Source organism: Brienomyrus brachyistius, chromosome 10 (genome assembly GCF_023856365.1).
Source record: "Brienomyrus brachyistius isolate T26 chromosome 10, BBRACH_0.4, whole genome shotgun sequence".
NCBI classification, from domain to species: domain Eukaryota; kingdom Metazoa; phylum Chordata; class Actinopteri; order Osteoglossiformes; family Mormyridae; genus Brienomyrus; species Brienomyrus brachyistius.
In genome coordinates, this window is record NC_064542.1 from 987,258 (window position 1) to 1,059,346 (window position 72,089).

At 39.0% G+C, this 72,089-nt stretch overlaps 1 protein-coding gene across 3 annotated transcripts; it reads right to left on the reverse strand.

Annotated features, from left to right (window-relative positions):
• Nucleotides 1–306: 306 nt before the first annotated feature.
• On the reverse strand, nucleotides 307–35,652 carry rxfp2l (relaxin family peptide receptor 2, like). 3 transcript variants are annotated; one of them, XM_049029819.1, is made up of 18 exons: nucleotides 35,554–35,652; nucleotides 22,378–22,524; nucleotides 20,983–21,054; nucleotides 20,278–20,383; nucleotides 17,360–17,431; nucleotides 12,525–12,596; nucleotides 12,259–12,330; nucleotides 11,814–11,885; nucleotides 10,517–10,591; nucleotides 10,252–10,323; nucleotides 8,495–8,566; nucleotides 7,938–8,009; nucleotides 6,797–6,868; nucleotides 5,763–5,834; nucleotides 5,277–5,506; nucleotides 4,633–5,043; nucleotides 2,960–3,175; nucleotides 307–2,567 (listed from the first exon to the last, which is right to left on the reverse strand). In XM_049029819.1, the coding sequence occupies exons 1-18, from the start codon at nucleotides 35,603–35,605 to the stop codon at nucleotides 2,374–2,376; spliced, it is 2,151 nt and encodes a 716-aa protein (XP_048885776.1). In that variant the 5' UTR covers nucleotides 35,606–35,652; the 3' UTR covers nucleotides 307–2,373. The 3 variants fall into 3 exon arrangements, with proteins under 3 accessions (XP_048885776.1, XP_048885777.1, XP_048885778.1); XM_049029820.1 differs by lacking the exon at nucleotides 17,360–17,431; XM_049029821.1 differs by lacking the exon at nucleotides 11,814–11,885.
• Between the last annotated feature and the right edge of the window lie 36,437 nt (nucleotides 35,653–72,089).

Consider the following 72,089-nt stretch of genomic DNA (forward strand, 5'->3'; position numbering starts at 1 on the left):
TAACCTGTAAACTGCAGCAATATTTTCACACCATATTGTACCCATCCCTGCTTATTGGAGAAGTGCTTCTCAAAAAGCCCCCCAGGTTTATCCCTTAAAGTGTGTAGCTGGTAACTAACAGATGGACATATTACATATTACATGTGTACATATTACTTTATGGGGAACAAATGTCCCCACAGTGTAATACATGTCCCCACAATGTGATAAAAACCTTTTATTTTGAGCTTATTTGGATATTTTTCCGGTCCCACAAGGGGAAGCTCAATATTATAAAAACTTATGACTGCAATCAGAAAACTGAAATAAGCAAAAGTCTTGTATTTTGTTTATTTACTTATGGTTACGCTTAGGGCTGGGAAGGGGTTAACGTCATCATTGCTGGCAATAGGGATTTGCCCACAGAAATGAATGGATGGTCCTCACATATGAATGCAAACGTGTGCGTGTGTGTGTGTGTGTATATATGTTTATCCATCCATTTTCTGAAACCGTTTCTCCTATCAAGGGTTGCGAGGGGTCCAGAGCCTAGTATGTGTGTATATCCAGTATAAACATATGTATATACTGTATAATATACATTCAGTACTTATTTGGGATTTTTGAATTTGAATTTTGAATACAGCTTAACATTACTGTTCAATAAATCAAATGTGAATAAAGATTAATACATGAGAGTACTGAGTTAAGCATCATAATGGCAATACTGCTGGTTTTTATTAGATAGACATTAATCATTATTAGATGCTTCTTATTCCTTGGTATATGTGAACATATGGTACTCAGAGACTGTGACCAGCATAAGCATTTGGAAGATGGATGGATGGTATGGTGTGATTCACATGTATAGAATTTCCCTGCAGTTAACTCATGCAGTTAGAGTGGATTAGGGACAACAGGGTACCGAATTGGTTTTCATGACATTGCACAAGAAGTGGAAGCAAGAAGTGGACTGCTACACTGCTATACCGCACAATTAATAATAAACATAACAAGCTGCCATTAGCCACCAAACGGCAGCGTACTTAACACATACTGTGTTATCTTGACATTGTTATCAATTGTTACAAATTTGTGGAAATTAGTGGGAGAACATTTTAAAATGAATTTGAGGAAGCAGTTCTTTACACAGCGTGTAGTATGGAATAGTCTTCCTGTTAGTGTAGCGCAAGCTAAAACCCTGGGTTCCTTTAAATCTGAGCTAGATAAGATTTTAACAACTCTGAGGTATTAGTTAAATTCTCCCCAAGCTTGATGGGCCGAATGGCCTCCTCTCGTTTGTAAATTTTTTATGTTCTTATGTAATGCGACAGGAAATTGCATGTGGAACCATCAATAAATATTTTTTTTTCATAGACATTGTCAGAAAGAAGGAGTACCAGTTTGTACCTTTTCTTGTCACTGGGGTTGTACCCTCAAAAGACTGTCAATTGTACCCTAGAGCTGAAAAACATCCCCACAACATTAATGTACCCCCAATGGTACAAAAGTATTTCTCAGAACCCTCTTCTGTACCTTTTAAGGTATATATACTTACAGCTAAGGGTACAATTGGCAGACCTTTGAGGGCACCGCCCCATTGACAAGCAAAGTAAGAAACGGATACTCTTTCTCCCTGACACCGTAGTCATAAGTGCAGAGTGTGATCAATATTGAAACACTCCCTTCCTCTTTACACGGGTGCCTTTCCCTCCTGCACATGTGTATGTGGTGGTAGACGGAACCATTAACCACAAAAACAGGACAGCAGGTCGGAAATAACTGCAGTAATTTTGCATTTCATGGCTTCTCCCAGTGAGCCAGCTATCGGCACCATGTGTCCGATCTAATACTGTTAGTGACATTGTGCTTCCATTTCAGAAAGGCCACTTCCTCATCAGGCTCTATCCCCGTCACTCGGGACCCCTTCTCATGTCACCGCGTTAGTATATGGCATAGATAATCACCGGCTGCAACCTGCCTGACATCCGAGACATCGACGGTGCCTCAGGAAGGCCAGGTCCAACCTCAAAGACCCTAGCCATCCCAACCACAAGCCCTTTTCAGTCCTACTGTATCGGAGCGGGGAGTCACAGACTCCGCAACAGTTTCTACCCTCAGGCAGTGAGGCTACTTAATATCTGTTCTGCCCATTATTATTGAGAATTTGCACATTCCGTTTATTTATTTGTTTGTTTTGTTGCAAATATTTTTTGCTATTTACTATTTTACTTATTAATTTCTCTTATAAATCACTATAATTTATTGTAGGCAGCTCTCAGGGAAACTCATTTCATTGCCTGCACCTACCGCCGTTTGCTGTACTGTTGTGCATTTCGTAAATAAATTTAGATTTAATTCGACGTGATATGTGAGGTACGTCATTGGCTCCTGTTAAAGGGTGCTGGTCTGTGTGTAGATCATCGATACGCTGTGTGATGTCTCCTTTACTCCCAGCTGCTGCCATTTCAGCTGCAGGCAAAGCTTGAGACGCTCCTGGAAGGCGGCTGTGGTGATGGTGTAGAGGATGGGGTTAAGGGCGCTGTTGATGGGCAGGATGAAGATCACTACCCACAAGATGACTGTGCCTTGCAAGGACAGAAAAGCACAATCAGAACAACAACAACGATAATAATAATACTAATGGCAAGAAGACTAGCACAGAACTTAATGACCTTTGTTTTTTTTTTAATTTCATGCAGTGTTTCTGAATAATAGTTTAATTCATAATATTAATTACCAGCATCATTTCTGGCATCGTAGATATTTGTGAAACATAATAACATGCAAGTTAACAAATTTGCTTAGATGAAATATCAACTCTGCATTATTTTTACTACAAAAAAATTCCCAAAATTTTCTAAAGTGCTATTTTTTTACTTATTGTTCATATATAATACTGTATGCATCTATGTGTGAGTCTTTATAAGTCTTCAGAAGCACATAATCGTATTTCGTCTCAGTTCAATTTCACAATTACCTCTGATTTCCACTTGTAACAAAGACAGAATTTTAAGAAGGAATATAGGCATCCAGCACAAGGCATCCGTGAACACTATAAAGAAGAACCTTTTGGCTATTGCCACTTCTTCATCAAAGATCGTCTGCCGAGCAGTTTTGGATCCAGTTCTCCTTACTGAATAAAACATGCTGGTGTAGGAGAATACTATAATAATGAAAGCAACAAGATTCAAGCCTGAAAGACAAACATTTATTCAATTAGACATTCATTATATATTTATATTCAGTATTCAGTATTCAACAAATCAGTATTTTTGCCTTCATGTGCACCGAACAGCCAAAACATTAAAACCACCTGCCTAATATTGTGCAGGTCACCCTGGTGGCATCAAATAGCTCTGTCCCACTACAGCATGGACTCCACAAGACATCTGAAGGTGTCCTGTGGTATCTGGCACAAAGACGTTAGCAGCAGATACTGTAAGTCCCGTAACTTGTGAAAATGGCCCCAACAGATCATACTTGTTTGTCCAGCACATTCCACAGATACTTGATCAGATTGAGATCTGGGGAATTTTGAGGCCAAGTCAAGACCTTGAACTCTTTTTTTCATGTTCCTCAAACCATTCCTGAACTATTTTTGCAGTGTAGCAGGGTGCATTATCCTGCTGGAAGAAGCCACTGCCATTGGGGAATACTCTTGCCATGAAAGAGTGTACTTGGTCTGCAACAACGTTTAGGTACAGTAGGTGATATATGTCAAAGTAAGAGCCACATGAATGCCAGGACCTAAGGTTTCTCAGGAGAACATTAACCAGAGCATCACCCTGCCTTCTTCCCATAGTGCATCTCTGTGCCATCTCGTCCCCAGATAAATGACATACACGCACTAGGCAGTGCACATAATGTAACAGAAAATGTGACTCATCAGACCAGGCCACCTTCTTCTATTGCTCCATTCAGTTCTGATGCTCAGGTACCCTTTGTAGGCACTTTCAGCAGTGGACGGCGGTCAGCATGGGCACTCTGACCAGTCTGCGCCTACGTAGCCCCATTCGCAGCAAGCTGCAATGCACTGTGTGTTTGTGCTATAGTTGCTCTCCTGTGGGATCAGACCAGAGAAGTCAGCCTTCACTCCCCACGCACATCAGTGAGTACTGGGAACCCATAACACCATCAGCGGTTCACCCGATGGCCTTCCCTGAACGGCTTTTAGTAGGTAATGGCCACTGCCTACCAGGAAGACCCTACCAGACCTGCCGTTTTGGAGATGCTTTGACTCAGTCGCCTAGCCACCACAATTTGGCCCTTGTCAAAGTCACTCAGATCCATATGCCTGCACATTTCCTGCTTCCAGCATATCAGCTTCAAGAAGTGACAGTTCACTTGCCTCATGTATAATGGCACCCTTGACGGGTGCCATTGCAACGAGATAATCAATGCTATTAACTTGACCCGTCAGTGGTTTTAATATTATGGCTGATCGGTGTAGAATGCATGTCATATATTCAGTCAGTTTTGAAGTGCATGTTTGTGTTAAATTGACCTTCAGTTAAAAACATGACTTGACGTCTGTGATACTTTATATGAGGTAGTTCAATTTCATTTTGGACAATATGAATACTAAGTACAATTCATCTATAAATCTAATCTGCAAAAATATAGCGTTGTAACTTTCCGATTCCGACTTACCCAAGAATATTCCAGTGGAATATGTCCTTGCCCCTGGTTTCTCTGTCAGGTCAGAGTGGAGAGGGAAGCAGACTCCATTTTTGCCATAATAGTTACCGAACGTCTGCCTGTCCCAGAACGGGACGACGGCTATCATGAAGCCAAGGGCCCAGATGGTGATGAGAATTAAGAGAGTCTGCTTCCTCCCAGCCCGGTAGTTGTGGAAGGGGAACACGATGCAGATATACTTTTCGAGGGTCATGTACGTTAGCAGCATAACAGACACCTCGGTGGACAGCATGGCCAGGGAGCCAATGAGCTGACATTGTGTGCTCTCCATCCAGAACTGGGCGTTCCTGTTGTACTCCCCACAGTACTTAATGTCAAAGGCGCCAATGAAGAACAGATAGACTCCCATCAGGCAATCTGCACCTGATGGACAAAGTCATATGAGAAAGATGCTACGGTTAGAGGATTCATTCTCTTCAGTTTTCTCACTTTTAGACCTCCTTATTCACTTTGTTTCTATTCAGTTAGATGAATAGTCTTTTATTTTTCTGTCTAATCAGTTAGCTTCACCAGGGTTTAGTTATACTTTTAGCCTATACTCCATACTAGTATAAGTTATGAAATGGGTAGGTGCACCTCGAGCTACGTTTACTTACAGCAGAGTGACTTGATGGACATGGTATGGTGGTGGTCGTTAGACGTGATGCAGGAACGCAGGCATATAACGAAGACGTTGCCGAAACAGATGATGAAAGCCACCACCCAGACAAAGACCCGCAGGATGATATTAGCCAGCAGATTTTCGAAGGAGGATATCCCGTCGGTATTGGGTTTGCAGCTCCTCACATTGGGGGAATAACCACAGTATTCAAACTTCTTAAAGTATCTACAGAGTACAGTGGAAGGAAGGAAGTCAGTAAAAGAACACTGAAAAGAAGGAAAAGTAGATTGAACCAAACTCCAACAAACAACAGCTTCAAAGTCTCCATTTTCCTGCTGCTTCTCCTGCTGAAGGTCCTGATAACAAGTTTAGAGTAATTTTAAAAATCTATAATATTGGGAGTTAAATACGACTGTAGTACTACAAATACAATTTAATCTTTGTAATATTCTGCATACTGGTATTAGGCCCAAGTACTTACATATGAGAGAGGTTTCCAAGAGACCGAAACATTCTGATGCTGATGTTTGGGATCTCTGTTCCCTCCATTCCCCTTGTGAAACAAATGCAATTACAATTGTGCATTATTTTAATAAAATATACTGTATGAAATTCATTTCTATTACAAACTTTCAAACAATGCTAATTTATTCCGACTGTATATCTTAAACTTACAGAAGCGTATTGCTGCCATCATGACAAAATAAAATTTGTCCAGTTTGAGATACTTATCTTGTTATAAAGAGAAAACCATTTCATGGCGTTTCAGTACTATATACATGTATTTTTATTATAGTATATATGTTTGAATGACCATAATACATCAGATTAGATTCAACTTTATTATGAATTCATTTCTTTTTATAACAAGACTCGGATCTTGTTATAAGGAGATACTTTAATCTCATTATGCGATAATTTCGCTCCTTATTTTAACAAGAATATCAAAGTCAAAGATATCTCATTATAATAAGAATTTTCATGTTTTAGCATTACATTTTCATTGTTATAATGAGATGTTTTGTATCAGGGGCAGCGATATGCTACCGTATGAACTGAAACTTTTTTGGGATATTTTTATAAAAACGATAACATACAAAAATGGTAACAGAATTATGAGACATTGTTTTTTTTCCTATCGAACATTTGAATCCTAATGTTAACCAAAGCAAAATTTTCAAGGTACTCTTCAGTATAAGTTAAATAAAATTACACTCTTGATCAAAGTTACCATCCAATCAGGTAGAGTAAAAAGGCTTTCATCATTTTATTTAATGACCTCTTTTTTTAAAAAAAGACACCTTTTCATTAGGACAACACTGTGTTGAAAACCTTACTCTGTTCTATAACATTACATGCTAAATTTGCCACAAATTGCGAAATGAAACTCTGTGGCATGAAATCTGACAGCAAACTGATGCCTCTCGGTCACTCTCATGCTTATCAGCTTCAGCCGAAGGTAACCACCTGCTTTGCTTAGAGCTTTAGGGCATTACATCATGCCTTCAGACTCACAGTGACTGCAGGTGTACTAAGTTGTCAAACTGATCCTGGTAGATGTGAGACAGGGGGTTATGTGAGATGTTCCTGAAAGGGAAAAGCAACATGATGAATCTAACATAATTCAGCACATTTCTTTGATTTCAAGCCAAGTCAAATTTTTCGGACAACGATATATATAAAGATAATTATTTAATATACACACAGCGACCACTTTATTAGTTATATCTAACACAGCTAGTACTGTAGAGGAGGCTCCATAAATGCTTTAAGGGTGAGTTGTGTATTCATAGACGCCTTTCTGCAAACTACTGTTGTACTCAGCTCTTTTTGCACTTGTGGTCTTTCTGTTAACGTTAATGAGTGTGAATAATCACCTCTCTTACTAAGCTGTCATTAGTTTGTTTTCGCCCACATAAATGCCACTGGATTTTATTTTTAATTTTTTTGCATATTTTACCACTCTCTGAGGAACCACTACGTCTGACATCAACAAGGACACCATATCAGGGGTCTTGGCCATTCATATACTCAGCCACACAGTAGCTGGACATCTTGACCCTGCTGTATATCTACAGGCACACAAGGAGCAGCGCAGTTCGCATCAACATGCTAATGTAGCACATAAACTGGCTAAGGAGTTTATATGGACTGCTGCAGGAACGTTCTGTCAGTATTTATGTATTATTATTTATCATTTTATTTATTTTATGAAATATTCTACTTTTTTTAAGTTACCAAATAAGTAAAATCTTAACAATGGTTTTAAAACTGTTTATTTTTATAATTTTTTTTGTTAAATTGCAGTTATTTGGTACGTTTTAGGATAATTTATTGACACATTATAATATATATTTTATTAATTCACATTTTCTTGCATAATCTCTAAGCATCCCATTTAAAATAGTCCTGCAATTAGATACCTAAGATATAGCAGTCTTACTCTAGGATGTGATACGCTCACTCTTTGGTCTTATTGTTTTCGAAAATATCCAGAAAACACCAGTATTTCCTTTACTTTTAGTAGTATATAATAGTAATGACTGATTCTACACCAATAATTGTGCCTCCACAGTCAATATGAAACTAAGTAGTGTAATTTCAATGCCTGAGTACTGTCCAAGCTATTTAAAAAGAAAATATAGTTTTTACTCACAATTGCTTTAGGTTCCACAGATTGTGAAACAAAGATGGGGGTAGTTCCTGAATTCTATTCATCGATAAATCCCTGAATAAAAATATATATTATTGAAGCAAAATACATTATGTATTCAGTTAACAGTTAACAAATGTAACAATAAATAATGTATTAACTGTTACAGCTCGGAAAAAGTAAGAGAGAGGCTCTGTCCATTATCACCGTAAAGTACACTAGAATTGTATAAAAACTGTTTTCAGTTACTTTTCCCACATTTAAACATGCATATGGTAGAAAATAAAGTGGCAACACTGTTCTTAAGCTGTTATTTTCAGTTTATTCAAGGCTTAATCTAGCTGGCCACACCACAGATTTTGAAAAGCACATTATATTTCCATTGACATTTATTAGTCAAAGCAAGGATTCAGTGACCCAAAAGTACATCAGAGGAGACCTGTTTCTTCCCATCAACGAAAATGCAAAGCAGACATTGTTTACTTCAAAATTTCAAATGCAAATCTTCTATGGTTCCGTCCCAAAATGTCAAGTAAAGATTAAAATAACTGTATACTCACAAGTCTATGAGCTTTTGCATTGTGGAAAATGTTCCCTCTTCAATCATCTCTATGTGATTTCTACGAAGAGCTCTGAAATAGAAATAGAACAGTTTAGATTTTATTTTCCCTTTCGGTCTGTCTGCGGTAATAACCATTGTTACCTGACAATTATTCACCTAAATATACAAACACTTTCATGCGCGCTGGTCGAAAATGCAGTACGTGTTTGTGTGTGTCATTTTTTTGTACCAAAAGAAAAATTCAAAGCAAGAAGATAAAGATTCTCTCTTTACAGCTGCAGGGCTGCTGGTGGCTTTTCTGTCATACTTGGTAGCTACACATTTTAGCGACTTAGCAGCCACAGATGCTAATGTTATTCAATAATTATAAGCATTAAATTATCAATGTCTCATAAATACCTGAAACACCTACATAAAACCTGTAGAATGAGAAAATTTTGCTATGCAACAAAGCAATTTAGGCTTATACCGACAGACCAATATATATGCAGCGGGAGTCTTCGTCCAAGATTGGTGCTGCAGGTCAGTGGGAAAAGTCCATTATAGTTCATTATCTGCTTCCTTGGACATTTAGTCTTCTGAAGTGGGTCATATCCAGCTATTGAGGTAAGGACTTTATACACCGGTTGGCAGAGATAAACGTGAACGTGAAGTGAGAAACCGTGGGTGAAGGTGAGATGCTGACAGCTACCTTGTGGGGTATTTTTGTATGCTCAGTTAAGTCTGACTACTTGTGTATAGAAGATCTAAAAAAAATGCTTCCCAGACCAGCAGTTGGAAATGCACTGTGTCTGTGGTAATTTCGTCTGCTTATCACATTATGTTTAAGGTCTTCTGGAATGTTGGTGCTCTCATTTGGACGAGCTTCTGCTAAAACAAGGTGAATTAAGTGAAACGGAGTGGAATTCCGCAAAGTGGAAATGACACGGTTGACAGCCTTTTTCCCTGAACAAAATGAATACTGAAATAATCCTGCCAAAAGATGCACAAAATATTATGTCAAAGCCACCCGCATGATTTCATCCATGTCGACAGTCAGTCTGGTATACCTACTTTTGTAGCACGAATGTAAAACAAACCGATTATTTTTTAATGGGCTATTATTAGTATGATATTTCATAAAATACCGGAAATTAAAATACACTAAGTTTTGTTATAACTTGATAGGTTTTCTTCTATGACACAGCAGGGTTAATTGGCTCAATAAAATCAGAGATTAAACATAAAAAGAAAGTTTACTCCCAGAGTTTTTGTCCCAATATAGTAATCCGTGAGTTTCTTTACAGTATGTTGTCTGACTGGTCACAGATCCCCCTCTGCTCTGCTTCCTTAAGGCCAGGTGTGCATTCCTCTCATATTTTCTCTTGCCGTGCAGCACTGAAAGTCACACATCAAGCACTCGAGCAGGAACCCAACAGGTCAGCAGGAGCCACTTACTCTGCAGCCAGGCAAGATAATGTATCTCAATTTAAGCTGTACCCCCCGTGATAAAACAGACCCCAATTATGTTAATCTGCCATGGAAATACCTGCAACGACAGCCAAGCCACTGGGACGAATGCCTTTCACGGCTGACCTTGGAAATCTGCTTTTTCTTGTGAGGATTGCTTTTCCCCTTATAAGTACAAAGGGTCTACAAATGTGCTTTTGGAGTTCTGATGGCCTGGTTGTTTTGGAAGCAAGTCCCGAATTTCCTGAAGGCATTTCAGGGGTGATTCTACAACAGTATCAATGTTATCACTACGTCTAAACTTACAAGACAGTGAGAGCTCTGCACTCTTGAAAGCTGGAACTGTGTAACGTTGAGATGAGATTCCCTTCCATCTCCCTGTAAAGAAAAGATTTGAAAGCACTCACACATCATTTGGACAAAGAATACTTCACGCTATCAACATTAATAATAAAATACTTTCACTTGTGAGGAGTGAAAAAAAATGTCTTGTCATGATCACTTTTTAAATTTCATTATTACTCATGTATGCAAAAACACTGTAACGGATATAACAATGTCTGTTACTCACAGCCAATTCAACCTTGGCATTTCCTGGCAGAAGGAATTGTTCGGTAAGTGCTCAATTGAATTATTCAGCAATGACCTGAATCAGGAAGAAGTTCGATTAATAAACCCAATCAGGAGAAATTCTGAATTAATCTCATCTGACAAAATATCTTTTTTTTTTTTTTTTATTTACGTACACAAACTGACTGTTAAATATTTGTTGTAAAACTCCATAGCTCTAAAAATGAGATAGCATTTTTAAAAATGAGATAAAAATGAGATTTTGAGCTTTTTTGTCTGTTTTAACTGCAAAACAATATCTGAAAAAAAGGAAGTGTGTTAACAGATAAAGGATGATGTATTCTTAAGGATACTTAAACCTCCTAATGACTCCATAGAATTAAAGACCGATGTAAACTATGGTTGACAGCCATTTCTAAAATGTATACAGTAAATGACACCTGAGTCTATTTAGCAAAGAAAAAAACATTCTTATTATCTACTGCAGAGTCTTGCTTTGTGACGAATATATAGCATTACCAAGATAATGTCCTAAAAATGGCTCTGAAGGTCAAATATTTATACATGTATCCTGATCACATATTCAGAACGTAATAACAGTGAGTAATAGTCCAGGATTTATGGTTATAGAATGCAATGCAACGATACGCAAATGCAAAATCATGTGTTTCCAAAAATGAGGAAATTAAACACTTGTGCACATGTGAGGTAAAACATCTAACAGAATACAACTGTTCCAAATATTTCATCGATTCATCCTTTAAAAAGGAACAAACCCATTTGGATTTAATATTTATCACAGGGCTCCTGGAGCGACATTAAAAGAGCACCGCAAGTTGGCCTGTATTAATGTGCTAATATTAGCTTGTTCTTTTTATAGTTTTCTGCTTGAGGTAAATAATATTGCAGCATGAAGGATCCAGCGCTTCTCAGAGGCGAATTATCACTTACGGTAAGAAGCTCATACTGAAACAGCAGCAATATTTTACTAATAAGTCTGCTAGAGACAAGGGGGTTATCTGTGTTTTTTTCCACTACAAATATAATTGTTGGTTATGACTGTTCTCATTTCATAAATATTCTTGATATTTATGATATTGTAGTAAGTTAATGAGGTTACATAAAGGTCAAGGGTTTCTATTTCTGGTAAGTAATATGAATGCTGGGAAGCAAACACACACACACACACACACACACACAGAAAGACACAATGCTGATAATACAGGGATGAGTTTAAGCTTGAGGCTTATATCAACCTTTGCACTAGACGTTAAACACTGCTGCAGACACCTACTTACAAGAAAAACAACGATTTGAGCCCTGTGAATGACTCCTGTCTTACAGATGATATTTGATTGTCGTCCAGAATTCTAAAGTGAGACAGAATCAAATTGATCTGAAGGCTACAGAGAGTCAACAAGAAATACATCTGCACAGTCCTGGGAACTGCCAGTACCAGTGAAAGCATTATAATGGAAATAAGCAAGAAAAGTACCACATGCATATGTCAACACATTGAAAGTCTGAAGGAAAACGTTCATTTTGTAGTTATTCCAGTGGCAGAAGGCATTGTGTTGTGCTTAAATGAACCAAACTGCATAATTTAATTCAGCAATAATTCCAGCGTCCTTTATAAAGAGTATAAAGGAAATCCCTTTCAGTTTAACAAATAGTACAAGAAGCATAATTTCCTCAATGGACTAACATCAACATTGAAGACAAAGAAAGAATTTTTTGACTTACAACCATTCTAGATTGTGAAGGTTCCGGAAGATGGCAGCCTTTAGCATAGTGATCCTGTTTTGGCTGAGGAATCTGAGCACAGTTCAGGGGAAAAAGCGAAATCTATTAAAGCTGACAATATTAACTATTACAGTAACTGTAATAGCTAAGATCATTTTCACTGTAATTAAATAATGCTACAGGATACATTTTTATCAGTCCTTGGGCTGATTTTTTTTGACATTATCAAGTTCCCCTGTAAAGTAATTGCTGATTTTTCAACTTACAGTTTCCTTAGATTATACAATTCTGAGAAGGCCCGGTTCGATATTGTGTGGATGCTATTATTTTGCAAGTGCCTGGAAAGAAAACAGCATATACTCATTAAAAAAGCAAATGTATCAAATGACAATTGAAATGCACATAAACACTATTAATATTATGGGTTAATGTCTATCACAAACAATATCAAATGCCAGTTAGCCCTTTTTACGCATTACTAGGTGGGGTAGTATAACAATGAATGGCAAACAGACAGGATATACAGTATTTAAACAGTATACCAGGCATATGCCGTATACAGTACAAGTCACTTCTTAAATTCAACATGAGTAACTGCTCTTTTTCTCTTTTAGTGACATTTTAGCCTGCCCAGTCATTTGGTTGTCCGTTTAGCATCTGTATAGTAAACCACCAAGTACCCCAATGATGGGGAGCTTAAGCTGTAATACTGCATGTGCTTCCCAGCGCTTCTGAAAAAAATATTATTTTCAAACGTAAACCAAGATAATTCTGATTCTAAATCATTTGAATTATGGTATTTCTTTTTAGAACACTTAGATATAATCAATATGTAGTCTGGCTTTACTCTGTTGACGTTTTTACTTCTAACTAAAATCATTCATTGTACACTTTGATGATACAGTCAAATTCTCTTTGGCCGATTTAAGCAGTATCCACCACAGACACAATATCAACCCAGGCTGATCTTTGTTTTGGGAGTCGGTGGCACACTGGCAGTGGCTTCAGACTGAGCCCATGAATGGAAGGTCACCAGTTTGTGCCCTGGGCTCGACAGAACAGTCACATGTCTGTGGACCCTTGAGCAAAGCCCCTAACCCCCAGCTCCAGGGGCACTGCATGATGGTTGACCCTGTGCTGTGACCCCCAAGCTATGGAGAGCAACATCAGGTAGGTGATGAGTCAAACCCTACCTGTACTTGTGCAATGACCAATAAAGGATTACACTTACTTACATTTTATTACTCTATAATACTATTTAACGGCGAGTTTAACCAACCCAAGTGACAAGTCAGAAAGCTAGTGTTAAGATCTTAATGCACAATGCTCTTATGCTAGTGTTCAAGTATGTAATAATCTTAACATGAATATCTAGGAATCTAGCAGAGATAATTAGTTTAAAGAAATATAAGTTTATCATAATAATTCATTAGCTGACCCCTTTATAGTGGTATATAATGATGTTTTAAACACTGAGACCATTTGAATGATATCAAAAACAAGTTCAGTCACATAGAACAATGTTTCTCACATCTAAGCATTCTGTGCGGACTTGGTGTGACCTTGGTCTAGGGCAAACACAAGAGGACAGGGAGGGAGGAAGGGACGATATCTGTGAGGACGGGCTGTTAGGATGAACTTGTGAGGCACTTCTCACTTGGTGAGGCACTGCAGTGGGTGTGAAAAAGATGCCAGAGTCAATTTGTGAGTCCAGTCTCGCCGGGGCCAACTTGACAGTTGAGATATGACACGTTCCCAAAGTGGTCCACAGTCACACATCACTGTTGGTGCCAGCAGCCTTACAAAAGTAAGTAGCCTCATTTCCATACCCATATAAGGATTTTATTTCATTTACATTATTCCAAACTGTTTTATTTGACTGATGAAAAACTGTAGTCATAAATGCGGGCATTTGTAAGTTCCATGACCACATATGACACGCCCACATTCCAAATTCTCAGTTCAGTTCCATTGATGAATTGTACTATCAATAGCAATATTAAGGCAGGAAATATTAATCAGGGCAGCACAGTGCTTAGCACTGTTGCCTCACACCTCTGGGACTGGGGTTTGAGTCTTCACCTTGGCTCTACATGTATGTGAAGTTTTCATGGTCTTCCTGTGTTGTTGTGGAATTTCTCCCCCCATAGTCTAAAATACATGCTGAGGTTAACTGGAGATCCCAAACTGCCCATAGGTGGAGGTGGAGGTATGAATGTGCGCTATGATGGGTTAGGGTCCCATCCTGGATTGTTCCCTGCTTTGTGCCCATAGTCTCCAGGATAAACCTCCCACTGGGCCCTGAAAAGGATAAGTGGTTTCAGAAAATGGATGAGTAAATGAAAGTAGTGATCAGTTATAATTATAAATTAAAGTTATACTAGTTCTCAGAAGACTTTTTTCATGTTGATACATCTTACTGGGAATTTTCAGCCTATTTGGTAATTTATGACGGTATCTACTAAAACACAATAAAGATGTTTCATTTTCAATTGTGTTCCCTCATTATATAACCTGTCAACAACAACTAGTAATGCTGCATATCTCAATTACTATTTCTGACATTATGGAATGCCACAGATTGAGTTTGAAAAATAACCAAGTAACAGATTTATTATATTTAACAGAAGACTACCATCACTTGTTAATCTACTGCATGGCCAACCATCCAAAGATCTCCGCAATGCTTTTGAGAAGGTTGACGACTGAGGGACAAAAAAAAAAAACAGCTGGAAGATAGCCACTTCTTGCACCTAAGAAATATGTCAACCATGAAACTAGAAAAAAGAGTATTAGTCAGTGTCTAATTTGAAATTCAAAATGTATCAATAATATGTGTATTTTATATATATGATATAACTGCAACCTGTCTTCAATTCACCTTGGCATGTTTTTGGATGGTGGGGGAAACCAGAGTACCCAGAGGAAACCCCAGGATGACACAGGGAGAACATGCAAACTTCACGCATGTAGAACCAGGGCAGAGACTCGAACACTGGTTAGTCCCAAAGGCGTTAGGTGACCGTTCTAACCACTGCTCCACCACACGACCCTTCATGTTTATATATACTATTTGAATTTAAAAATATATAATTATTTACTATAATGCAAATGCCAAATTGTTCATTTCAATTTACCATATATCGATTGATCCATCCATCCATCTATCTTTCACCCATTCATCTCAATCATGGGAGGAAGGGTTGAACAGGGGACAATACAGGGGGGTGCCAGTTTCCCCAAGGTACACAAAGACACAATCACAGACACAAATTACATAGTGCCAGTTATTTAGAGACTGTCATTGACCAATATCTTTGGACTGTGGGAGGAAACCCTGGGGAAAACCGAAGTTACAGTGAGAATATTCAAACTCAGTTTACAGCCAGGTGCAGGTCACTTCCCAGTTTGCAGCCCCTCACAGGAAAGGAGCAACCCATGCTCCCCCTGCAGGCCAAAAGGAATAGTACCCACACAAACCCAGCATACATTTGTAACAAGGTAAAATAGAAAATCTGAATTTTATTTATTTAGCTGGTAGTCATTTAATTTTTTTGAGTATAAAAAAACACTCATTTAAGATCATGCTTTGCTCAGTTATTGTTTTTACTGAATCAAAATGTTAAGATATATATTTTGGTAAAAAAATCTAATTACACACACAGCAGACCGCAATTGCTCTGCACAGAGAGACATGCAAATACACAGCATGCACCGTTGCAAGGCACCATAGCTGTTTGCTCACTATTGCTAATCACTGGAAGTTTCTCCAACAATGGATGTTAGAAAGAGACCAGGCGGGGCTGAAAATGTCAGGCTGTTTCTTATTATTTATATTCTTTTTGAAATGTCAGAAATAAAATTTATCGGGATAATAAAACTTGAACGGTGCCACCATTTATCAAAGTTCCTGCAGAAGGGAGACAAAATGGGCTGGTCTTAGGCTAGAGCTCCTGGGATGAAAGTGAGCCGAGAACCAACTAACCTATGGACCATTTGAAAAGCGGGGGGGGGGGGGGGGGGGGGGGGTGTGATGAATCTTGCCAAGCTTGCTGAGGCAGAATGGTGTTACATGTTTTCCATTTCATGAAAAAAGGATGTACTTTGTGACCTCATATAAACGCTGATCTAATCCCTCGTCCTCCATTGCGGAAAATGGCCGATCATCCCATGCCTTCATCCCCATTGATTCAGTGGCTGTGCATTTACCTGTGGTGCTGATGACTTTCAATACTGATAAATACATATTTGTTGTCGACGTCGGCATGTTAACGGATATATCTCTAGGCCTAAATTATTGTTTTTTTCATCTTCTGAAACACAAATGTAATGCGAAATAATAAAGAGAAGGCAATACTACAGGGGCAGCATGGTGGGTGGGGTTAGCACTGCCGCTGCACACCCCCGTGACCCTGAATACGATGTGTGGGTACAAAATATGGATGGAAAGAAACTTATTGCTTAAGAATCATGAGAGAAAATGATAATATTCATTTCAGCCTTAAGCCCATGCAGCCCTAATCCTCTTTTTACAAAATAATATTACAACTTTAAAATTGTACAATACTTCAGAATGTTAACAAGCAAGTTTTTTCTCTCTCTCTCTCTCTCTCTCTCTCTCTCTCTCTCTAACACACACACACACACACACACACACACACACACACACCCGCTCGCACGCACACGCACACACATATACACCACAGATTTGGTATCTCTGTTTTTATGGGGTCTCTGCTTTCATTTCTATGCAAATATGCCTAATCCCAACTATGGAAACCCTAACCCTAACCCAGCCCTAACTTTAATCATAAAAAATATTTATTTGCTTGCTTACAAATATTTGTATTTTTTTATTGCATTCACAGATTTTTATACGATTGAGTTTACCCTTGTGAGGACCAAAAAATGCCCCTATAAGGTCAAAATAACAGGTTTTTATCAATGTAATATATGCATCACCCCCACCCCCCACACATATGCATAATGTATGCGTATTCATTTTTATCAAAACAACCATGCTATAAGATTATTGTAGATCATAGCAAACTATTACAGATATTTTGCAGTATATATGAAAATACAAAGAGCATGCACTTACAGTCTTTCCAGATTTTTATATCGTATAAAGAGATGTGGTGGAAGAGATGTGATCCGATTGCTGTTCAATTCACTAAGAAAACAAAAAAATCACAAAACAAATGTTCATTTTGCACTTTTTTCCATTTCAAATATTCTGAAGAGTCCACTGATATAAAAACAGACCCAAATAAATATTCATGAAGAGTTAAAATTCAGTGAAACACTTGACTTAAAATAAAGCTCATTATTTGTACATTTTATTCCTATATTGGGAGGCAAATTGCGCTTTGCATGTATTAACATGTCTGTGTAAACCCATTAATTTGTTTATCTTCATTTTGGGTTTATAAATTATTTATGGAAATACTAGAAAAACTGAGGGGTAAAATAATTTCTTTACTCATCCTGTTATTAATTCTGGCTTTTTCACTGGGGAAATTCTGCTTATGCATGTTGGCAGGTTACAAATAAATAAATAAAATAAATGAATAGACAAATCATAATTGAAATCATATCCAGGAAAACATTAGCTCATTGATCAGAGTAAAGGACAGGGGGAGATGCAAATTATACATTGTTGCAGCTTCTAATATCTTATCCCTCCACAGAGAAGACATTGCAGTATTCCGAATGCAATGAATTGAATTGAATGTGACCGTAGAGACATTATAATGGTTAAGTTGTTGCTTTCCCCATGCCACCCCCCACACACCCATTATTAATAGTTAATTACATAGAGCTTAATGGGGTTAACTGAGGTTATCATAAAGTATCTAACCTTGTAACTGCCGCGCAGCTTCTGCAGATTTGTTTCCTATTTTAGTGCTTTGTAGATTGCTTTGGATATCCAAGTTACATTTACATTTACAATACAATTACACATTTAGCGGACAGCTATATCAAAGTGACGTGCAAGTGAGGTGAATAGCATATTGCCAAGATCAATGTTGAGAAGGAGCAGACTGGGCATAATTGCAGCTAGACTGAGCTTCCAGTGAATGCCCAGGTACAAGTGTGAGCAGTACTAGGGCAAGAACTACGCAAGAACAACACAACCACACAACTACTCCTGATGTCTGCGGTTCCACATAAGGGAGCTGGACCTAGCCAATCGTAACATGGAGGGCAGTGCCACAGTGTCCAGCATTTTGCCTCCAGCTGTGGTATAAGACGGGTTTGGCATGTTGTGTGGATATTACAAGGGTGCAAACTACATCCAAGTTTTTGCAATAGATGCTCTGCTACCTGCTGCTATGTCATCAGCATTTAATCACATTATTTTATCTACAGTGTTGATTATCTTTATATATTTGTGTAGCTTTACTGTATTTTTGCACATTTTATTATATTAATATATATTATATTGAAAAATATGAAAAATATGAAAAATTATGTATATGAAAAAGTGAAACTGCAATTTTCTCGTATGCAGATCACGCATATAAAAGACTCATTAAATCAAAATTCATAGCACTATTTTCAATGACCTCATTCACAGCTATTAAAGCATACCATTATGAGGTAAAGGTTTCACACAAATGTTTTACAAGGTATTTAATAATAAATTTTAATTTTTAGTAATTGAAGTAGTGGAATATGCAATAGCTCTGCTACTCACACACAAGGACACACACATGAATACATATCTTTATAAGGATTCTCTATTCATTTCCATTGGCATAACCCTAATCATGCCACCCTTAACCCCTATGCAGCTCTAACCTTTTGGCATTTTTTTCCTTTTTGATTGCATTCACAGATTTTTATAAAACTAAGGTTATCTATATGCGACCTGAAATATTTTCCCTAAAGTAAGGAATTTTCAGGTTTTACTACACTTTGGGGACATTTTGGTCCTCAAATGAGATCTATGCAACCCCCCTCACACACACACACACACATATATATCCATACAAAGTGTGTGTATGCATGAAAGACAGCGAGAGAGAGAGAGAGAGAGAGAGAGAGAGAGAGAGAGAGAGAGAGAGAGAGAGAGAGAGAGAGAGAGAGAGAGAGCAAGAGCAACTGACCACATAATACCTAATTTAGTATGGGGAGGAACAGAAATGCCTTGAGAAAGCCAGGACCTGTCTGTTATAATTTACTGAATTTGGTCTAGGGTAAATATTTTACAGTTTTCTTAAAATCTTTGGTATATCACCTCCAGATGATATCTGAAACTGTTGCAATTCCGGAATCATATTAAAGGCTGATTTATGAAATTAAAAAGGCATCCCATCCACAATCTTATTCTTCTGATAAAGTTACTTCACTTCCAATTTTGTAAGTGGCTTCGCGTGGGCAGTATCGAGAAACGTTCGTCAAGTGTTTATGTACGCTAATCAGCTCGCAAACCCTGTTTGTGCTTTCTCAGAAGCCCTGTTTCTTTTAGCTTGAACAAGCACTCACTTTATTAATCTTTTTTTCTAGGTAATTTTTATTGTCCTGGGTGGTTAAGGGAGGCATGACCCAGCCGTGGAACAGTCTGCTTTACCGTCTTGCAAGACAGCACTTGTTACAAAAGCAACTGATGTATGTAACAGTTTGGCCCTCAAGCAATGTCTGTGCTTTGATCTGACTGCCTTTAGATCACTGACTAATGATTGTCAAACTTAGTGTAGCAGTACTGGCAGGCCCTTCACTGATTTTCCCTTTTTTATATCGCTATTATTCACCAGAGGCATAGTCTTATGGGAAATATGCTCTTAAGTTAAAACGCAGTAGGGGGAATTGGTTTTCCCATTTGAAAATATATTAGCTTACAGGCCTTAGAACAAAGATTTTCCAAGAACACTAGAACCCTTATTTCAGTACAAATTAACACCATGCACATTTACTCAAATGCTCTTCAAATTCAGCTATGTGAATTGTAAAGGCAAGTCAGTGTCTAAAATGCATATTATAGGAAAAATAATAAGTGTTTCCTAAGATACTTACAATGCAGTGATATTGGAAGATACTGCAGGCACATGCTGAAGATCTCTGCTGTTACAATTCACTTTCTTGGCTTCACACTCACAGGCTTCTGGAAATACATCCAGCACTACACCAAGATGTTAAGGACATGTAGCAGTGATTCAGTGTACTGTTCAGGCAATATTAAGGGGACAGAATGTGACATTATGTTATTTCTTACAATATGCAAATTACAAAAATATTACTGATTATCCCAAACATGATGACAGGGCTGCGGCTACAGATTTTTAGCCACATGAAAGCGTATCATATTAGGCCCTGAACCCACACCAATCAAAATATGTTCTAAATTGTTTAGGGCCCCAGTCACTTAGGGGCCCCTGGAATCATCCTAACTGTTCCCCTCTTTACAGCGCCCCTGCATGATGATTTTATGGAATGGGGAACTTATCCTCATTTGACAGTGGAAACTACTGGAGTGGATACAAGTATGTTTGTTAGGAAAATGAGCTTCATGGCTCACTTTTGCCTTTCCTCGCTTTTAGAAGATAATCACATGCATGCATTTCACCATGTCATGCCAACACCAGCTTACTGACATTCCGGATCCTTCAGTGTCTCTACTAAAGGCAACACGGCACATTGCTTTGGCAGTTTTGCTGACCTTCATAGGGAGCCACTGCAAACCTCATCATAATGACTGTAAGAGGAGGGGATTTTACTCACAACATTCCTTTGACTCCTCTATGTTTTTCCTTAGAAATGCATCAAAGAGATGAGGCCATCCACTATTGTCCACTAGTAAAAGAAGAAAAACCAAAAAGAAAAAAATGATGAATTCAACTTCAAATCTCATTTCAAAAGGCTCTTTTTTTATTAAACACTAAAGGCTGAGATTATGGAATGTTGCTAATTCATTAGCATGTGCTTCTTATATGTCGGGGAGAGTGGGGTTAGTTAGAACACGGGGTTTGTTAAAATTTGTAGAAAAAAAATAATCATTCATTTCATGAGGTGCTGCCATCTAGGGGTGGACAACAAGAATGTCCATCCACCATATTTGTTTCTTGAATGAGGACTGAAATTTGGCTGAAGGAGTTGGGTTTGTAAGGTAAATTTTGCAGTGGGTCCCCTGCCATTATGGGCAAACTTTTTCACGCAAGCTGATCATAGATTAAAGTAGAGCTCTGCCAGGTTTAAGGGCGATTGATGCCTGAATATGGCTGAATATACCAGAATAAGTGACTCTGAGGCTGGATGCTATGACTGGGTGGGTGGGGCATGTGAGAAGGAAGAAGCTTCTGAAACTGAACAGTTTACTGTTATACCAAACATGGCTGATAATACTGATGTTGGGTCAAAGACCCCACATTACTACACTGGCAAGATTATCTGCCTCACCAAGGATGGTGAAGTTGAAACCAATTTCTTGACATTGCAGTGAAAAGGGGTGTCCAGCATTTTCCTTTCCAGATGTTGATGACATCTCTGTTCATGGAAAACAGGACTAGGTATTTAGGCTACCAACACCAACTTTACTGGGGGCATCAAGTGTTGTACCCAAAAGCTGATGTCTCCTTTTGATTTGTCCGTTTACAATCCGAAGTAGTAATGTTTGGAATCAATACGGTGATGAGCAGTGATGATGTAAGGAGTTTTCAATACTTTCTTCAGCCATGACCCAAATTATGAAAACCACTGTTCCAATTTACCCTATACCATGTTTCAGCTTACCCCAGTGGTGGACATACATGAAGCACCTCAAATAAACTTGTTTGAGAAGGATCATATTGAGTAGAATCAAACAATCTAGGAACAACATATGCAACATTAGTAACTATTGTAAGCATTATTGCTGGGGTACAGACAGTTTATTGAAATATAGATCACGTTCATGGATCATAATTCACCTTAATATAATATGGAGGAATTAGTTAAAATGTTCCAACTAACCCCACTCTCAGTTATTTAAGTAATTCTAGATCAACTTCATTGTAGCATTTCATAATAGGTAATAGTTGAAAGCGGGATTTCCCGCCCGGTTGCATCGTTAATTCGCTTATTGCGTCACGCCCCGACACCCGACACCCGCCACCGGTCCTTCCGTGCGCCCCAGCTCACCGCAGTTCTCCTCGTCTGCGCCATTTTCACAGTCCTTCACGCCGTTGCAGTGCCGCAGCTGGGGCAAGCACACCGACAGGTTTCCGCACGGGAACTGGCCGAGGGGACAACCCCCGGTGGCGGCATAGAGCTCTGCGGCAGTCAGGTCTAGGAAAAGACACTTAAAGCGTTTTCAATCACCTCTTTTTAAAGCGAAAACGACAGTCTCTGCCAGTTCATTAGCACTTTTGACGAAACTCCTGCGACACCTCTCTCAAATGAAAATATGCTTAGTAAAGGACTAACAAATAGATAACGAAAAGATATCAAAACATACAATTAAACTGCTTAAATAAGTAAATAACTGCAGCTAGTAATTAATATGCTGAACATTTTCATGAAAATACGATTTAGGAAATTTAAACCAGCGGTATTACTGCAGTACAGTGAAGTAGCTTGGAGCAAGAAGCTAATGCAGGCTGGGATATTCTTGGCTTGGTACAGTATTGGATTCATGGCTTATGCATTTATTTCTTTGTTTATTTGTTTGCTTATCTATACTTATTTATTTGCTTGCTTGCTTATGTATACTTATTATTATTATTATTATTATTATTATTATTATTATTGAGGACAAAATACTGAAGGGAACCTAAATCCAGTTAATGGTAAAGTTAATTAGAAAATCAGAAAGCTTTATAATTTCAATAAAGCTACATTTTACAGTAAATTTTAAATGACAATCTCAGACATACTCAATTATAAATCTGTTATTTACTACATATTTATCATAGCAAAATATTGAAAATATATAAAAAATGAATTTATTCATAATCTGCAGAATTCATTCATAATCTGTGTCGGACGTTTATATGATATATATAATCTGTGTTTGTCCTGCCCCGATCGTCAGCTCCTTCCGTGTGCCACGCCCCCCTCGTTAACCCCGTGTTTACCTGTTGTTTCTGATTGTTGTCATTAGTCCAGTGTATTTAAGTGTGCGTTAGATTGTTTTCTCCAGTCCGGTCATTGAAGTCTGTACCGTCTTTCGTGATTCGCTTTGCTATGAAACCTCTTGTTCCCGGTGTTTTGCCGAATTCTGCACCCCTGCCGTGAAATGCACCCCCTTATTCCCCGATCCCTGCTCGTTCCGCGGCACGACAGTTTTTGAGAAATGCAATGACTTCAATACAGACTAAAACTGCAATGACATTTTGGCCATTTTAATTCAGCTTTTTATGTGAGTGAGATGAAGCTTTATTTTGAGTTGCTTAGTCTTCACTTAGTAAAAATGCTGGCAACGTATTTCTTGCTGTAGTTTGACTAAACGCTTGTTATCTTTGAGTACAGCTAACAGGGCGTCCTTCATCATAGATGGCAGAACATTTCTTGGGTGAAAAATGTAGCTTACTGTAGATCAACCCGTTGAAATGTGGCTGCATATTTAGAATGAAGTAAGAGAAAACCTCTGGCATTTTGACCAGAGTGTAACTCATTGGTGCTTCATATTAAGGATGAAATCCCAGACCATAAAATATCTAAAAGGTTCCACCATAAACCCTACAAACAGTTCTAGTCATGTTTGCTTAAAGGATGAGTACATGACTTGGGGCTCAATTCCATGCTCTCACTAGGAACCACCTGTATCTTGTCTCCTAATAAGCTATTTACTTATTTTTATGTATTAAAGGACGAGTTCTCAGTAAAAATTACCCAGATGTTTTGGCTCCAGGCAGTGCGATCAACTGCTGAGCTAAATTCTTTCCTCTAAACATAATATTATGCTCTTTAAGGCTGTGAGTTGAATTCAGCACATTCATTATCAACTGCATTCTGCACGGAACTCATAATAAGAATGCAAATACGATTTAGTTGCGTTTCAAGCACATAGAAATCACATGTCACGCTTGACCCAATTATCCATAATAAACTCAAATGTTTGTTGAGTTCTGCTCTTTATACATACAAGTCCAGTCATGGTAACCTGGGTTGAAAAGCTAAAATGTATTGTGTTCACCATTTGAAATCCCTGTGATGCATGAGACGGTCCTTCTATTCTCTCCTATTACAAAATGAACCATCTCATTACAAGCTCTGGAAATGTGACATCTGCCAACACTCAATCACCACTTTATTAGGTGCAGCTGCTCATAAGCACATACTGCCTGCTCCTCTAAACTTCGAATCATGTGGCTGCAACTGAATATATACAGCAGATAGAGGCTCAAGAGGTTAGCTGTGATCTAATTGGTTTTAAACATTAGTTTCCAAATTTTCAGAAACAGCCGATGCCCTGGAATTTTCACACCTAGAGTTTACAGGGAGAGGCCAGACTAAAAGGAAGACCACAAGGGAAAAAATGACAGCTTAGTACACCAGTGGTGATGGGGCCAATGACATCAACCCTTGAAGTGGGTCTGAGATGAAATAAAGGTAATCTACCATTTTCACTTAGATTATAGCTTCCATTATTTTTCCAATAATGCTAGTTAAACTTATTGGCCTATAGTTTGCTGGATTACTTCTAGCCCCTTTTTTGAATATGGGTGTTATATTAGCATGCTTCCAATCAGAAGGTACCACACCAGCATTTAACGATTTCTGGAATAGTAAAGTTAAAGGTTGGATAATAATAGCAGGATTATGTTTCTCTTTTGATGTTATGTCATATGTTCTATAGCTCTTGCTCTAACAAGTTGCATTTGTTACTGGGCACTCAAATTAAGCTCAGCTTGGGATGATTTATACCTAATTTGACTCAGTGACAGTCGTACGCTTCTGATGTACTGTGTCTGCCTTGTACGTCACTTTATTAGTTATTGATTTCTTTCCTTAGTTTCTCTTAATAAAATGCCCACTTTTATTTCTTGTCATATGTACAGTGCTCAAAGAAATTCTTGGGAGACTTGCTTGATTCGATAAAAATGTTGCAAATTTATTGGTTTCATAAAAGTCAATTAACAAGCAATGTTTAACATATCTGCACATATCTTCTGCAAAGATATTTCCTTTTTATTAAGTGTCATGATTTTGTTGACTGACTTTTTCACTTATGTTCTTCCTATTTTGCTATTAATTGCAATTTTAGTCACTGGCTCCCAAAGTGTGTTATTGCGAAGGACCAAAAGAGATTGCTTGTCAATTAACTTTTTAAATCAGAACAGCTCTTTTAGAACTATAATGTGGGTTTCAGTTTATTATTAATTGAAATAAATGTTTTACTTGAAACTACTGGTTGTTTCTAATGTGATACATATTTTTGTAAATAAATGTTATTTGATATAAAACCAATAAATCTGCAATATTTTTACTGAAGTGTCCCAAGACTTTGTGTGAACACTGCAAGCTTCTGTCAGCATAACTGCTTGATGTCCCCACCTGCCCGTGAACCATTCAAAGACAGATAGTTCTCATCCCTGCAACAGAAGTCCAGTGAATCATCATTATAATGAGCGACACAACTGCGTAAGTATTGAAAGAAACTCGCAGCACGAAGACTGTGTAACCACATCCTGCTGATTTCTAGAGAATGTGCTATAACTTGACCACACTGTCCAGCAAGCATGACGATCTCATGTAAACTACTGCAGATTCTTCATTAATGGACTGTTTGTGCTGTTGAACCCCATCCACTTGACTCCAGCATGCTGCTATTTTGCAAGCCATGTGTGTATGACAAAGTGCTTGCCTGAATATACAAGACACAAATTACCCTGCACCTGTGGTCGATTGCTGTGATTATGTAATTTTTCCACAATAATGGCAGGTAGTCCAATAAGTTCTCTGTACAAGGTGGTAGTTCAACAATGAGTAATAAAAAAATAATACAGTAATAACTCTTGAAAGTGGTTTCAAATTAAAGTCATACGTAATTAAAATGCCTTTGAAACACTGTAAATATCACCAATATATTAAACATAAATGCAAATATAATCATAAGTATAATATTCTCATAAATCTAATAAATAAGCATATTATTATTATGATGATTATTATTATTATATATGCACATATAATAAAATCCATTTCCAGTGACAGCTGTATTTTTCTCCAGGTTGCGTTTGATCATGATGCTGTCAGGTCACATGACTGATGGAAGCAGTTCTCAATGATGGCGCCGATTCTGCCACCACTCGTGTGACCTCAAAGCCTCAAGACAATGTTTTCAGGACTTTGGGTGCATTATAAATGACATACACTGTTCTTTGTAATGATAATCTTCATATGCCACCAAAGGAATCTCTGATATTACGCAGTTCTTGGTTTCGCTTAAGAATGGGTATTCTTTCTAGTACTGAATAAAGTAAATGCACTTTACACATGAATCATATTAATTAGTAGTTTATTTTTACTATGATGTGAAGATATATTTCATGATTATTTACAGAACTGTTTCTACAGTATATTTGTAATTTCGCTCTGTTATATTTCTTTTTGCATCGGATTAACTCTTTTTAAAAAAGAATTCTAGAATTACAGACGCCTTAAAGAAGAATTATAAGTTAGTTGGCAGAACTTTCCAAGCTTTTGGGTATCTGAGAATATTATGAGAAATTTTGGATAAAGAAGCAGCCAGTTATTTCAGTAGAACATTATGCAGAGGAAGGTTATAACTTGTCACTTAAAGTGACCTGAGTCTATTAAATACTTAAATAATATGTATGTAGAACATAGCTTAGGGTAAAAGTACCGACAAAATTAGCAAAGCGAGTACCGTAGTTTGCTCCATGCAACAATTTTCCATTTATATTCAACAACAAATGACTGTGGCTCATTAAAAGAAATGAATGACTTGGTACTAAAATAGTTTGTTTCAAGTTTAGCACTTTATCGTTGTAACTTGCCTTTTTTTAAAAAAAAAAACATTCACTGTAAAAGAATGATTTCTTTTGTTGATATATATTTGTCATTCTTTGGCACGATACTCAGCATGTTTTCCTTCTTATTTGCAGCTACTTTTCCAGACAGAATTTAGCTGCAGTCTCACTCCTGATTCTTTTTCCGGAACTTGCTTTCTCAGTCAGACCATGAAGAAGACCATTGTGACTTACTAGCTTACAGAATACCAATGGGCTTATAGTCTAATTTAAAAACCTTAATGTCTTGCATTGTCTGAAAGTCTGTCAAGTTCTGCCAAGACACATACTCCTACGAAATTCACAAGTATAATAAATGAAAGCATATACATCAATAGTCCTATAGACTTTCATTAGAAAATGTATGTGTTTATCTTATAATCTTTTTGTTTGTTTGCCCAACAGCATAGCTTGCACACAGGGACGGATTATGGGTTGTGTGGGCCCCTGGGCAAAACGTTTGCGAGGGCCCCCCCCCCCCCCCCCCACCACCACCACCACCACCACAATTCAAGGGCCCTTGGCAGCCAAATGCCCTCCCTATAGGGTCAGGGGCCCTTGTAGGCAGAGGATCAAAGAATGTAGGCCCTCTAAAATAGACAAATGAAAATACATTGTTGATAAGCGTTGCAAATTGTTTTGGGCTAGGGGCCCCACGGGCCCCCTGCACCCCAAGGGCCCCTGGGCAGCGGCCCCGCTGGCCCGGTCCGTAATCCATCCCTGCTTGCACATACTATTTACTGTGCACACTGTAATATAATTTTTCAGCTGTAAATTTATGAAATTCTAAAGAGCATATTTACTGTAAGCATTAAAACAAATGTATTTCCAGTCACTCTCCAAGGGATACAGAAACACAGCCTGAAATTCATCTATGGGATTATTATCATTAAAGAGCACTCAAAAGTTCTGAATGGTCCATTCACTAAACAATTCTGTAAGTTGCTCATATGCATTATTTTTGGTGTTATCACAAACTGTATAGTTCTTACTTTCACTGAAACACCATCTCCATAGGCCGTATAATAACACCTCAGTATGAAACGTAAGATTAAACATCAATGTCTGACAGAAAATGGAGAGGAGAAATTGTCTGCAGGAATAGGTATGTAGAAATTGTACGATTTAAAACCTGATATACATTATGTTACCTCTCATTTGGACTGAATTGCAGTCGTTAAGGTGAGGTTGGGGTAAAACCGGCTGACACAATGCTAAATTACTGGGATTTTTTAAAACTTCAACCAAGTTTGCTCAACATAAAAACATCCCTTCCAAATATTTATTGGAAACTTGACAAATGATACATTCCAATGAGATAGCATATTCTGTGACTTCTTAAACACTCATAAATTATTCTGGTCATCTTTTCATCTTGTGAAAACCAGCACCCTCATTACACTTGTCTGTTGTCTGTTAATCTCCCAGCTAAAATCTACCTTTGCAGTTACCTGAAAGAAGACGAAAAACAAACAAGGTGGCAATACTAAATATCTGCAAGACAAAGCACAGGCTTATTTTTAAGAAAACAATGTTTACAAGCAGTTCTGCAGTAGGCAAAATGGGTTTTATATTTTTTTTTCCCAGATTTTTTACCCATAACACTGGACACTTTAAAGCTATATACTGTAATAATACAGACAAAATCAGTCATTTATGTTGTTTATTTGAGAGTCCTTCTGCAAAAAAGGGGAAAATGTTTTGGTATATATATAGTCTGTAATAAAGATTATTGTGCATGTAGTAAACATATTTACTGTATAATTGCTGAAATGACACTGAACCTTTTGAGTTTTATGTCATAATGGTGGCAATTTGTTTTAGAGCAAGAAACTGCTGTTTACTACTAACAGTTCTGGGATACTGTGGGGCATCTAGTCCATTGTCATCATTCAGGGAACCAGGAATTCTACTCCATACTAAAGATTCGTACAAAAAATGTCATAGATCTGCAGTTAGACAATGATGTGAAACAGACACAAAAGGTCAACATCAGAACGGTTGACTAACAAAATGATGTAAGATATACACAAGCCGGCAGCCGATGAGAAGCTAAACCTTATTGGGATATTTTATAAGACAAGAAATGAACAGTTTATATTCCAAAACCACACAGCACAGTGCTGCGAGACTGATAAAAAAAATAACACAGGAACCTTCGGTTACAGTCCGTACTGAAGGTACTATAACTACTTACTGGGAGCGAAAGATGATATCTTTCCACACTAAATCCTGTAATGTATTTTGTGATTATGCTGAACACTACTCAAGACACCATGTTTTTCAGGAACTTGAGATATTTTCTTGCTTTATAACTAGACCTATTACATGGGAGCTTATCATTTTGTTTATTTATTTTTTGACAGAGATTCTTTAGCACCACAAGCAGGGGGGTATGATTCTTTATTATTATCTGGGTGAGGAATTTAGATGTGCAAGAGGTTTCTTGTAGTAAAGACTGTGAATTCTGTTGCGTTTGGGCCTTTAGGGTAAAAAGAAGTTCAGTTTACATTAATACGACTCCAGTCACAGTAATTTCAGATGCATATTATAACAAAGCAAAAAGATGACTAAGAGAGTTCAGTAGCTGAAATGCAGTAAAGTAAATTCAGCAGATTTCACACAAAAATGTTCACACACTTCTGAGTAATGGAATTTTCACAACATCAAAAGTCCTTAGAAGCCATCATGCACAAGCATTATTGGAAAGCGAATTCTGGATGATCGTGAACTTCAGGGAACTGGGAGGTACACAAAAATGATGTTTACCTTTTACTCATATAGAAGATATTTTTGCTTCACTTTAAAGAGCTACAAAGGGAAATTTTATCTTGCACTTTGCTGAACCTTGTAATAACTGGCCAGGTCATTGAAATGAATGTCAATAATACTATCCTTAACCACTAGAGTGCCAGTTAAGTCATTATTCACAATACACTATTGATAACTACGTCCTGCCCCGTCATGTCCGCCTAACCCTCCTGTTTCCTCCTTCATGAGCCATGCTGGTTGCTTGTTACCCCTCATTAGTCTTTATATTTAAGTACCTGTTTGTCTCTTCATGCCCAGTCTGGTCATTAATGTCGCTCCTCATGTCTGCCTATGTCCTTCCCTGTACTCGCACTCACTTTTGACCCCTCGCAGTCTTGTTTGTTTCACTGCTCCTATCCAGTTCGATAAATGCTGGCCTCTATGCCCTTCTCCAGCCATCTGTGTCCCATCTCTCTTGCTCCTTGGTCCCCATTGATGTCTGGTGTTTGTCCCTCTGGCCCCTGGTCCATTGTTCCTGGTGCCTGGTTCTGTCCTATATTTGGTCTGTTTCGTCTTTATGGCCCAGGTAGGTACTGGTCTTTCCTGATGTCCTTTTGGTCCCTGCTTTGGCTCCGGCCTGTTGCATGTTATTGCTGTGCCGTGTGTCCTGCCCGGTCCTGTCCAGTCTGATGGCTCGGCCCCTGTGGTCTTGTGTGGTGTCTGTCTCATGTACCGTATCAGTCCTGTCATGCCCTATCCCTTCTGGTGTCCCACATGTGACGGCACTGTGTGTCTGCCTTTGCGTTTGGTCTCATTGGTCACCTTCCCTGTTCATCCTTCGTGCCCGGAGGACATGCTTTGGTTGGGGGCGGGGGGGATACTGTCACGTCCTGCCTGTCATGTCCACTTGACCCTCTTGTCTCCTCCCTGACGTGGCCCTGATGAGCCACACCTATTGTTTGTTACCCTTCGTTAGTCTTTGTATTTAAGTACCTGTTTGTCTCATCAGGCCCAGTCTGGTCATTGACGTCTCTCCTCCTGTTTCTTCATGTCCTTCCCCATAGCAGTCTTTTTGTTTTCACCCCTTATGATCTCGTTTGTTTCCCTGCTCCCGTTCAGTTCAATAAACCCCTTTTATTCACCAAACGCCAGCCCATGCGTCCTTCGTCTCTCACTCCGTGACAGAGAACATTCTGTAAAGATTTATGTAATATAAATCCTTCTCAACTTGATTTTCCAACTCACGGAAGGAGCTTAAATGTCTAGAAACAAATGTCCTGGGTAAAGAGAGCTCCAGATTTTTGGCTTTATTCAAATATCAGTGGATTGGTCTGTTGTAAATCATATGATTTTGGACCACAGTGAAAAAACCTAGAGCTTGAGAATGGCTAATTCTTGACAGTGAAGAGCAATTACAGTATAGCCATGCTGTGATATGCTGGAGCACCAAGTCTTTAAAAGACAACGAATGGGCTGACAGTAAACTGGGAAACCTATGATTAGTCTAAAGTTATGACTCACAAATAATAATAATAATAATAATAAACTATATTGAATATGAAGCACTTGTTTGTGTCATCGCAATATTAAGAGGGTATATGTGTATTGTGGCTTATTCAAGGTAACGTTTGAATTGGTAGATGTCAATTTAGTGGGCTCTTAAATTTTAATATTAATCTGCATGGATCTAAATTAAATACCATCCATCCATCCATTTTCCAAACCGCTTATCCTACTGGGTCGTGGGGTGTCCGGAGCCTATCCCGGAAGCAATGGGCACAAGGCAGGGAACAACTCAGGATGGGGGGCCAGCCCATCGCAGGGCACACTCACACACCATTCACACACACACACCTACGGGCAATTTAGCAACTCCAATTAGCCTCAGCATGTTTTTGGACTATGGGGGGAAACCGGAGTACCCAGAGGAAACCCCACAACGACATGGGGAGAACATGCAAACTCCACACACATGTGACCCAGGCGGAGACTCGAACCTGGATCCCAGACGTGTGGCGCAACAGTGCTAACCACTGCACCACCATTTCGCCCCTTAAATTAAATACCCTAAAATATAATAATAATTTTATACATGCGTTGTAAAATTACAAATGACAGGGCTTCATTGGAGAGCAGGTTATGAATTTCTGATGCAGAAAACAAAGAGAGATGCAGCTATTCTACCCAAACAGGGGATAGGAGGTCAGACTATATGCCAAGGACAGATAGAAGATCCAGTCCCCCATGAGGAATATGACATTTTGGTGGCTCTGTACCAAAGACTCCAGGTAAGATAAGTAGCAGGCTGAGATGCTGGAAAAATTCAGAACGACAGATGTCTCTCTATGACAGCTGTAACTGCAGCTGTAGAATTCATATTGCAGGAATGAGAACTACAGCCGATAATGAATTTTATGTGGGTGGGTGAACAGCGTGTGATAATTAGATGATTGCTCGAGATGGAGGAGAAACCAGAAAGAGAAGAAAATGGTTGATAGGTGGATCTCATTCCACCATTTGGAAGCCGTGTGATCAGCCATGAACAACCCAGCTTCGCTCTGCTAGCACTTTAAAGGTTCTGATAAAAAATTAGTGTTACAAGGATTTTAAATGCAAACTTTAGAGGAGGTTGGTTTCACTAGCCAAAAATACCTCACCACGTGTGTGTGTGTGTGTGTGTGGGTGGAGTCTAAATCCTGTTAAGAGGGAGACTCATTCTGAAAAGGCTTTAGGTCATGAACTCCTTAACTTCACCACAAGTATTAACCATTGCAGCTGTTCTCCTTAGCAATTTTTCCATCGGTATCTATTAAGGCAATAGCCAATGTATGGCAAGAAAATGCTTCCAAGACTTATAAAATATGATTTTAGAAATACGATTCATGTTTGGGTTTAAAACAATACATGTTAATTAAAAATATTAAAAGCTGCAGAATTCCATTACAAATTCATAAGATTTTTAACATCGACCCAGAGGTGTCATCACAGGCGAGTATAGTTTCATCTCAACGTGTGGCAGCTACCTGCGGGCTGCATTTCTATGTTTGGAGATAATCTCAGAAGGTCAGATGCGGAGGAAAGATGGCTGGGACCTTACCTGTGTAGTGTGTTTTACTGTAAAAACAAAAGGACATATCACACTATAGATGTTCTAAATAATCAGTTTAATGTTTATGTAGCTGTACGGAAAACTAAGCAGTTGTTAGCAAAACCCAAAATGGAATAAAACACCACAGAATTGATACCGGTGTCTGGGACTGAAGGCAGAAAATGGACATTGGTGCAGAGCTGGAAAACACATGAAGAAGCACTGTTCAATGTTCTATTTGGACAATGTATGTAATTACTCAAAGTGAGCCGTACTGTTCAGTGTTCTCTATGGACAATGCATGTAACTACTCACATGGAATGACACATTACTACAACAATCAAGACAGAAAACCTCGGAGCAACATTTTCTAATTAGGAGTTATCCGGCAGGTCAAAGATTAGTTTTAGATTTGCCTAGAAAATGGGTCAGTTATGAGGCTACATGAAATTTCAGTGTTACATGTAGTATGATTATGTAATTCATCTACTGACTATAATTCAACAGCAGTACTGTCAGTATGTGAGCTAGTCGTTCACACTAACCCTGCACGATGTCTCCAAATAAATGATGTAACAAATGCGACATCGGAAAAGGCTACTGTTTTGATTACCTTTAAACATATGGATATACTTCCAGTCCTTTGGTTGTATAGGATTCAATTAATATGAGCCAAACCGTCATAACAAAGAGAACAGGGGTACTTGGGGGAATAAAATGCGGCCTTCAACTCCTCCCTTAATTTTGCCTGTTTCCATTATTTTCATTCCGTAAATGCAGGTAAAGCAGAAATATTTATTTAAACACTTCAACAGTACAAACAATAAATGAAAGGTAACAAAAAAACAAACAACGGTTACAAGGAGGACAGTGTGTTTACTGCTACTCATTTGCAATTTATGGTTATCCAAGGCAGCTGAGGGCAGAACAGCAAATGTACTGTCAGGGTTGTACTAGAGGGACCTGGTTGCATGGAGAATACCCTGAAAAATCTTCACTTGTAGCTTTGATATTCTCATCATTAATTTCTCCAGTAGAACTACATAATTCCCAGGACCCTAGTCATGTTGGAAAGAAATGTGATATTTATCTGTGCTGCTTTATCAGTGTCACTTTTAGAGGCACTGATTATATTGGTAGCAAGGTGTACTTGGGAAAATGTTCATTAATCTCCATACATTCTGTGAATAAAATATGCAGTTAATTACATTGAAAATGTACTATTTCGGGGAAAGTTCAACTTTGATTTTTTTTTACTAAGCAGCTATAACAGTATCAGGATTTGAGTTGGAAATGAGATTACTGGAATAACATTAAGATTATTTTTGGATTCAAAGCAAAGAATTATGAGCATCAGCCTGGAATAGAAATTTTAATTAAACTATATTTCATTAAGGCCATTACTTTTAGTTCATGTTATAAAACATGAACTTCAAATCCATAGCGAAACAGAATAACCTGAAATTGAATAAATACCTTGTTTATGTGGATACTACTCATCATATCTGTCTCTCATTACATATTAAACTGAGTGTTGTTAATTACAGCTGATTGCAGAGACTGTGGCTAAGCATATTTAAATGATGTACATGCAGGTCTACGTTTTTAAATGCCTTATTATGCGGGCTACTTTTTCAGGAATTATTAAAGAAGAACAATATAACAAAATGCATCAACAACAAAAATATTTTCTCAAGTAACTGAATGCTGGTACATTCATCTTTTGCCCAATGGAGTCCTACTTGACACATTTGTAATATATAACCAATGACTGCAGAAGACTACATTTAAAGCTTCAAGACTTGATGGCTTTGGCTTCCTTAGAACCAATAAATAAGTTTTAAAATTCAGGTTATTGGCTTTTACGTCGGTTTTCACAATTCAATTTGTGCACTATTATTATTTTAACAATCAATAACAAATGATTACATCCTTTGAACATAAAAATAATGAGCTTACATTTTCACCGGTTCTATCGCTCCCTATGACATGGCAATAGGACATTTAAAAAGACAGTTTTACTTTTACTTTGACATTTTCATTGCCCTTTAAAATATACTACTAAATGATGTGCCCTGGTCCTTTAATATATACGTTGTAAACAATTTACATTTCCTGCATTAAATTTACGAGTAAAAACATACAGAGTGACTTTTACGAATTTGTGCCTGTAAAGTTATGCTGCCTAACAAGTAGGTTGGCTTATCCTGATGAAGAGTCATTTTAACAGTATTACCAATGAATAACAAAGCACATGACGCTGTGAAAATAAACTTAATCCGAGCTTTGTTGAATTTCGGCAAGAAACCTTTTTTCTTCCATAAAAAAACAGTAAATATAAGTACATATATATGTATATATTGTTCATATATTTGTCCAAAGAAGGAAAATTACAGTTCCTGTGAAATGGGTTATTTCAAATATTAATATTTTTAACCAGAAGCATTACTAAAAATAGCCTATTCATGAAGGAGATGGATTATTGGAAAATAAGTGACTTACCCGAGAATGCAATTATGCCAGCTAAAAAAAGCAAAGCACAGAGAGGATGCATTGCGGGGTTTTTCCGACAATCCCAGATGGAAACTATCACAGGCGAGGCAGAGGTACCGCTGGAAGTGGCTCCTGAAGCTTCAGCTCGCCAGGACTAAGGGACACACACGCGCAAACGCAGGGGCGCGCGCACTCACGCGATCCCTGGCGACGGCGTCGTCGTTATGCCTGTGAAACGCACGCATGCACGCGCGCACTACACACAGGTACGCACGTGCGTGCTCAAACTCTGCGCGCTCCATCAATTATTTGTGATCCAGGAAGCCCCACGACCCAATTATAGCAGAGAGAATTATTCAATGAACTTCCTCTAGCTTGGTGAACAGAAATGATCTGCGTGTGTACAGACATCATGTACTCAGCTGTATATCCGCCTAAATATTTCACTATGTATGAGTCTATAGGCTACGATGAAAACGAAACTTAGTCATGTTTGTGTTCAGAACCCCCCCCCCCCCCCCCCCCCACACACACACACACACACACACACACCACCACCACCACCACCATGCAGCTTCCCGCCGTGTTTTAAACAGTGAAAAGGTTCCAAGTGCACTGTGTATTGTAATTGCTCTCCCGTGTGATTTATTATTTTTTTCCAATTTCTCGTGGAAATAACAGTGTTCTGTTTTATTCCTTTGTTTTTATCACAGGTGTTAAAGATATTTCTTGGCAGTGTTAGCAACATATGTTCAGTGTTAACAATTTAGACTTTTCGCACACTGTTTACATGAAAAAGACAGTAAGCTATATAGCCGCGCTTCCAGTGGCTATTTGCTCTTAGCCTTAGCATCACCGTGCCGCCTGCACTTGGGGCGACGGGTTTTTTAAGGGTAGCCACCTGAATAAACCACTTAGTTTGGATCATTTAAGTCAAGCGTCCATCCTTCTATCTGCGTTTATGGCTCAGAGGAAATGACTGACTGCGCGTGTTTGAGTGCCAACCCCCCCCCCAGTCGCGTTATTCTAAAATATGACTTAGCAGCTGCCACTCCCCCCCCCCCCCCCACACACACACACACACACACACACACACACACATACATAAACACACACACACCCTCTCTCACAACCCACACACCACTCACAGATTTTTATAAAATTGAGTTTATCCTGGATGGGGACTAGAAAAATGTCCCCGCAAGGTAAAAAAAAACCTGGTTTTTATCACATTTGTGGGTTTGTTACTGCAGTAGATGATGATGATGATGATGATGATGATGATGATGAGTATTATTATTATTATTATTATTATTAATAATAATAATACAAGCAGGGGCGGCATGGTGGTGCAGTGGTTAGCACTGTCGCCTCACACCTCTGGGACCCGGGTTCGAGTCTCCGCCTGGGTCACATGTGTGCGGAGTTTGCATGTTCTCCCCGTGTCGTCGTGGGGTTTCCTCCGGGTACTCCGGTTTCCCCCCACAGTCCAAAAACATGCTGAGGCTAATTGGAGTTGTTGAATTGCCCATAGGTGTGCATGTGTGAGTGAATGGTGTGTGAGTGTGCCCTGTGATGGGCTGGCCCCCCATCCTGGGTTGTTCCCTGCCTCGTGCCCATTGATTCCGGGATAGGCTCCGGACCCCCCGCGACCCAATAGGATAAGCGGTTTGGAAAATGGATGGATGGATGGATAATACAAGCAACTATATACGGTACTGTACTGTACCTCAATCCGCTAACCTCTGAAGGTTACGTTCTCATGAGCGTCTCAAAGCAGTGAGTGCGTTTGTTATTACATACTATTTAACTTCAAAATTTAATATTGTAGACTTCATGACAGTCCAATCGTAAGTACCTATTCAGTGCAGAGTTGTGGCAGGTCTGCAGACTACCCCAACAAGCAGGGGCATTTCGAGCTATTAAAAAATTCAGGGGCTGAGTGAAGTTTACCTGTGGCTTGTCTAGCTTTTTCTTCGTCAGAAGATTGGCATCAGCGCTAAAATACTCGGGGATAAGTTTAAGACACTCGAGGATGTAACATCGAGTGATCGGACCACTCCGTTGGCCATACCAACAAGCCCAGGGCATGAGATCAGGGACATGTATGGTGGGATTCCAGACGCTGGTATGTTATTGTTGGAATTATCGGAGGAAAACAGTATCCTGAGAAAAACAAAACAAAACATGTACACAAAGAAAATATGTAGTTTCCATACACTCAGGCATGGAGAAGATGCCGTGAGGATATGGCTCAATCCAATATGCCACGAGTGTCTGGCTGCAGAAGGGGCCTGACAGCGCGTGTCCCCTGTCAAGCCCCTTCCACTCTCAAGCCCCTACGTCATTTCCGTTAAAACGACAGATTATCCGGAAATTCCGAGGTGACGATCTCCCATTCAAACATGGCTGCCTCCATGAACACGCTGTTGTGTGTTGTTGCTTTATATTTCAGCAGATTTGGAGAGAGATTATTTTTTCCAAGAGACAAACAAACAATCCGTCCTGTGGACAAATACGTCTTGACAAACCCCAATACGTAATTTCTGTTTAAACGAGGGAATCCGTCTCAAACCTGAACAATATAGTTGTACATATGTGTGTGTAAATAAATGTAGTGCTACTGTATGTGTTATTATTGTGAGACATCAGACTATAGCTAATATGTACTTAAATCATTATTTTCTTGTGCCATATTTATTCCGTCAAATATTGTACTTTAATAATGTCAGCATTTCAATGTTTATACGGAAACTTTTAAGTCATAATCTAATAAACATGTTTTGTGCGTTATTGGTTATTGACAAAACGTATTTGTTTTACCCAAGATATGTGCCCAAGTATTAACATCATTTTAATAACGATGTCTAGAGTCCAGTGTTCCAACATAGATTTAGAGTGTAGTGTGCCTAAATAGCTAATTAGAACTTTCTTACCGTGTATTACACTATATATCACATATTAATACATACCTCAATATTATGTAAACATATGACGAAGTCATTTTTTAATAAAAAAACAAATAAAAATATTTTTAATTATATTGTGAAGACAATAATATAATGTGAAGTTGAAACAGTTGCGTAATTGCCTAATTTAAATAAACGATTGCCAGTAAAAAGTTGTGCTTTGGTACTGGCCATAATACAATATTTTTACTATGTAAATTTTTTTCTAAGGAGCCGATGAGAATTAAATTTCTACAAGAAAAACTACTATTCTAGTTATATAGAAACTATGTTGTTTTTAATAATAATAAAAAAATCCTCACAAAACAGCAAAAGGTTTATTTTTCAAACCAAACAGGATGTCAACAGAATACAGTATAAAACACTTAAATATATGAACTACTTTATGAAATGACAACAAATACTATATACAAATAACAGATCTTTGAAAATATACAATAATTTACAGTACTGCTGTCACGCGCGTGCGGTGCGGGTGAGGCGCAAGGACGGGGCGACGAGCAAAGAGGCAGGCGAGCCGGCAAGATCAGGGCAAACGGGGATTTATTAAACTGACGAGGACTAGGGAACATCGCAGGAATACGCTCACAAGGTAATAACCACAATGACAGACAATGGACTCAGGCAAGGCACGGACTGAAATACACAGGACTGATCAAATTAACTAGACACAGCTGGGTACAATCGGGAGAAAACACGTGGGTAATCAGGGGGCGTGGCACACAGGAGGAGCGGGCCGGGCATGACAACTGCAATCAGTGATTAAGGATTTTTCACTAAAAACAGATGCATATATATGACTAATATAAAAAATAACTGACATCGGGTGCGGAGAAGCAGGCGAAGGGAGCCGTGAATGCGTTTAATCAGGGTAAAAAGGGAATCACAGGGAACAAGGCACGTAGCAACAACAACGACAGATCTGGAGAATGAAATAGAACACACTGAAATACACAAGACAAACAAGATCAAACAGGAAAGCTGGTAACAAGCGGGATTCACACGAGATAAATGAAGTGGGCGTGGCCCACGAGGTCTGAACGATCGGTTGTGACAATAACAATGTACTGTACAGTGAACCTACTACGCTAAACCACAAAACACGATTAAGCTCTTGTCGGCTGTGTTTTCTAAAAACAAATGCATGTCTTTGAAACATTTGAAAATTGAAAAAAAAGGGATAGACAATGGTATCTTTCTCTTCTTCAGTGTAATATTCAGTTATGAAGTCCATCTTGCCACTCCTGATAACGGTAAGTCACGTCGGAGTCACGTCGTCTTGCCTCTCTATATATTTGTATATACAGTAGCTGAGATGACTATAAAGTTTACTTTGTCTTTGGCTGACTTTTTTATGTGACCGAGCACTACTCTTAGGACTTTTTTAAGGTAAACATGAGTTGCCTGTACTAAGGCGATGAGTTCAACACAGGCGTATTTCGATGTGATAATTAATTTTTAAATAGTTAAGTCATACATTCCACGACTTCAGAATTATCCGCACGACAAGATGGATTCTTATAGCTCGCGACAAGAAGATTTGTCGTTCGAACGGAAATGACGTAGGGGCTTGAGAGTGGAAGGGGCCTGACAGAGGACACGCGCTGTCAGGCCCTTCTGCAGCCAGATGCCTCTCCAATATGCTGCCCTCGCGATGGAATTGGCTTCATAAAAATTAAGATTTTTAGTTAATATAATCCAACATTGTTTTTGTTAGATCTCATTCATCAACTGGAGTGAAAATATATATTACTACAATCAGTTTATTATATATGTACTTGGTTTGTGTTTGTGATTCCACCTTGAAAATGAACCGGCAGAAAAAACGGAAAAAAATCTTTAAATTACGTCATTTTCCACCTGACTTGTGGTATGAATGAAACACAGACACCTTTCACTGGCAGTGACTGAAAGCCATTTAACTTTTACATCATTTGATTTACTGAATGATATATATATATATATATATATATATATATATATTATTGGAGATAAGAATAGCAGAAACCAAAGCAGTGTAAAATAATTATAATTATATTAGCTGCAATATTAAATAAGACAATAATTTTAATCAGCTATTCTGCTACTGAGTTCACATATACGATGTCTTTTTTCTTAACATCAATAAAAGTTACATTTATCTGACCCAGAAATTTGCAGTGTTTACTGTTATAGCCCTCAAAAAAATTATTATGTGATGTGAGACAACTAAGACAAAAGGCTAAGGCAGTCTGCATGTGTTTGTGTATCTATCCATCCACTGATATTTATTTCACTGCCTAATTGTTCTCATCCCCGAGGGTGTGTGTGTGAGAGAGAATCTATTTTCCCACAATGCTCATTCCAAAATGGCTGCCTTTTGTTTTCCTTCCTTTCTGCTACCTTTGTTACTCTCCTCCCAAAAATGCCCCAATATATCCTCCCATCCCTATATTCCTGCACTCTGCACACCATCCTATCAGGAGCAACACCCTTCCAATGGAATTGGAGCCCAGAAGCCTAGCTGAAAGTAAAAAATTAAACCACAGAGCTTTGATATTTAATACTGAATTGGAGCCATTTATATCTAATATGAATAAAATATGTACAAATAATTTGCCATACAAGTGTTCAGTTTTGGAAAAGAACCACTGGGTGGTACATAAGCAACTTGAATCTAGTATATACAAAGAAAACTGTTATGTAAATTCATGAACAATATTAACTTGCCTGGTGACTGTTGCTGGGTTTCGTAATGTATACAATCTCTTTATTCAACGAAAATGTATAGGCAGAAGTTTGCTTTACTGAAGATTCCTGGCTTATCTCAAACAAAGGTTGGTTTCACTGCTTTATTCACAGATATCCTAGCAGCAGTAATTAATTCAGTTACATTCCATCCGGGGAGACAGTTAATCATTTAATCACCTTGCATATTAGACACAGTGTGACTTAAATAGCAGTTCATTTGCAAGTTTGCGCTATTACATCCGAACAAAAAAAAAAGTATTCACAGGCTTCTCAGTATTTAGAAAAGTAGAGGCTAGTTTTTAACGTATTGAAATGAGAGTGATTACACGATTCCATGATTGCCATAAACACTGTGCAGAGGTGAAAGTGAACTGCAGTCATATTCTAAGTGGAAATTGCATGACTCCAACTGCTTGTGCAGCAGGCATGCTGTATGCTGAATGCAGGCCATTTGGCATGGCATTGCCTCATGCTGATTGGCTGTAAAATTACATTATGAGCCATTGTTTCTCAGGGAATTGCACATAAAGTAGCATTTTCTTCTGAGGGCTCTGTTTCAGAATAACTCCAGCAGACAGGCACTGACGTGGCTACAGATATTCCTTCCTGTTAAGGGAAAATACATTTTTCTCAGTCTAACTAATTATACAGTATATACCCTAGAATAGAATAGAATAGAATAGAATAGAATAGAATAGAATAGAATAGAATAGAATAGCTACTTTTATTGTCATTCAAAACATACACCGGTTAGTCCACATCAGAAGGAAATTATGTCGCATTGACTCACCATCGGCCTAGCAGGGTGTGTTACTACTAAAAATCTTAAAACTTAAAAATATAAATTTTAATAGGAAATAAAAAAAATAGAATATAAAGTATATTTAACATAGAATATACATATAAATATATTAACCGCAGAATAGCAGAACAGTTGTCTGTGTCCTGCATGATTTGCTTCTCGCTGTCGTTGCACCACAATGAATAGCAGCAAAGGGAGGCCAGAGAATCACTGTCTTATCTGCTGCTAGCCAGGCTGCAGCATGAAATTGATTTCTCAAATCTAGCGACTACAATTAGGATTTTAAAGAAACCTTAAGGGAAATTTTAATTAGATAACTAGGTTTCTTAAATTAACTTAATGTGGCCAGGTAATGTCATGTAAAACACCTTTGATGTTGCACTTTTGCTAAATGGTAATTAAATCAAAAATATAATTTCTTGCAAAGTATAATAGATTTGCTCATTCATACACATCTCTGCTTTAAAGTCTTTTAACTTCTGCTATATCGCTGCAGAGAATATGAATATGAAAGGTGACTTTGCTGTTCCTCAAATCTCAGTTGACAGAGGATATCCTTTTCAATCCGTACACCATCGTTTACCTTTTACCAACAATGGGGGAGCGCGACCATCGATTGCTTGTTTGACCAGTGCAGGCGTTTTCAGACCTGTCTTAAGTCAAGTTATAAAGCAAGGCATGATGTAACAATAGCAGAGTTCACTGCGAGCACCATTAGGACACCTCCAACCCTACTCCAGCATTCCAGGATTCTGAGCTAAGATCTCTTTACGGCATATGCTGAAAAAATCTAGATCATGGGTCACCAACACAGTGCCCGCGGGCACCAGGATGCCCCCCAAGTACCACACGAGTCGCCCGCGGACCTGTTCTAAAAATAACACAACTCACCAGTGAGCAGCATCGCAAATTTTATTTTATCCTGTTGCTACTCTGCTTTAATCACATTTGCATTTATATAGATTTGAAAATGACCATATCTTTTTTTAAAAAAAAAACATGTTTATTATACTGAGCAAATTTGTGATTTAAGAAGAGTGTATCAAACTGGTAGCCCTTCATATGGCTCAGTACCCATGAAGTAGTTCTCTGTTTCAAAAAGGTTGGTGACCCCTGATCTACATCATAATCAAAAGATGGAAACCTCTGTGTGGTAATGTGAGAATATACTGATGTCATAATAGAATTTTAATCTAACTGAAGAATACTTTTGCTTTCAAAGTAAATATCCATGTTAAGAACAGTCCCAGGGGGCAATTAGGACCTTAATGTTGTCTAGACATACAGTATGGAATGGAATCGTGATACTGTATTCATTTATGTGGGGAAATGTATTATTTTTCTTTTGGCCTAGATCATGTTGCGCTCTAAGATTGCGTTCGAAATGTCCACTTAATCACTCACTCACTCACTCACTCACTCACCAAGGAGTGTTCATTACATAGAAGACTAAGTAGGGGATAACGGCAGACACTGGTTCATACAATTTGGACACTAGGCGGATTCCGTGCTACTACATATTTGTGATTATTTGTAGATAAACAAACGCCAGAACATCCATCCATCCATCCATTTTCCAAACCGCTTATCCTATTGGGTCGCAGGGGGTCCGGAACCTATCCTGAAAGCAATGGGCACGAGGCTGGGAACAACCCAGGACGTGGGGGGGGGGGCAGCCCATCACAGGGCACACTCACACACCAGTCACTCACACAGGCACACCTACAGTACGGGCAATTTAGCAATTCCGATTAGCCTCAGCATGTTTTCGGACTGTGGAGGGAAACCGGAGTACCCGGAGGAAACCCCACGACGACATGGGGAGAACATGCAAACTCCAGGCGGAGACTCAAACCCGGGTCCCAGAGGTGTGAGGCAACAGTGCTAACCACTGCACCACCATGCTGCCCAATGTTTATACTTGTTGCTCATTATTGTAGTAAAAAAACACGCTAGAACATGGACTTTTGAATTTGGATAAATACACGATGTACCATGACATGACTTGTTTTCACAGCGTTGAAATAAAAATAAAACGTTAGAATGCAAATCTGTGCACATATAACTTCATTTACAACATACTTGATTGCACTGTATCCACCCACACAAGCTTGATGAGGACTGCAGCTGTAACTATAGAATTTTATACTAATCACCAATATACACCCATGTAAAATGCCATGGGGCAACTTTGTTGTGAAAGACACAATATAAAAAATAAAATGAATGGCAATACATTAAAATAACCATGTGCTTTTAAAGCAGCGATAGCCCTGCTACTGATGTTATAGCTCACGTGAAAGTATTTCATAAGCAAGCTACTTAACAACAATTCTGTTTCAGTCTGGGGAAAGTTTCTCAAAAATGGTTCCGACACTTACGTTTCAGGCCTCAATGTATGATGGTCTCAGTTGCATGATGTTAGGTACAGTTTCTGTGCACTAAATTTTGATGTGCCTTACACCAGTTTTGTAGCGCACTGTATAGTAGTAAGTGAAATTTTCAATTGAGATTTCGAACAGCGCTACAAAATGGCCGACTGCAGGAGTGGACATTTCGAACACACAAACACACATATACAGTATAGGGGAGAATAAGTTTGTGGGGGGGGGGGGGGGTCACAGTGCAGGGTCAGCCAGTATGCAGATCCCCTGGAGTGATTGCGATTAAGGGCATTGCTCATGGGCACAACATTTGCATCACTCTCCCTGCTCCAGGATTTGAACCTGCAACTTCATGGTCATAGACACATGGTTGTAACATGCATTGCCGCCCATCACCCAATGATGTATATACGGAGGTGGATAGTTTAGATTCAGAAACTAAAAATCCACACCAAAATTTTGTTCCAACCAACCAGTTGAATACTCTGTGACTGTGACTCTCTATACACAACTGGTTGGTCTGGTCTATGTTGTATGTATGTTATATGTAACGTACAGCAGAGTCTGTTTAAGTGCTGCTGTTATTGTCTTTCATGAGCTGGATCGGTACTGTGACAGTTAAGTCAATGCCAGTAAGATCGAGCAGAATTCTACAAGGTCACATGTTAATCAGCGAATGCGTGACAAATCACATTCAGTATACTGTAGCACACATGCCACTCCACTCTTAATCTATTACAGTGTGCATGCTGTTGCCAATTATGTTCCTCAAACGCTGCAGGAAAATCACTGCAGCCAATCAAATAACAGGTCTAATCTACTGTGATAATATCTATGGTCAAGAAGGAAAGGAGGGAACTCATCTCAATCCACACCAAGGGAAGGGATTTGGTAACACACAGCACCATGCTGCAGAATTTCTACCTCAGTCTTTGACTGCCACTCTAAATGAGGAACAGTACAATTAAATCACTACTCAGCTTGCTTAATTCGAAACAGTCCTACTCATAAGAGCATTTTAAGGAAATCTATTCTATCTGCTATGCTATATCTTCTCATTGAACATCTATCCATCTATTTTCTGTTACCTTTTTTTCCATTGCCGAGTTGAAAAGCAGGGAATTACCCAGAATGGGGCCCCAGCCCATCACAGGGCACGCTCACACACCATTCACTCACATATGTACACCTATGGGTGATTGGTCATTCCAATTACTCTTGTTTTTGGACTGTGGGGGACAACAGGAATTCCTAGAGGAAACTCCATGATGACACAGAGAGATGCAAACTGCGCACAAGCACGGAACCCTGGAGGAGACTCGAAGCCAGGTTCCAGAGGTGTGAGGCATATCATACCTCGGATTATGTTTGAATTATTTCATGCTTGTTTAAATGCTTGTGGTGGACTGGCATCCCGTCCGGGGCGTACCCCAGCCTTGTGCCCTGTGGTGGACTGGCATCCCATCCGGGGCGAACCCCAGGCTTGTGCCCTGTGGTGGACTGGCATCCCATCCGGGGCGTACCCCAGCCTTGTGCCCTGTGGTGGACTGGCATCCCATCCGGGGCGTACCCCAGCCTTGTGCCCTGTGGTGGACTGGCATCCCATCCGGGGCGTACCCCAGCCTTGTGCCCTGTGGTGGACTGGCATCCCATCCAGTGCGTACCCCTGCCTTGTGCCCTGTGGTGGACTGGCATCCCGTCCGGGGCGTACCCCAGCCTTGTGCCCTGTGGTGGACTGGCATCCCGTCCGGGGCGAACCCTAGGCTTGTGCCCTGTGGTGGACTGGCATCCCGTCCGGGGCGAACCCCAGGCTTGTGCCCTGTGGTGAGCTGGCATCCCGTCCGGGGCGTACCCCAGCCTTGTGCCCTGTGGTGAGCTGGCATCCCGTCCGGGGCGTACCCCAGCCTTGTGCCCTGTGGTGGACTGGCATATCATCCGAGGCGTACCCCAGCCTTGTGCCCTGTGGTGGACTGGCATCCCGTCTGGGGCGTACCCCAGCCTTGTGCCCTGTGGTGGACTGGCATCCCATCCGGGGCGAACCCCAGCCTTGTGCCCTGTGGTGGACTGGCATCCCGTCCGGGGCGAACCCCAACCTTGTGCCCTGTGGTGGACTGGCATCCCGTCTGGGGCGTACCCCAGCCTTGTGCCCTGTGGTGGACTGGCATCCCATCCGGGGCGAACCCCAGCCTTGTGCCCTGTGGTGGGCTGGCATCCCGTCCGGGACGTACCCCAGTCTTGTGCCCTCTGCTGCCTTGGCTCTAGCTCCCTTTGACGTGGACCAGAATTAATGTTTATAAGATGAATGGATGGACAGATTAAGTATATATTTATCATGCAAGTAACATTTAAAAACAACAAACTTATCCATTATAATGTCATTTTGGAGGCCATTTGTTTAAACATTGAAATGCTAAATGCAAAGTTAAGCTGTATTAGCAAGCATGCAAAACTGACAGTGTTTACTTACTTCAGTGTTCTTTAATGTTTCACTCTGTTGCTTTTTAATTCATAATGAAACTTTACTTCATTACGATGGATAATCTTAAAACAAGTGTGTGAGTGTGTGTGTGTGTGTGTATGTGTGTGTGTGTGTGTGTGTGTGTATGTATACTGTATATATGTTTGAATAAATATGTAGCAGTTTTCTTAATCTGGCCCGAACTGATTTTATTAATTCTATGACACAGATTCAAGAAGTGGCATCAAAACAACTAGTTCAGCATTTTCAGTGATATAAAAATCACACAACAGAAACCAGAAAATTGCTATTTTATTGAACAAATATCTGCTATTACTCAAATTCCAGCATGATTCTATGCATCAGTCTTTATATTAAGGATAATAGGGTATAACTAGGATGAAACTGCTCGAAAATATGAACAAGATTTAGATTTAGATTTAGATTCAGAAAAAGAAAAACAATTAGCTATCAAATAACACGAGGCAAAAAAAAAATCCTCCATTAAAGATTAACTTCAAGGTTATTACAGCGACTACTGGGGTGTCGACCACAGGTTACGGACGCATGCCCATACGCTGATTTAAATTTCTGTTTCCTTTTTAAAAATCTCAGCATACCCTGGAGTGTCTAGAAAAGGTTTTATATAGTTATCTACAGTTTTCTTCTACAAATAATAAAAGTATATATTGGAATTGAACTCAATAACTCCCTGGATTTGTTTCCTGTGCTGGATTCCAGTATTACTGCCCTGAGTGAATGAATGAATGAGTCAATGAATGAATGAATGAATGAATGAATGAATGAATCAATCAATCAATCAATCAAGCAATCAATCAACTAATAAATAAAAGGATAAATGAATCAATGAATCAATGAATCAAAGAATGAGTCAATCAATCACTACTACCACTACTACCCTTTTCCACGATGGTTTAACTTTTGACTCTTGTAATGAGATGGTAAAGCTTGTCGACTGGGCGGAGTTATATTTTTACTAGGCAAGGTTAATCGAGGCACCTTTCAGCAGAGGCCACAGGGCTTCAGCTTGGGCAAGCCAAAACATTAAAGTCTCTTTTTGCCAGTACCCGTGAACTATATTCACTTTGCAATTATTTGATACGATTGTGTCATACTGCTGCCATCTACTGGTTATTTTGGAAATAAAAACAATATTTCAAAATGATTTAACTATTTCCAGCTTCCAAACATCTACACGGATTCCCATTACAGGGCTCGGAGCCTACTTCACAGGATTTCACAGGACAAACTAGAGATGGTAATTGATTTAGCTTTTTCCAATTCAATATATTTTTATATACACAACAGTCACGTCAAGGTGCTTTACATTCCTGCATCATTTATTTAGAATAATTTTAAAATAGGGAAAAGGGGAGACAGAAAAGAAACGAAAGAAAAGAAATAAAACCTGATGACAATGGAGGAGAGGAACCAGTAGGGAGGAGAAAAAGTCTCTGGGGGTGCAAGGTCAACTGACTGCACGAACCCCCCCCCCCAAGCAAGCTAACATTATGGATAGAGACGGAGTGGGCTTGCTACTAAAACCAAAGTGTATTCTGTGATCAAGGGCAATGTCCATCAATGAGTCAGTTCTCAGAGAGCTTGAGCGGTCAGAACATGTATAGACACATCAATGGACAAGCACAGTAGATCAAAATGATGAATACATTTCCTCTCCTTGCATCCTGCGACAGCAACTCTACACACACACACACACACACACACACACACACATGCAGGTTTGTAATAATATCTTTGCGGGGACTCTCCATTCATTTCTATGGGGAAAACTCTAATCCCAACATGATGACCTTAACCCCTACCCAGCCCTAACCTTAACCACAAGTAACCAAACAAAATACAAGGCATTTTTAGTTTTTTGATTGCATTCATAGATCTTTGTGGGGACCTGAAACATGGTCCCCACAATGTCAAAATAACAGGTTTTTATTACCATGTGGGAAACATAATTCACACACACACATACACAAACACACGCACACACACACACACACACACACACACACACACACACACACACAGCAGAAGCAGGATTAGGGCCCCCAACCCAGTTAGTGTGAAGATAAACTGAGGCCTACTGATCCACCGTGACAGTATATTTGCTCATTTTCCATGCACAATTTTATTTTTGAGATAAACAGACAAAAGACAGATAGATGAAGCCGATAATTCTGGGGGTGGGGGCTGGCTGGTACATTTACAGTGTATTTCTCCATGTCAGCATAAATGTTTCCGACGGCCAGATATCACACTGAGATCACAATCACTTAGTGCTGCATTTTCATGCTCTGTTAGCTCTGTCAAACACTGATATAGATGAGTCACCGGCACTAAAAACAGAAACATAAAATCCGGATGTTGAACAGTGGAAAATGTACACGATATTAGGGGGAATACACTAGAGGTGTGACTGTCGGGAAAGGCAAGTTTGATGGAGGAAGGAAGTTAAATCATTAGGTGATGAAATAAAAGCAATTACACTGGCAGGACAGTCACACTGATAACATTTGCTTTCTGTGTTATCAGAATGTTTCTTTATTTTCCAAGGGCAATTCTGTAACTGTGACACTCTGTAGAGATATAGGTGTTTGCTCTTTTTTTATTGCACAATTTCACTGTCTCCCTTTTTAAGATGCATGTAATAATGGAAACTACACCCCAAAGAAAAATGACTCATTATTAGACAAAATAATTCTCACATCTAACTAGCAATATACAAACAGCCTTTAATTGCTTAATATTACACAATATTACAAAACTGACCAGTGAACACGCTCTGCCTGCAATAAGAAAAATTTACCTTTGAAATGTCATTCAACAATTATCTCTAATTAGGGGTGTAGGAGAAGCATACATACCCTGGCAGATTCAGGGGGTCCAGCACTTTACTGGGGCCCTTGAATACGTAAAACTATTAAAGTATATGGGGCCCAAGGTGACATTTTTTCAGGGGGGCAGAATTTCCAGCTACACCTATCTAATAAAAAAGTCCCATTGGACTGTATCTCCAGCCTGCTTGGAAAGGTACTATAGATCTACTGTAATTATGCTATAGTATTATATTAAGTATGCTATAAATCTCCTGTAGAGCTTTGAATTTTAAATGTATCCGAGGTTAGAAATATTCCAAACCCCTTCTGGCTTTTATATATCTAACATATTTCATTGAATACTCGTTCCTTTGTTTATCTGTTTATCATTCACGGTAACAAACAAAAATACTTCTGAGAACGCAGAAGTGGTAATAAAAAGAAGTTCTTAACCTTTATTTATCCTCCAGGGGGATTATTTTAAACGTTTTTAATTGTTGTAGCATAATACAAATAAATCAAATGAATTTCAGAAAAATAGTCATGCCTCTCAACAAACAAAGAAACAAATAACAAGAAAGTGTATGGTGATATGCGACATAAAGATTTCCCTGCTACTGACACAGTATAGATCCATCACAGTTATTGCTTGACAATAGAGAGGTGCTGTATTGTATTGAGAGTTCTCACCTTGACACCTGCACAGCAGAAATTCTGTAGCATTGTAAGTACTTATTACAAAGGGAATTAAATACTGTGGCCTCTGTAATATCTATTACCTCTATAAAATCTATTACTGTATAATAATGTATTATAGTATTATATAGCACGTTATAGTTAGACGTGATGTGTCTAGGTCCCCAGTTATTGGATATGGTCCTGTGGATGTCGCTCTTAAACAACCTGCCTTCCACCTTTGCTGTTAGCTGTGATGCTTTTCTTTTTGGACACACCAGGTCTTCATTATCCTCCTTCAACTTTCCAGCTCTTGGCCTCCAAAATACATTTGACTGGTCCTCTGGAATGCGGTGAAGATTTTTCAACAGCTTCTGTCAAAATTGGCTTGTGTCAGAACTGGGTTTTGGTTTGGAAGCAGCAATACTGTGCTTTTTGCGGGAATCCATAATAATATCCATCGCCTAGAGGAAGGAGCTCAAACGGCCTTGGCTGAAAAAGTGCATTTTTTGTGTCATTTGTTCAAATTCACTTCATTCATTATTACGATGTGAAGTTAAAAACGAGGCAGGAATAAGATTGTTCTAAAGGTTTCACAGACTTTCTGTCTCCATTGTTTTTGTCCAGAGGTTAGGAGTGAGGCATGTTTTGTGTGTTTCATGTATTTTGTTGGGTGTATTTTGTTTCATGTATATCCCCAAATGCGACATTGCAGGTGATTCTGTAATGTAGATGTTGGGTAATTTACCCTGTCTCTGCTAATTTTGTGTGTTTGCATGTTCCCCTGTATGTTGGTCATGATTCCTACCTGCAGCAGTGCACATACTGGCAGAGTTACCTGTAGTGTGTGATTGTACATGTGTCTCCTGCAATGGACTGGAATCCCTTCCAGGATGTCTCTCTGACTTGTGCTCTATGCTGCCCCCAACAGGCTCCAGGACTCTCCACAGCCCTGCTAAGGTAAAGCGTTAGAGGACGGCTGCATAGATAGATGTGCTTTATTGATCCCAAAGTGAAATTCAATCCATATAGTAGCAAAGGGATGGTACAAAACACAAACAACGATTTATCTGAGCAAAAAAAAATAAATACATGCACTTTATAAAGGTGGTATTCATAGAGGGACATAGCTACTTATGAGATCATGGGTGATATTTTATAGCACTGAGGTGCCAGATGGCAGCAAATAGGAAAGAAACCCGGTGATGTTTTTTTAGCACACCACGGTGAAATGAACCAGCGGCTAACGGGACTCCAGGACAGTGCCACCCGGTGGTGATGTGCAGAACTGTTCATGATGTTCTTCAGTTCTGCTCCCATCCACTGTTTTGCTACTGCCGCCATTGGTTTCTGGGAGAGTCCTGTGATGGAACTAACCTTCCTGAAGAGTTTGTTCAGGCTTTTGGCATCTCCTAAACTGATGCCGCCTCCCCTGAAACCCACAGCCTAGAGAATAAAGCTGGACGCCACGTGTCAAAAGACCTTCTCAGAAAGCAGAGTCTGCTCTGCTGTTTCTCAGTGCTGCTGCGCCATCCATTCACTCCAGTCCACCTTTCAGCTTGACCCCAAAGTACTTGTAGCACCGCACCACCTCCATTTCCTCCCCCCAGATAGCGACTGCTGTCAGAGGCTACTTGACATGCTGGAAAATCCACCAGTAACTCCTTTGTCTTGCGGATATCGAGCCACGCGATTCTCGTTGCACCGCAAGACAGTGTCCTACACTAGCCTCCTACACTCTGACTCATCTCCATTTTCAATACACCCTAACATTTTAGTTTTAATGTAATATGCAACATAGCAATGCATCTCTGTAAGACAGGCATTGCACATTGCACACAAAAATGTAATACTTTTGCCAAAGCTGTCACTGACCACATCATCCTCGCATGTAAAACTAAGAGCTTAACTGATACAAGTCAGTTTGAATAACTCAGCACAAATGTTGTGGCATTGCTGTTTTGGAAAGATATCTTCTGTCCATTGTTACTAGAACTATATGGAATATAAGAAAATTAACACAAAATAAAGTTCACTTGAAACAAGGTTTCAACGTAATGCTTTGTGGTAAGCATAAAGAGTGGGTTTTCATTTATAACTGGCAAACTTGTGGCTAAAGAGAAAAAATGCTCATGCTTTCTCCAGATATTTTGATTTGCTTTCTTTCAAATGATGTGTGACGTCTATCAGACCACACAGCTTCTCCATTAGGCAATGCTCATTATAATAGAAAATGTGGCAGCAGTTTACATAATGCATTGTAATGGTCAGTATACAGTAAGCATTAAGGATGCTTTTTAGTACATTATTAAAGGTATCTATACTGCATTATTGATGAGAGCTTCATAAACAATTCATAATGTATAGGAAACATCGCTATAACCTGTTATGTCTTTTATAAATATTTATAGCCATGTTTATATTTTGTGGATGCATTATTATGCGTTACGAATGTGTTCATAGATTCTTAGACATGGCATTCAGAGAAAGTGTTAGATTCATACTTATTCAGAAAAGACTGACCTACAGAAAAAGAGGTTTGCAGTGAGTTTGGATCCCGGGAAGCACAAGGCAGGGAAACTCCTGTGGAAGGCAGACATCCCACCTGCTTGTTTCTCATTTCCATTCGTCGTTAGTGGAGCCGTGTACCCTGACAGGCTGCCAAACGCGTATCTGAGTTATCCCACCTCCTGTTTCACCAGGTGATCTTCCTGTTTCAGCACTTAGTTCGACTCCCCACGGTGCTTTCATCACCGGCATTTGTCTTTATGGGAAAAGTGTCCATTCGGTGAAAAGCTGAGTATTTGACTGTCACCATACTGGCCGCAGGCTTTGGCTTGCCACCTGATTTGAGTTTTGGCTCGCAGCTACCAAAATGATCCGTGCCGGCTGGGAAAACCTCAGCCTCCAGGAGTGACTCCAGCACCAGGCAACACGTCGTGTCTGCAGACTTTTCAGCTCCCACTGGAGGGAGAAGCTGCTAATGATCTGCTGGAGTTGGAGGCATCGTTATATACATTGTAAAGCCCAGGGCACACAGCTATCCTTGTTCATCAGCATTCACCTCTGCACTCAAGGCTAATTAGCGAAAAACTAATTTAATAAATTAACTTAAGATTTTAAGGCTAATTAAGAAGTGGAAGAAAAGCCAACCTTTGTAGCAAACTGCCAGGATCAAGATCATGTCACATCCATCCATTTTCGGAAACCGATCGCGGAGGGGGTGGAGTCAAAATCCCATGGGCATGAGGCGCCAACCCATCGCAGGGCACAGTCACACACCATTCACTCACACACCATTCACTCACAAACGCAAGGCAGGGAACAACCCAGGATGGGGCACCAACTCATCGCAGGCCACATTCACACACCATTCACTCACACCATTCACTCACACACCATTCACTCACACACCATTCACTCACACACGCAAGGCAGGGAACAACCCAGGATGGGGCACCAACCCATCGCAGGGCACATTCACACACCATTCACTCACACACCATTCACTCACACATGCACACCTATGGACAATTTTGCAACTCCAACTGACCTCAGCATGCTTTTGGACTGGGGGGGGGGGGGGGGGGGGGACACCAAAGCACCCAAAGGAAACCCCACGACGAGAACATGCAAAATCCACACATGGAATCCCTGCAGACACGAGCACCCTGGTCCCAGAGAGTTGAGGCAACAGTGCTAACTACCGTACTGCCCCAAACAAATAACGGTAATCCAATCATATTTTGAATTATATTGATATTGATATTCATTATGCTCAGTAGTCATAGGAATACCTTGTATGTAGGTGGTATAGCTTGTAAGACAGCTAAAAGTTACCTTGATTATTGGGAAAAAGCAAAGAATGTTATAATACAGCCACTTCTTACACAACCTAGCTGTCTGTGCATCAATGCAAGTAGATAGAAATAGCAAAAACATATGACATACTATACTGTCAGTTGTCAGTTTCACCAGTATTCCAATACACACATGAACTTGAAATTACAAATGTAATCATGCTTTCAATGTCTCTAGAAAAAGGTACACAGTAACTGACTTTATGGGTTCATTTTTATCTGACTACAAGCATGGAGGCTTCTGATACAAATACTAATGCCTTTACATAGCAAATTCCAGGCTAATTTTAATCCATGGCGTAAAGCATGTTTCATTCCGGGTGTCATTGTACACAAAATTAAAGTACTTTTGGAAGAAACAGAAAGAAAGTGTTGACCTGCTTTCTAAGAAGATTCAGTTCTGGTTCAGCAGCAATGGAAGGAGAAGCTGATCAGAGTGTAAGTCCTGCCTAGGGGTTGACTCAGGGGGTGCCGGACCTGCTACCTTCAATATATCTTCCTTTGGCTTAAATGCAAAAGCTCAGTACTCTTCAGTTATACTTCATATATTATGTTTTTACCTGTTGTGCATACAGCCAAATAAAATGCACTTTCTATATTATAAAAATCTAATTTAAAAAGTAGTTCTTCAGTCTTTAAACTGTCTTTTAATTTATCCTGCAAAACATCCAGCCCATTGCTCCATCATCATTTTCAAGTTCATTAAGTTCAGTTGAAAAATATTTGCCACATGCATGAAAGAGTAAGAGCAAACATTTCAGAATATTGTATATCTGAATTTTCAAAGTTCACTCAGTCATCTTGCTAAGCTCCCACTGTTCTGGCATGCTCATGGACAAAAGATACCTTCTGACGCTTGGCTGATATGATATGAACAACATTATCAAAACTGACCCTAATCACCATTAATTATATCAGCTTTTCTTGGAGGGTGGGAATGAATTACTTATATGGCTTATTAAAAGACACGGGGGTGTTCTTTTAAGCTTGCGCTGGACCCTAAACAGCACTGATGAGAAGACTGATTCAAGAATTAATTGTGATCCTTTATTAGAACTAGAGACATTTAACGGTATTGAATAATTTAGGCTAGTGAAACAGTAGCGCAACAATAATCAAACAGTTCTGAAATGTCCTGGTGGGACCCAAGAACGTGTGACATTTTAGAATGCTGTGACCTTCTAATAACCTTTTTTTCCAGGAAATGACAACTGCAAAAGGGAAGGCCACAATAATATTTAACTGCTTCTGAGAGCAAGAGGAATACTAAAATGAGAACGATTGCCTTTATTTGTTTGCATGATGCAATACCGACAGCTGTGTTCTGATGTCATGCTCTCTCCTATTTTGGTAACGTTTTATTTGAATAGTCTGCCTGCAGAGGGTATACAGAGTATTTTGTAACATTTCAACAACTTATTAGCTGAGATTCAACAATTATTATAACATCGGTTGAGTGAGTAGTCAAATCCAATTAAATTATTCTAAGCATATGTAATATGTTCATGAATACTCTGTATACTATGAATTCTGTTAAACATAGACACAGTGAAACAACTGAATTGTTCAATCTCAGCTAAGTTGTTGAAGTGCTACAAATACTCTGCAGGCGGACTGTCCAAATAAAATGTTACCCTAAATTTTCCCTTTGTAGTTAATACTCGGAAGTTGTGTTAACAGCATCATGCGTGCTGTCTCCTTGTCCATTCCGATGCATAACAGGTGATATAGCCAGGCACAAGCTATGAAAAGAGTAACAAGAATAACGAACAGGTTTCATCATGTCATCATTGCCATGGTGATGGTGAAATGCTAGGAAAAATATTATTAAATTCAATATACCACACTTCAGTGTATGACCATAAATACATAATATCATGATACAACTGCATAACAAGTAGCTTATTTTTCTTGAAACTTGAAGCATGTTTGGAACATGTTTTGAAATCCATTCATCTGTACTTTGCAAGCCTGCAATGGATAAGCTGTGCAAAGTGGATGGATTGAGTTGGCTGTTTTATGATAGAATACAGAATGAAACAGAATTGTGGCTTTATACCATACTTCTATAATGAAATTATAATAAAATTATTCATATTCTTCTGCTGTATAACACTTCCTCCATATTGAGCTTGTCAGCAGGATTCCCAGCAGTTGTTGTGGAAGAATGCTTAACTGTCAAAAATATTATAACATAATGAATCCAGGCTGACTTTTTTGTGCATGTGTTTCAGTACTCACATGCACACGAGTTTGTAATTATATCTTTGTGGGGACTCTCCATTCATTTCTATGGGGAGAACTCTAATCCCAACATGATGACCCAGCCCTAACCAAAATTTTTAATTTTTTGATTGCATTCGCAGTTCTTTGTGGGGACCTAAAAATTGGTCCTTACAACGTCAAAATAACAGGTTTTTAATCACACACACACACACACACACACACACACACACACACACACACACACACACACACACACATATATATATATATATAAAACACATGATAGGACTGTTTATGTAATAGCAGGGCCCTTGGGTTACATTTTACTAAGGGAAATGAACTGAGTGTACTGAATACCAAAATGAACCAGAAATCACTTCCAGATTTTATTGTATATGAAGGCATTCTCCATTCTAACCATTAAAACCAGTTTTAAGGATTTTCATGCGTCTGCATATTTAACCCATTCAAGGTCACAGGTTACAGATGTATTAAAATGATGTTAAAGATCCACTTGGTTCTCTGCATACAAAATTAAGTAGAATATCTTTTTGAAAGTGGGACAGGAAAATAGAATATTTTATTTCATATCAGTGGTTTAAATATCAAGCAAATGCAAGACGCTACATATAATCTATGTGCAATTGTCATGGTAAATTTCATTCACATAATAGCCATCTGGTTAGTAAGCAAACAATTCTGTAGCAAAATGAACTTATGCTTCTTAATCAAAATGGCTTATAGTAGCTATGATTACTTTTGCCTCAACAAATGGGAAATATGCAATCACTCTCTGTATTAATGGATATCAAGCCACATGTCAGTTGTGTATTTGTATCATGTGACAATATTTTAACAGTCCAGATTACAAAGTAGACCTTGTGACTTGTTTCTGTTAAGGAAATGTAATCCTTTTTATTATGAACATAATACTTCATAAAGCTAGTAACATCTATTACAAAAACAGTTGTAATCTGATACTTTTGTATTTCCACATCACCATATCGTCATCTTCTGTACCACTTGTTCAAAATAAACATTTTATTTTTGTTCTTTTTGTACACAAATGGTGCATTAAGTTTTGATTTGACGAGTTGGATAATTCTATTCTGCTGGCCCCGCTGTGCTAATGATATCCAACAAAAAGCTCAATAAAATGGACCACATTGTCAATAAATAAAAAGCTTCATCAGGTTTCTGGGATCAAAACATGGGAGTTTGTTATATTACTTAGTTTATTTTTTTGAAAATGAATTATATACAAAGAAATGCCTGATAAATGGTCCCAGCGAGGCCCGAACAAAAGACACTGAATTACAGTTCTTATCTTTTATTTTAAAACTACAGCTCATCCTGTACAGAGTGTATCTCTCAGAGTATATCTCTCAGAGTATATCTCTCAGTGATGGGTTCTTGGTCACGCCTGCAGCCTTGTCCTGGATGAGTGGTCCTGGGATTAATAAATTATTTCTTACTTTTCCTCTTAACCGAGGTATACAATTAAAAAAATTGATACGCCTTTCATATTTGTGAATGATAAATTTAAGTCATTGATAATGACGTCAACAGCAACAACACAAGAGATTTTTGTAATGTGTGGTTTTTACCACTAGAGGTAGTTGTGGGCTGTGCATAAATATATGGAAATACACTAAGTTGCATGCCTGAATTTCAACGTTGCTCAAACCAGCCGTTCCAGCATTTTTACTTTGTTTGTGTTGTAGAAAGAAAAATCACATTTTGTTTGTATATAGCCAAAGCACATCCATCCCCACGTGAAGCCAATAACGTTCATTATTTTGCTAAAATGGTGCATGTCAAGGTCTGGTATATATTAGACATACGGCACTCTTAGTCAGAATCTTGGATGCAGGAGAATTGGGCAGATATAAAGAGCTGATAAATAGCGATAAAGGCTAAACTGTTATGGCCAGATGATTGGGTCATGGTATCTCCGACATGGCAAGGCTTGGGTGCTCACACTCATCCATGCTGAGTACCTGCTGAGAAGGGTCTGAGGATGGGTGATGGGCAGCCAAGACTTGTCAGCGTGGAATGTGAACTTCATTGTGGAATGTGAACTTCATTGTGGAATGTGAACTTCATTGTGGAATGTGAATGAAGGCTATCCCATCTGGTGCAAACCTACAGACGGGCTACTGTGGCAGCAATTTCAGCATATTTTAATGATAATCGTGGAAGTCAGGTCAGGACTGGAACCCTGCTCCATGTAGGGCGGCATATCTGTAGGCTGGTCAGAGCACTTATGCTGACCCCTGTCCACCATCGAAGGCCCCTGCAATGGGCATGAAAGCATCAGAAATGGACCATGGAGCAGTGGGAGAAGGTCGGCTAGTCTGATGAATCTCATTTTTTGTTGCATCATATGAACCACCAATGACATGTCAAACAACTGTGGGATGCGTTAGACCAAAAAGTCCAATCCGCAACTACACAGCCCCATATGCAGCAGAACTCAATGCACAGTGTGTCATAACATAATGCTCTGACCTTGCCATAATCTTACAGTTTTGTTTATACAACTTCATTTGATGAGCTCCATCTGCACATTACAAACAAGCACCCATAAAATACATTGAAATATATTATTTAAATTTAAAAATGTGACATTTTCATAACCCATATATGTATCATAACCCATGTTCCCTCTAAAAATATATCTAAACATCCATCCATCCATGGTATTGCAGCTTTTTCTGGACAGAGTCATAGGGGACCTGGAGACTGTCCCAGGCAGCAAAGGACACGAGGCAGAGGTTCATCCTGGATCGGATGCTAGTCCATTACAGAGGATATCCAAACAGTTACTAAATTATGTATAACTGCATCCACTTTTCCCCCCACAGTACACCAGTATGTAATTAACTGCATTTGTGGATTCTGGAACAGTAGGCTTATAGCATTAAATCTCTCCATTTAGACATTAAAATAATGGAGTGTAATAATTGTTGATCTGTATTGAAAAACAATAAACTTCTTTGATAAATTCACTATTTACCCCATGAAATGAAGCTTCTTATTAGACAATTTTGCAGGGGTATATTAAAATAGGCAGTACATGATCCTATGAATTTCACTCAGCTTTCAACTTTAGGCAAAGCTTCATAAGCAAGGAAAAATGGAAACTGACCTGCATTACTAATGGTGTTTCACATCAGGAAAAATAGCTGCGGCTATTATGCGTGCATAGCATTGTGGCTAAGTGGGTAGCACTACTGCATTATACCTCCAGGGTGGAGTTTTGAAGTCTGTCCCGACTCTGGTTGTGGATTTTGAATGTTCACTCCATGCTTCTTGAGTTTTCTCCCACAGTCCAAACACATAGAGTTAAACTAACTGGCGTCTCTAAACTGTCCGTAGAGTATGACTATTTAAATGATGTACTGGCATCCCATCCGAGGGGTACAGGGAGGATACTTTGAGTTAGGACAGGATTTGCAAACTACTATTTTAATTAAAAGGAACCGGGATTTACTTTAGCGCTGAGTTTTTGCTGATTGCTGATTGGTCAGTCTCCTATAATGATGCATGTGCCATCGATGTTTATATGAAATAATTGGGTGAGTCTTTCAATTAAGGAAAGAATCCAGTCAAGACAAAAGACGAACCAAATTATTTAGCCAAGCATGGGAGCCTTTCAGTTTTTAAGCAGTTTGTAAAACCTGAACTAGCTCAAACTGTCCTGCCTTACATGGATTATCTGGTCACCCTACTCCGCTGACCAGAATAAGTGGCCAGCAGACCAGGTACCTTTCTGCTTTTTAGTACACTTTTGCTGATGCTTGCTGCCTTTTATAATTCGTCCCGCATCATAAAAGTGTCCTACATTTTGCTTTAGCGATGTCCATCTCGGAAAAGCAAAGCTCTAAAATTTTATGGGTGCTGCTTTTGTGTGTCTTTTCTACTACACCCCTGCATAGTTGATTGTATGATATAGCACACCGAGACCAGCGTCTGACACTAGCGTGTGCTTTCCTTCAGCCCAGAGGGGCAATAATTTCAAGGCCGCAGCTAAAACCCCAGTGCTCACTTAGGGAATGGAAACAGAGTGTGCAGACCACAGTGCCCTGTCCATTGCCATTATTACTGCAACTGTAGACAGTGGCTGACCTGTGCAGCAAAATTCAAGAAGTACTAAGTCCTTATTTTATTGTCTACCATCTGTCCCCCAGCTGGCATTTTGGGTCTAACCACTGCACCATCCCAACTGCTTGTTAGTATTAACTGTCATTCTGGACAACGTGGTGAGAAGTTTCCCTTTACATTTCCACTGATTTTGTTAGGCCTTCTTTCATGTTGCTTTATATCTTCAAAGGGACCTGAGGGCACACAGGCTCAGCTGAAAGTAACTAGCACATTTTTCAAAACCTTCTCCACTCAACACGCATCTTCTGAACTCTGGAAAGGAGTTTCTTGGTGTGGATTTCCCTGACATTTCTGTTGGAGCGGTCAGGCTAGTCAGGAATGCCGCAAGGGTGAGCCACAGTGATTCTAGTGCAGGAGTACATCCAGGGATGATTATAAAGTTTTCCCCAGCTATGTGGAAGTCATAGGGGTGTTTAATTGGTAATTGGCATTCAAATTACAGTAACACATGTTGTTGCTGATTAGAGTTTCCATGTATAGTACATATCATTAGTGAAATGGTTGACAGACCTATGCTGGGTTTTATGAAGTAAGCTGTGTTTTGGCATACCAGAGAAAAATAGTCTATTTCTCCTATACAAGAAAATTTTATTATAGAAAGAAGTTTGGTAAAGCAGACAGATCTATATATCTTTATTATCCCTTTATTGACATCTCAAATATTTTTTCGTGAAAAATAATATATAACAGAAACTAAAGGGCCCAGCTGAATCTGTAGCAAAGGAATCTGAAGGATGCTGCATCCACATTTCTGTAGGGCAAATAAAAGGCTGGAAGATTAACTTTTTTCCCCCGAACTCATTTTAGTAAAAGTCTGAAAACCCAATATCTTTTTGCCATACCTATTTTATGCGTGTGTGTGTGTGTGGGGGGGGGGGGGGGCAGCTATAGTGATGATACCCTGTTATTTTGGGTACCATTTCTTTGGTCCCCACATGGGGAAACTCAATTTTATAAAAATCTGTGACTGCAATCAAAAAGCTAAAAATGCCAAAATGTCTTGTATTTTGGTTGGTTACTCATGGTTAAGGTCAGGGCTGGGCAGGGCTTAAGGTCGTCATGTGGGGATTAGGGTTTTGCCCATAGAAATGAATGGACAGTTCCCACAAAGATATGAGTTGTGTGTGTGTGTGTGTGTGTGTGTGTGTGTGTACAGGGACATACACAGATGGTATGTTGCCTCACTGGATATGACTCTAACCTCACACCTCAGTGGGCTGTGGGTTCAGTTCCTACCCAGTCCTGTCTATGCGCAACGTTGCAATATCCTCTGCGTTTTCATCGCCTTTCTCAGGACCTTGCAGATTATGCAGGGAGGGTTAGCTGTGGTACAATGTGTGTCCCAGACTTTGTTCCTGGGGTTTCTTCAGACTGAAGAATAACTACAACGCAGTGGTGGATAAGCCGTCTAAAATATGGATAAATATAAATAAAAATGACAGCACTTAAATGATGAGGCAGGAAGTGAGTAATGTGTGTTTTAAAATATCATGCATACATACATTTTGTACTGAAACTAAGACATTAACGGGATGGACCATTAACAAAGGAGATGTTCTTATATAATGTGTATGTACAGTATGCATATATCTTAAAGCTTTATTTTCCCCCCAGCGCTTCCATACAATTCAAGGACTTTTCAGTGCATGTTAAATATTCTTGACTAATGAAGAGATGACTGTCATTATTATCATTTCATATCTATAATTTAATGCAGTGCTCAGTTCTGTTTATAAATTCTTGCTTATGCAGACGCTCCTCTACTTACGAATGAGATACGTTCCGGACGGCCGTTCGTAATTTGAAATGTTCGTAAGTCATTATTCAACGTCATTTTAAGGGTATACGCAAGTACACATAACTAGGATGCTGGGAGTACGCACGCTACGCTGCTGCGCGGCGGGAGTAGCGGCCAGAAGTCGCACTAGGCGGAATTGGTGCGCAGAAAAAAAAAATTATGTTGCGGACAGGAAACGGGAGCCCAGTGAACACAATTAGGCAAAGCATCCATTTGTTCGTATGTCTGAAAGTTCGTAAGTTGAAAGTTCGTAAGTAGAGAGGCGTCAATATAGTTACCTACTAAGCAGAACAAAGCAGCAGATTTGCATCCCAGCGATGAAAGAAATTAAACTCAAAGACTTAGGATGAAACATTAACTGTTATTATTATTATGCATAGCATCTACAATTTACATATACAGCAAACACATGGTGCTGGGTTTCATTCAGTCTTTCCAGAAGAATTAGCATAGGCCGACATCTGAGCCAGTGGTCAAGTTCAAGGGGGGGAACGCATTTTAAACCCTCTCAGGTCTAGTGAATGACACTCCTAGCACTGAATATCTGCTGGAAAGTTAGAGGAAGGTAATTAGCGCAGCGCTGACAGCTGATACTTGTTAAGGGACTGTTTCCTCCCCTTAAAATGTAGTAATAACCTCAGGAAATCAATAGAGGGGGCTGATGTTCCATCATTGCCAGTGAGATCACAGCCATCTCACCCCAAAGGTGACCACAAGATGACTTCTCTATACGCGAAGATGTTCACTGTACCGTTTTGTCTGTTTGTTGTGGTATTTTGGGAAAAAAAGAAAAAAGAACCTTATTTGTGAAATGCTTATTAAGCAGTTTAGAATAAGACTGAAATGGGAGTTTATTACAAATCAGCCATAGATATGACACTTTAATGGGGGAAACAAAAATGAAGGAACCAGTGCTGATGCAGTGAAAACCAACCCGGCACTGTGCATGTTAAACGGCAAAACAAATCACAGCATATATTACTTCTGCTGTGCCTTTGATGCAAATGTGCTACGCGACAGCTTCCCTGGCCAGTCAAGATCAGTCATTCCTCATATGAAATGCATGACAAAAAAGACGAACCTAGAAAGGAGATTCAGAAAGAAGCAGAGGGGCCCTGTACTAAGATAGAGCAATAGTGCAGGTCTCTGTCTGCTACATTCATTCATGGCTCATCTACATCTGAAAATCTACAGCTGGTTCAATTGACTGTAAACTTTGTAGCGAGCAGTAGCTTTAATTACCGAACAGTGTAGTTCACCGGTTTGAGCATACAGGATTAAAGCATTATGCTTTTAGAATCCATTATTGCCATGTTAGTCTGGCATGAATACCACGGTACAGAGGCTATTCACAGAGTTCAAAGGAGACCTATTACCTAAACAATGTGTGTACCTTGATTCAATTCAGCATCTTATTTTTTATTATTTTTCAAACACCCTGTAGATTTAATTAACTGATGATTAATGAGGACAAAAAACACATTAACATGGTTATATTTTTAACATGGTTAAAAATAAACACATTTATGCAAAAAAACACAGCAACCTATGATAGAGTTACAGTAAACGAAACGTCTTTTTTTCCTGAGCAGTAAATATAAAAATGCTTAGAAAAATAAAAAGAAAATACATGCATTGCATTTTTTCATTTCCTTAAAAGCTTTAAGTTTGTGGCTATTTGGATTCTCATTTTGGTTTGAGTTTCTTTTTTGCTGCATAAATTATGCATATAACATTAGTCTAAGAGCCTCAACAAAGGATAGCCAATTATCCTAGTAATAAACATTACTGCACACAGGTAATTTGTAGTACTAGACTCATACTAGACTATTTCATTTTGTTTTGATTATAGGTTGCATTTTGTTTGAGCATAAATTGCTTCAGGCATGTAAGGAAATGTTCCCACACTAACGAAGATGGGAAAAACATGGATGTAGACTTTAATATAATCAATTGTTTTGTTACAGGAGGTCAAGCAAAGAATATACATTGTTGCTTGCATGAGAAGTTAAGCAATCATGATTATGCATCCCTGAAATTACACGCAGGCCCCATGATCTAATCTCCAAATAAATATGTGCTACATTTAAGTAAAATTTGTTTACGTTTATTTAAATAGTAACATAGCTAGGGGTTTCTTGCAGATACTTTGGTTTCATCCCAGGTCCAAAGACATGCAGTTAGGCTAATTGGAGTCCCTAAATTGCCCATAATGTATATTTGTATGTGTATATGTGTCTTGTGATGGGCTGGCATCTTATCCAGGGTTTGCCCCTGTCTCATACTGTACCTTGTGCTGCCTGTGATTGGCTCCAGCCTCCATTACCTTTTGCAAGACAAATGGTTGGATGGATGAATGGATGGTATTACAATTAGAGTTGGGAAAGGATGATGACACAATGACAAAATGTCAAGCAGTAATTATCTAACAGTTTGAATTGGAAATTCAGAGTTTTCTACAAAAAGTGCTTCAGAATAGCGGTAATAATCCTATATATTACTAGAAACTGTGCAGCAACACTAGGGAATGAGTTATGAAGAAAGTTTGAGATTCAGTGAGAAACTGTCAGTTCCACGGCTGTGGGTTGAGTTCTAGCTTTGAATCGGTCGGTGTGAAGCTTGAGTATTGTCCTAGTTTAGATAAACTGATGTGTCTATGTTGCTGTGTGTTTGTTGGTTTTTATGGCCTAATATGCTGTCTTACCTGGGACGTGATCCAGGTTTGCAGTGGACCTTTGATGGGTCTGGAATATGGGAGGGTGGATGATATTTTCCGGTGCGATCCAAGGAACAGAAAAATAGAAAAACAGATCTAGTAATCTATAATTTAAAACTTAACATCATACGTTTCCTTGGGATGCTGGCATAGCATCTGATATATTTCAGTCATCAATTTTAGATTTGAGATAATAATTCTCTCCAGAAGCTAAATAAATTATTGTATAAAAGGGTACTATTAGAATTTTTAGATTTTTAGAATTTATAGATACATAATCACTGTATATTGCCAGATGATTTTTACTCTGTCAAAACTGAATGTTACCATAATCCCTCCCCATAGGCTGTGGCTTTCATTGCTATAACTACAATTTCCATGATAAATTAACAAAAAAATATTTTTGTTTTTACACTGAGTAAGGCCCAAATTGACATTGAAAGTTATCTGCAAGCGAAATGATAGCTTGTATTTTTGCCTGACCATTGTGGGAGTTTATCCAAACTGTCAAGCAAACTGGAGATAAGCTCAAACAACAATGAAATTATATACTTTTTTTTTTACTGATAAACAGAGATATATGGCGACGTGAGGGTGAACATAATCCGCGTACCAGGAATTCTGGTCTGTTTTAACACCAAATAAGAAGGAGGAAAGATTTAATTATCTGGGAATTTGTATCTATGACTTATATACAGAATCACGCCTATTTTAGTGTGGAGGAAACAAATTTGTTAAGAATTTTGTTTTATTCATTACTGTTTCCATTTTAATGGTTTTCTATTATTTTCATTTAAAAACCATTTTAAGGACTAAACACTATTCACAGCCTTGATCCATGCATATATAATCTATGATCGGGAAGAAATGTAGCTTAATTGAACATGTCCCATAAGGAAGGCAATATTGTGTGTGTGGGCATGTACTGTACATATTACATTGTGGGGTCCAAATGTCCCCACAGTGTGATAAGAACCTCCTATTGTGCCATTTTAGCGACCAATTTTTCAGTCCCCACATGGGGAAACTCAATTTTACAAAAAGATATGATTGCAATCAAAAAACTAAAAATTCAAAAATTCAAAAGTCTTGTATTTTGTTTGATTACTCATGGTTAAGTTTAAGGACTGGGTTGGGCTTAAGGTCGTCATTGTTGGGATTAGGGTTTTGCCCATACGGTAGAAATGAATGGATGGTCCTCTCAAAGATATGAATACAAACATGTCTGTGTGTGTCCATGTGTGCATGTGCAATAGTATTTTCATACTATTTTCTAATGCTCTCAAATGTTATACATTGCATTTGAACAGCATAGCATAGGTTTTTTTTCCTATATAAGTACACAAATGTTTTAAGTTATTTGTCTTCTTTTCTATATGTACTGTAAGCACAGAAGTTTTACTCCTATATAATTGTGTGGGCTTGGTTCCTACTATTAAAACCCCAAGACTTGCAAATCTCCAAGATCTTATTCAGTATCATTCCTGGTGTCTTGTAATTTCTATAAAATGCATGTAAAGTAATTTAGACCGATATGATTCAAGCAATAAGCCCCCAGAATGCAGGCCAAAGTTTCTATGGCTTAAAACTCAGCATAAAATGCATTTATTCCAGCAGATTGTGTGAAACGTAATACGATCTCTTCTGAAGATCACTATCAAACTCCATTGTATGAGGTTAAAATCAGAATGAAATAAAGTAGAAAGTATGTATGAAAGGATTCATATATGTTATATCAAGGGAAGTACACCAGATCAAAGCGAAAGAAAAAAAAAAGAACAGCAGAAGATGCAAGGCAGGACCTGGTGAAACGATTCCAGGTACAGTAGCTAAAAAAAGTTTGCCAGAAAGGGGACAAAGAAATAGTCTGGATCAGCTTTTCTGTCAAAAATGTGTTGGCTCAGGACATGGTAACTAGTAACGATTCTTCTAAAAGCATTGTGATACTAAAACAGGTGAACTTTACTGTATATGTTGCAACAAAAGGACCGCGTTGCATTAATCTTCTACAGCCTGTCTTTGCTTCATGGGTTCCTGGACGTCCCCAATCCCAGGCAGGTCCTCTTGTAGTTGTTCGGGGACATTGGTGAGTCCATGGCTTTGATGCAGTGTAAATATTAGTATTAAAATGCTTTTAACTATATTTATTTTTGCCTGAAAACACATGAGGTGCGGTAAAGTTTCTTTTTTCCCCAATTATGAAGATTTTATTCATTTCTATATGTTTAAAAAACTGAGTATGATACCCAGAAGGTGAAGGAGTAAATTTCACTTTTTTAGCCTTTGTGTTGATATTTAACACAATCTCTCTGTAGGGGGTTATGTTTCTTCAGTCTATTAATTACAGAAGTTTTTGCATGTAGAAACTTTTCTCAGCTTACAGTAGTATGCACTTACACTGGTCATCGAAGGTCATTCATATCAACATCAGCTCCGAATGCCACATATGTCCTCCTGTTATGGTCTGTGTGTGGCTGCATCTTTTCTCAGTTCTATACTCCAGGGATACCGTGCCAGTTTTTACCTCCACCTTCTGCCTGCCTTCTGTCTGCCTCCGTGATGAACAAGATGAACATCAGCTGTGCTTCCTTTTCGTCCTGGTTTCCTGCTCATCACGTAAATTAAAGGACCGTTTGCCTGCAGTTTGAGGAGAGTTTGCTGTGGTACTATACTTGTGATATATTTGTGATAAACTTTGATCTTGGACTTTGCTTGGACTGACTATCTGGATTTGGCTTCGGTGTATGATCTTATGGTTTGTGTATTTCGTGTTTTGTTGCTTGTTAATTCTGGATACAGCGAGAGTAAGGAGAGGCTGCCTATTTGGTTTCTCTTTATTTGAGTTTTGTTTGTGTTTCTGGCTAGTTAGGGAGTTAGGGTAGCATTGGTCTTTTATTTGGAGTTTCTTTTGGTTTAGGGTATGTAGGTTTTATGCACCTAGTTAGTCACCTGTTTTGTTTGTGGTTTTGGCCAATCCTGATTTTGACACTGGTGTTTCTATATTAAGTGTTAAATACACTCCGGTCAAATCTTTTTGCTTTTCAGTTCTGATTATTTGTATCCTTTTATTCCTTTTGTCCCCTTTCCCTTTCTGCACACACCTGGTACATGCCAAGCCTAGACTGGGGTGTAACGCCTCCACTTGAGTAAAATTATATATGTGAACATATAAGCTGGCAATTCATTATTGACCAATCACAGCAAAATTAAATCATGCTGAACCAGAGAAAACATTCAGTCTTGTTTGGCATGTACAGATTTGATGGCTCCAGCCATGTTGACATTACTTCTTTAGTAGGTTCCCATTGCACTACACTGGGCAGTGATTAACAGTGCACATCTTCCATCACTTTGTCATGATTTCGGCAGCTATCTCATAACATCAAATACCTTGTGCTCTGAGTGCAGTTTTAACGTGTAAAGAAAAAACAAAGGAATCGTTCTTCATCTCTCATTAACATCTAGAAGCATGAAACAAGTAAAGAGATTTTCTACAATTTTGATGCTGATTCTATAATTTGAGATGAATGTAAAGAAAAAAAACCAAAAAACCTATATTCTATCATTCACTAATGGGCCAGTTTTAGTTTTGCTTAATTTCTCTTTTATTATCGTCAAAATCTGAAATAAACAGTTCTGGCTAATTGTACTTATGTTTGTATCGTGAATAATGCTTTTTTCTTTCTTTAGTAGTGGGTAACAATGCATAATTGTTACAGAATGCACACTAAGTTTTTTTTTGGTGAGTGTTGCAATTCAGAAAAGAGAAATTCTGTCATTGTCAAATCTATTTACATTTATATTTATTTAGCAGCCACTTTTGTCCAAAGCAACATAAAAGTGAAGCAAATAGCACGTTATAAACCATTATGCTGTCATCAAGTGACGTAGACATTATTATGGGTAGATGGAGCATCCAATCCCAGGTACCAGTGTAAGCAGTACTGGAGAAAGAGCTACACAACACCGTCAAAACAGAGCAAGCACCTAATAAGATTAATAAGATTCAATGACCGTGTGGGAAGACAGAGTAGTGTCAGGCTAGTGCAGGAATTCCTGGAACAGATGGGTCTCGAGGCGTCTGTTGAAGCTGGAGAGGGAGTCTGATGGCCGGATGTGGTTCAGCAGCTCATTCCACTGTCAGGGACCTCCACATGAGAAACGTCTGGATTAAAACTTTTTGCGTGGTGGGGGATCTCCAAGAGCTGTGCTTGCATTTATCGGTTTTTATTAAATTTATCAGAAAAGTAGATCTGTTTTTAAAAAGCAATATTATTTTCCCTAATGAGACAACAATGTGTTACGGTAAGAGAAAAAAACTGAGTGAAATCTAACTGTAAGTCTTTCCAATTGCTTAAAAATGAACCTTTAGTTTTAACATACCTGGTAGACTGCCAGCACTGGATCAGACTGAAAGTGTCTAGAGTGTATCTTCCTAAAAAATCTTTATTATGACAGCCCTGAAAGATGCACACTTGAGCTTGCTGGAGATCTGCAGGTGGTCATGGACTTCCTGCCATCCCACTCTTCATAAGCCCCCCAGCAAAAGCACGGGATGCTGGCCAAGGATCGTGGCTCCAGATTCTGTCCCTTCTTTGCACAACCTACATGTCAGTTTTGATTGTGTAGTTCCATGTAGGCGAATTTCCATGTTTGCAGTGTGTGTGTTCTGTAACCACCAAGCTTCTTGTCCAAGGTTCACTCCGCATCATAGACTTCATAGACTGTGATTCCTGGGACGTACTCCAGGCTCACTGCATGTATCACCCAAGTAGTTACTGAACATACATACATACATAATACAATATTAATGTCAGTATTATAATTTGAAACGTGCTGTGTCTGTATGTGTTACATTCAAATTTTATTTTTTGGGAAAAAATTGGAGTGCCAAAAATCTGTTGCAGCTTTACCCCAGATCATAAACTGTGGCGAATAAACACTCTATCAATGCACAGACACAGGATAAAGTAGTTTAGGGAACGGAGTCCTGCTAATTCGGTACTTAGCTGAACTGATGGCACTTGAGAAACCGTATTGTAGGGTTCCGAAAAAATGAATGCTTATTAGCGAACGTTTTTTGGTCAAAGTGTGAAAATCACCATTTATAAGATTGGTTTGACAAAAGATCATGTTGCTAGTTTCACTTATTCTTGGCCTGATTTTATCATTCTTTGCAAAGGGCTGGTGATGCACCAATAGTTTTCTAGGAAAACTTGATATTGAAACACTTGATATTGAAACACTTGATATTGAAACACTTGTTTGAATGTGGATGTGCTAAACGTCTGTGCCTGTGATCGGCAGGTCGCCAGGCTGCTGGTGGCTGCCCACTGCTGCCAACCTTCTCTCACATACATACAGCTATGGAAAAAAATAAGAAACCACTCCATATTTTTAAAAATCTGCGTCTGGTTTTGCTGGTGCCGGCAGAAGGCTACAGTGGGCGGCAGGATGCTTCCAGGCTGAAAATTTCTAAGACAGTGGTACACAAGAACAAGGTGAAACAGGAGATACTGGGAACAGCCAAATACTAGCCAGGTAGAGGGTCGAATTGACAGTCTAATGGCAGTGATGATGTCAACTTATCCGACAATGACAGGAGGAGACCTTCAAAAAGAATGGGAAACATTAAGTGTTGTAGAGTGCACTGCTAGGACAGTTCGTAACTGGCTCCTAGAAGCACTACTGAAGAAGCCCTTCATTCGTGAGCAACAGAAAAGAGCCAGGCTGCATTTTACACAGATGCATACCCATAAACGGAGAAATGAGTGAAACTGAATATTTTGCTGTGGTCTTTTAATTTTTTCCAGAGCTGTATGTTGGCTATGTGTCACGGAGAGACGGATGGAACAGGCAAGAAGAGAATTTCCCCACAGGAATCAATGTTATCATTATTTTATAGGTTAAAAAAGCAAATGCATATACTCAACTGAAAGATATAGGTAAAGGAAAAAGGAAGTTCTCTTTCAATAAGTCATCAACTTTTAAGTTATTTTATTCAATATTTTCTATTATATTATGAATCATTTTGAATCTGCATAACACCATAAAATTTCTTGCGGAATGAGTTCTGGATGAATTTTGTATACTGTAGCTAGTCCTTTAAACAGCCCTTCTGCTGGAGATTATGAGTCGAGCATCGCAAACATTCCTTTCACAGAGTCTGTTTACAACTCTCCATTGGTGGTGGAGTCCATGATGTTTATAGATGAGCTACGGATGCCACAATTTTTCTGAGGTGAAGAGTCCAATATTTTCTTTATTTGTGGAACATTTTGCATCTCATATGATCACTTGGCAGTATCAACATCAGGTTCGGGTAAATCGGTGTTAAAACTACTGCTTAGATCCATGCGGCGGCATATTTTCTGGATGATGCCCTAGACGATGTGAGGAGGAACAGGGGTGGAGAGTCAAATAAAATCATGTTTGCAAGGCTTTACATGCAGCATTAAGGCCTTAAAATAGGTTTAGACATTTCTTGCGCTCTTAAAATGCTGAGCAGGCTTTTCAATCACCAGGCACCAGGTCCACCGCTGGGCTTCTTCGGTTCTGAGATCAGTTCTGTCACCCTCAATTTCAGCCGGTGGTTGTACGGCCATTTGAGGCCTCTCTTATTCTCTTAAAAGAATAATCCTTGTCTTCTTTACTATTTTTGCAAGTTGTTGCTAAGTTATTGCACACATTGTCACAATTATTATTTGTAGTCATTCATTCTCTGTAACCGCTTATCCTATTCAGAGTTGCAGGGGGCCCAGAGCCAATGGGCCCAAGGCAGGGAACGACCTAGGTGGGGCAGGTAAACACACATACTGTACTCACCTATGGGCAATTTGGTAACTCAAATTAGCCTTAGCATGTTTTTGGACCATAGGAAGACAACCGAGGAACCTGAAGGAAACCTC

Bases quoted from the DNA above. Each gene is read 5' to 3' on its own strand.
- rxfp2l (XM_049029819.1), bottom strand. From the start codon at position 35,605: ATGCATCCTCTCTGTGCTTTGCTTTTTTTAGCTGGCATAATTGCATTC. The intron at 10,324-10,516 runs GTGAGTAACAGA...TTTTCTTTACAG, and splicing joins ATGCCAAGGTTGAATTGGCT to GGAGATGGAAGGGAATCTCA. The intron at 6,869-7,937 runs GTGAGTAAAAAC...TTTCCCTTTCAG, and splicing joins CTGTGGAACCTAAAGCAATT to GAACATCTCACATAACCCCC.